Source organism: Equus asinus, chromosome 22 (assembly GCF_041296235.1).
Source record: "Equus asinus isolate D_3611 breed Donkey chromosome 22, EquAss-T2T_v2, whole genome shotgun sequence".
In the NCBI taxonomy this organism is placed as follows: domain Eukaryota; kingdom Metazoa; phylum Chordata; class Mammalia; order Perissodactyla; family Equidae; genus Equus; species Equus asinus.
The window spans coordinates 39,176,241-39,237,188 of NC_091811.1; the positions used below are offsets into that span (position 1 = coordinate 39,176,241).

The following is a 60,948-nucleotide window of genomic DNA, read 5'->3' on the forward strand; positions in this document are numbered from 1 at the left end:
TAAAGCTTGAAACACATGAACTAAAGAATATGAGATCTTGAGAAGAAAGGAGTGAGAAAAGACGAAGATGTGATTAATGGGATATTCTGATTGCACTCTATGGATTATATAGCCCGAGTCCAGACACTTGGACAGACTCATACGGAGAAGTCATGGATCGAATTTCCACCAGAGCCCTCTTCGAAGGAGTATTATTACTTTTATAGTGTGTACATGCCTGGATTCTTGGGAGTTGAAGGCAGGGCCTGGTAAATGAATGACCTCAGGTATTAATTTTGCCATGAGATCCACCAAAGAAAGAGAAGACATTTTTTTTTTCAGACCACCAGATAGGAAGAAGCCACACACAACTCCTTGGAAGGTAAGTGGCACAGTCTGTAGAGCAGTAAGCTGGAGATCAAAGGAGCGAAGGGCAAGTACTTCTTTACTGATGACAGAACATATGGTAGACATCCCTGTTTGGTGAGTTGATAGCAGTCTGGCATGGCAGATTACACATACTCTTGTTCATCTCTCTCTTTGACTATTCATTTTAGTTTTCTGGAGAACGATAGTCCCAAGGAACAAGCTCCATCTTACTACCAAGCTTACAGTGCCCTAATGCGCAGACTTAAGGCAGGAGGCAGGCTCCAAGGGAAATCAACCCAAAGCTAAGGGAAAAGGAGGCATTATAAAAGAACACAATCCAGCGAAGATGATTTTTCTCTTTGAAGACGAGTTAACTTTCGAAAGTTATTGAAAACCTCAAAAATCTGGGGAAAAAAAATCAATCAAGTCTCACAGCTAAAACTATTTCAATAAGGAGAAATGCAGATCTAAAAACAATGACAGATACCTATTAAGGACTGGTGGATTGTAAGATTAATAAAAGGAATGATTAGAAATACCATGTAAAAGGGTTAATTAAACTACATCTTGAGAAGCACAAAATATAAATCATATTTTATAAAGTGTTCAAGACTGCTAAATGGGAAAGCCAGTATAGAATTTAGATTTCCTGTCACCTTTTAAAACATATTCAAGATTAACTTATTTAATTGAAATGTATATTAAAAGTAATGATAACAACTATGTCAAAATGTGGTGGTGTTGAAAATTTGTAATCAGATTGGCAGGTAATCTTTTCAATGGGAAATAAAAAGTTTAAAGCTACAGAAACATTATAAGAATATGGAATAAAAGAAGGCAGCAATAAATAAAAACTTACAGGGCAAAAAATTTAGTAGAAAGTTATCAATTAAAATGTATGAGGCAAATTAACTCAACTCCAATATAAGGCATAGGTCACTGACTGGCATGAAAACAAAATCCAACAATTCGATGCCTATAAGAGATACATGAAAATTATAAGTGGGCTAAAAGCTAAGGGATAATTTAAAGTTTATCATGTCTGTGCAAATACAAAAGGAAAAATAAATGAGTTTTCTACTCTAGCAAAAAATTAGAACAGATTAATAATGTTACTATTATATTAAACAAATAAATTTACCTATAAAGTTATATTAAACAAGAGAATATCTAACAATATTGTATGTGTATGTTCTGAACATAGTAATACTATATTCTGAATAAAAATATATTAAAAGTGGGAAATATAATTGTACCTGAAAGCCTCATCATTTACAATGCCAAGTTTAGTAGATGTGAAATTTAAAATATAGATATGATACAATTTTCAAAACTGTATCAAATCATAAATGAGTTAAAGTAACCGTGAAAGTGCGAACTTAATGACGAGACAGAAGAAGCACTTTTTTATGAAGTCTATATACATTATTTTTTAGGATTGCTTAGATAAGAAAAACATAATTAATAAATATCAGAAAGGGAGAGAATCTGTATTTATTATATTTTACCTTGCAATATGATAAATAACAGAAGCAGATTCTAAAACCGCTCCAGTATGTGCTTATGTCGTGAAGAAAATCTAGATTACAATAATGTATTACTTAGACGATATATATATTTATTATTATTTACATATAGAATAATAAACATACTACTGGGTATATACTCATACTATGAAATATGATATTATCATAGGATATTAAGTGCTAAGGTGACATAAATAGAATCAGATGTTCACTAGGTTTTATTTTTTTCTACGGAGCTGCTTAAGTTTATTAAAAATCACAGAGAGTACAGCCCTGTGGAAGCAAGCTCTAGAGAAGGCAAATTTCTTTGCTGTGAGTGTGTGTGTGACTATGTGTTTCACCAAGAGGAGATTTATCAAGGCCTGTAGACCAAAAATATTATAAATATAATAATAATAAGTAACAATAAAAGGTCTCATATATGGGACACTCATTCTAGAGTGGTTACAGTGCTTAGCACTTTGCATTTTTATCTCGATAACCTCCAACTCTCCATCATCTATACGACTTATTGCTCTCAGCTTCCACCAAGTCACAGGGGATAGGAATTGGCCTGTGGAATAGATTAAGGGTAGAGGACCAGCATGACACTGCTGGGAGTTTTTGTTGAAGGTCTAATTTGTAAAGAAATTTTAGTGACAAAATAGAAACATCATTTAAATCATTCTAAAGCAGCTAAAACAAACATCAAAAGAAACTGTTACCACTGGCTGGTTTTAAGATAAAAGGGAAAGAATTTGAAGGGTGAACATTTTATTAAACATGACATCATATTATTTTATTAGACACCATGTTTTTACGAACAATTTCAATGGTATAGAAATTAACACATTGATACTCATTAATATTTCACTTTCTCAAATAAAATCCAACTCTGCTTTAGCCTCACTCTTTCAAATAGCTGCCTCTAACTCTCCATAGGCTGCTCAGAATTGATTCTAGAGGTTTTGAAAGAACATAAAAGAGAGTTTATTGAATGCCTCTAAATACCTTTTTTCATGATTATCATTATAACCACCATTGATAACATGGTGACAGTCAATAGATAGTCTCCGAAAAAATCTCCCGCACAAATGAAACTCCCGAGTGCCTGTTTTTAAAAGGTAGACCTCAAAGTGGGGTTGAATGTAAAAGAATAAAAAGTACCTCTAAATAAGCTAATTTAGCCTTATTTATACTGCTTCCCCTATAAGTACCATATGTTATATATACCATATAATAGAATATTTAAACAGCTCCTTAACCAATTCACCAAAGCATAAATTTCAGTGAAAACCTGTCATTGAATCAGACACACTGATCAACATTACCTTTTATCCTAATAATTCCAGAACTCTTGCAGACAAATGATGACATAACCAAATGTATCTTTGCAAAAATAGCTATTCATTTTTCTTTCTATTTGCCACTCTAACCTCTTCACACCTTGAATAGAATGTGTCTGTTCTTTCCTCAAAGTACAAAACCAAAACATAACATTGTAGGATTACTAAAAGCTGTTCAACAAATATCTTGATGAGGTTTCAAAAATATTTCTACTGACCTTGCAAAAATGTAAGGCAAAAATGAAACTGGATTCTCTTGCTCTGAAAAGAGTAGCATGGACCCTTGCATTATCCACAGGCAGAAACACAGCAGCACAAACACCATCACTGCAGAGAACAAAGAAATTGGTGAGCATATAGTCACTCAGTAGAGTGATACACCCTTCTGGACGACATCTCGAGACACTTTACAAACACCTCCTATGGTGAGCATTTCTCTGCTGGTGTTGAACTAAGTAGGATAAGTGGAAGCAACCGGGGAGAAGAAGACTAAGTAATGAAAGTGGTGAGGCAAAGGCAAAACTGGGCAAAGGTAACAGCTGCCAGTTACTGCACCCTTCCATCATTGTGCTAAATGCTGTACATTTCATTTTATCCTCGTAACTCTAGGAGGCAGGTATCATTGTACTGTCCTTTACAGGCAAGATCAGGCTTAGAGAAGTTAACTAATCTGTCCAGGGTCACACAGCTAGTACATTGCAAGAGCTAGGCTTTAAAATCCAAAGTCAAAGCTTTTAACTATTCTGCTCACACCACCTTCTGAAAGTTATCATTATTTTTTTCTGCTTTTTCTCCCCAAATCCCCCCAGTATGTAACTGTATATTTTAGTTGTGGGTCCTTCTAGTTGTGGCATGTGGGAGACCACCTCAACATGGCCCAATGAGTGGTGCCATGTCCTCACCCAGGATCTGAACAGATGAAACCCTGGGCTGCTGAAGCAGAGCACGCAAACTTAACCACTCGGCCATGAGGCTGGTCCTGAAAGTTATTATTATTATCTTCTTTTTGGTGAGGAAGATTGGCTCTGAGCTAACATCTGTTGTCAATCCTCCTCTTTTCATTTGGAGAAGATTGTCACTGAGGTAACATCCATGCCAGTCTTTCTCTATTTTGTATGTGGGATGCTGCCACAGCATGGCTTGATGAGCGGTGTGTAGGTCAGCACCTGGGAAACAAACCGAGAACCCAGGGCTGTGGAAGTGTTGCAAGCAAACCCAACCACCATGCCACTGGGCTGGCCCCTGAAAGTCATTTTTAATGTGATTCATAACTTTGTTTCTTGCTCGAAAACAGTTGGAACAATGCCAATTCTTGAATTTCCTAAGACAAAACACTAGCAAAAGTTTATTTCAAAAGACCCCATGGAAAGGTTTTTCTTTTCTTTTTTATTTTAAACCATTGACTAGTGGGACCCTGTAGCTACCTTGGGCAAGACCAGGGAGGCTGAGGTGACACTGATGCTGTGATGAATTCAGGAGGAGTTTCATATTCAGTGGCCCAGGGTTTGCAGGTTCAGATCTCAGGTGCAGACCTAGCACTGCTCATCAAGCCATGCTGTGGCAGCATCCCACATGAAACAGAGGAAGATTGGCACACATTTTAGCTCAGGGCCAATCTTCCTCAAACACACACAAAAAAAATAAAAAACAAGAAAAAGAAGGGATACCTTGGTTGGGTGAGGTTACTTGATCTCCCCAAAGTCACAAAGTTAATAAGCATCAAAGGTAGGCTCAGTGGCCACCTGTTTTATATCATGGGTCCGTATTTTCTCTGTGATCTTCACAACCACAATTTTAAATTGTATGATCACTTACTTTCTATTCAGTGTCAAATTTTGCATGATTCTATGTGTGAACTGCATGTAAGCTAACTACATATTAAAGGGCAGAGAGGAGACAAAGAGTTGCATCCGATCCTAAAATCCTGCAAGCATTTCCCTCACCCTTACGGTCCACACACTTTTCCTTTTTCCCTGCCCTTTCACTATTTTTTTTTCATCCAATTTTTCCTCCGAGGATTTCTCCCCACCTCCCTCAAGATTTTGCACTTGAATGAAATCTCTCTGGGAAAATTCTTCTGTAAGGCCTGACCGCCAGAGTGAATTAGTGCCTCCAAAAGAAACTTCTATTTTGATATTTAGCAAATTTATGTGGTTTCGTATATTTTATAACACTTAAATGTACCCAAATGGCACAGAGAGGAAATGACCAACTTACTCAGATCATGTGTCTTTCCCCAATCTTCCTCCTTCTCTCTCCTAATGTCAGGTACGCTGTTACCATACCAACAAGCCTGGCACAAGTGGTACACACCTAGAAAACTGGCTGTCCATGTATTTAGGCAATGGAGAAAATGAGAAGAATCTGGAAAACACTAAACTGAGTCCCTTTCAGTAAGCCCTGGACTGCATTCACTCCCAAGCACCATATTTATTAATTTTCTCTCTCTCTTCTCTGTTAGCTCCTAACAGTGGGCTTGGCGAGGAGGACGCCCAGAGATATTGTCAGCTTTCCCAAAACAGGTGCAGTTCCTGTCCCAAAATGGGCTTAAGGGAGTCCACAATCCTTCAAATTATAAGTAGTATTTTGCACATATTTGCATTCATGCATTATTCCGAAGTAAAAGCCTACCTTTGACTTTCAATCTCAAGGCGGTCGGTGATCTCACACTGCTACAGTCCTGCTAACCATCCTCCTCCTCTCAGCCCTGGCTCCCTTATGGGTATCATTTTTCAGCTCAGTAGCACAAAGACCAAACTCTGGATACTCCTGCAACTTCTCTATAGGATCAAAATAAACAGTAGCAGGAAGAGAGAGAGAATGACACTGTGGGAAAAGGTGCTCGGGAAGCCTGGAGGTGAATATGAAGCTGCTCCTGAAGGCTCATGTCCTCAACTTCTTCTTTTGTTATTTTCTTTTAACATGGTGGATGAAATTAGCAGTGGTTCCCATTTTCTGAAATGATAAACTTCATGTTTAGGGTTTTTATTAAAATGTTGTATTGAGGTAAATTTCTCATATTCTGGTTCCTTGCAAATGTGCTGGAGTTGTTATTTCAAGGAGCTTTATGTACAAGGCTCTCCCTTGTTTGGTAATTCTTCCTCTATGAAAAATTCCATTTCCTCAAGAAGTGAATCTAAAGGGACCAAATAATTTACTCTTAATTAAAAGTTAGCTTCCCATAGCAATGAAGGACTAGAATGAGGAGTGGCTGAAGAAATGGCCTCTATTTCAAGGTTTCTATTTCTATTTGTCAACTCATAATAAAATAGAAAATAAGCCAAAAATGACCTGGCCTTTCTCCCACTCTGGATCAGAGGCTGAAATTCATAAATTCATACAGAGAACACTCCAGGGGCTGAGTCCTCTAAATCTCCTCCTTCTGCCCCTCACCCCTATAAAATTGGCCTGTGGGATTTTCTTCATCAGTCCATTATACATGGTCTGCAGAAACAGAACTTAACAACAACAAAACCAAAAGTAGTAATGGGAAACAATTTGTACATGCCACTGTTGTAAGTGATTTGAATATGTTAATTCATGTAATATAAGTCTAGGGACAAATAATTATAACCCCCATTTTATAGATGAGAGGAACAAAGAACTAGAAATAATACTTAATTGTCATATCAGATATTCTCAGCTATGTAATTTAGTCATGAAAGAACTTGAATGTGCTGTGTAAACGTAAGGCACAATTTAAACTTCATTAGTTACATTTCAATTTCAGTCAAGTTCTCTAAAGTTTGGTACTGCACAGACAGCCAACAACAAAAACACCTCACGTTCTCTGAGCACTCACATCACCTTCCCAGTTGATCAGGTTCGAAACCTCAGAGCAAGAAATGGCTTCTTCCTGAAGTTCCCCCTTCAAGGTTACTTGATGTTCCCTCCTGTTGACTCTACCTTCACAAAGGCTCTTCAGTGTCCTCTCTCTTTTCTATTTGCCCTGGAAGTTCCTTAGCTCGGGTCTCTGTTAGCTCTCCCCTTGATCACCTCAATGCCCCCTTCCCTAGTCTTCTCAACTAGAGTCTCTTTCCTCAATGCCCTTCACTCCAAGGAGAGTTTCCTTCTTAAAAAAACAGGTCTAACCAAGCCCTCTACCCGATACCTTCAGTAGCACTCACTGCAATCAGAGGGGGCATTTGGGACAAGACATTTGTCAAGGTAAAGGGACTTGAGACCCAGTTCTAATTCTGCTACTTACTGGTCCTGTGGTCTTGAACATGTTATTCAACCTCTGTGAGGCTAAATTTCTCCACACATATAATGAGATTATGTAATATTTGCCTGACCTACCTCAGGAACTGTAAAGATTTTCTTAAAAATGTGTAAGAAAGTTCTTTGAAAACTATGAAGTTTATTTCAAATAGGTAGCTCTTACTAAAGTTAAAGTCCAAATTTCTTGACCTGGCATTGAAAGTCTCCAACACGTGACCATGAGCTCCATATCCAGATGACCTCCCACTACAGACACACCCAAATCCCCACCAATGCTCTCCAGGTCCTCTTTCTCTGTACTTTGAACCTCTGAATATACAGCTTCTTCTGCCTAGAATGACTTTCCCTTCCATGGCCCCTATCAGAGACCTGTTCATTCTTTAAGACCAAAATAAAATCTCACCTTCTCCAAGAGGGCGTCCATAATCCCCCAGTAGGACTTCATCTCTCCCTTCCCTGGACTTTCATATCACTTAGTTTCCATTTCCTGAACTCCTACTACCTGTTTGACATTGTGCCAATGCATATAGGTATCTGGACATATAATCCTCTGTGCCTATGATCCTCACGGTGACCCTTAGAGGTAGACGTTATTATCTCCCTTTAAATGAGGAAACTGAGTCTTTGGAACAGTCAATACCTTGGCCAAGGCCACATAAAATATAAAGAGGAGAGCTTGACTTGGCTAGGTCTGTCTTCTTTGGCAGCCTCTGCTCTCAACTCTGTGTACACTCATCCTTGATGTCTACATAACAGCCTTTATCAGAATCAGCCTGGTAATAGTCAAAATGCATTCATCCATCTCTCTCACAAGTTTGTGAGCTCCTAATTAATGAAGGGACTTTCTTTCTCATTCATTTGTACCACCAAATGACTACTATATCCCTTACATATAGCAAGATGATCAATAAATATTTACTGAGCTGAAATGAACTTATAAAATCTTTATTGCTCCTCCAATTAGAACTTTCTCTCCCCACTCCTGCTATCTCTCTCACTCTTTCTCATTCTCTTGCTCTCCCTTTTTCTTTTCTTACCATCCAGTGCTAAATCAGGGTGAAAAGTAAGAATGCTTATAGTTTGGGATATGCACAGCAGGATGGAGGAGAAGAATTGTTTGGAAAGTATTGTTTACCCATCTTATTCCCCATTATTTAAATGAAAATATTCTATTAGGGTCTCAAGCCCTTCACAGAATATATAAACACTTGATAATTTTGCTTAAATACTGGTTCTGGTGACCAACATTTCATTGCAGAGTTGTTACTATTTTACATTATACCCATAAGTCGCAAAGAGTTTTATATAAAATTTCTTCTAAAATATTAATCATACTAATATATTTTTCCTTATTCTTTTAAGCAATAAAGGAGAAGAAGAAAGACACATCTTCTAACAGGAAAGAATTTGAATTCAAAGTTTTTAGAATAAAAATTCAAAAATCCTATTTCCTTTTGAACAATAGGAAAAAAGATTTATCAACTGACCAAATTACCAAAGACACAGCTCACATTAGGGAAGACTACAGTTTAACAAAAACAGCAAAGAGAATGTAAGTGTCTGGGTTCTCTCTGGAATGTACTCCCTTGAACAAATGAAGTGCTTCATCTAAACCTTAATAACTAATGGCATGCTACAGGGGAGCAGAGAAACGTTTGAAGTCTCCTTTGATACTCAAAGGCAAATTCTGAAGGGAAGAAGCTGTCCAACCAGTCAAGGAAGGTACACAAAAATGTCTCCATGACACCAAAGCTCAAATTAACCTGCAATACCCTGGTCTACAGCTACAGTAAATTTTTCTTCCTAAACATTAAACTCTTATACCAGCACATTACTTACAAAGAAAGGATTGTGCACGAGAAAGTATTTCCTATTATCATACTAGGAAATGTAGAATAGGAGATATAATAGAGAGATGTGTAGGAATATAATTTCAATTCTCTAAACCAGTTTGCAAATTATTAAAAAGTTGACAAAGTTCTAGCATACTATGTTTACAAGGGACCATATGAGTTCCTGTAGTTTTACAGATGAGAAAAATGAAGTCACAGATATCAAATGACTTGCATAAATTTATACAGTCACGTAGTATCAAAGTGTCAAAGGTCAACCAAGTTTCAGGTTCTTTATGCTTACTTCAGTGTTGTTCTCAATACGCCATACCACAAATTTAGTCAGAGACCCCAGAGTAATAATTTCTATGCCCTCTACAATTAATAGCGTTACTCAGTTTTGGTGATATTGGCTACTTCTGTGGTTAACAGTCTCAGGGAATTTTCAATGTAACAAGGAAATCTGGTATTTGGTGCATTTAATATGTGCTGGTCCTTGTGCAAAGCACATTGCATTCGTTATCTTATCTAATCCTCACAATAGCCCGCTGAGTCAGAACTCTTCCCCATCTTGCAAATGAGGCTTAGAAAGATTCTTATACAAAAGCCCAGAGCTGGTAAGTGGTAGAGGTAGGACCCCAACCCAAATCCATCAACCAATCTAGACCCTATAAAAGTAAAACAAAAGTCAGTTTTCCAGCATTTTTCAACATAATGTCTTTTATTCACTGGTATTTCTGAGTGTCTGTAATACAATGATAATTGGTTTTTATTAAAAAACAACCACCTCCTTCACATATCTTGGATATCTCCATAAGTTAGACCAATTCCTAGCACACAGTCAGTACAAAATGTTTGTTGAAAAAGAATGAACTTAGGCAATGTGCATTCCTAAAAGTCCTTCTACCAAATATTTTAAAAGATAAATGTGCATACTGGACATGGCAAGGTAAAGCAGAACCCCATGTAGAAAAGGCTGATTCAGAGATCCTAAGTAAAATACAGCTGACCATAGAGAGTGAGTGCACACAGATGAGAGGGCAAACCCTAGAGCAGCTCACTGCAGTGCAGCTTCTAAAATGGACCAGTCAACCGGCCCCACGAACGCAGATCCACAGCCGAGGCTGAGAGAAGCTGCAAGAAGAAGCTGGGAGTGGGTCAAGGACAAATGCCCTGAAAGAATGGCATTGAAGCTAACACATAAAGGATGGTGAAGAATTCATGAGACCAAATGAAGACAACTTAGAGGGAGAAGGATATGTAAAAGCTTAGGGTTGAAAGAGAGCAAGGCATGTGGTGAGGAAATGAAGGAAATTCAATATGGTGGGGGTATAAACTGCTAACATGGCGGTGAGAAGTGAGGCTGGAGAGTGAGGGAGAGTTCAGAAGAAACTGGGTTTTTGAGGCCTGTTAAGGAATCTGACCTTCATTCTGGGGCAGTGAGGAACCAGGGAAGGGCTTTAAGTAGATGGCACGATTAGATTTGGGGCAAGGCAGCACCTGTGGCACATAACATTTGTATCCTGCCACTCTGGGGTCCATGGTAGAAAGCATCACCATGGAACAGGGTGGTGAGGCAAGGCCCAAGGACCAGAGAGCAACACCAGTGATGGGAGCCAGAATAAGAGGTAGACCACAGTACTTTGGGAGAACCTCTGAGATATAATCAGAGGAACTTTTAGAAATATTGAGGAGGCTAAAAACCTTTTTAATCATAGATAAGAATGAATGAGGAAAGCATGTTTTATATATAGAGAGAGAGAGAGATGATTTAAGTTTTTCCCAGTGTATTTCAATCTTCCGCTAATTGGTCATTAATTTATTACATGTCAGAATTCTTTATTATCTGAACATTTAATTTGCCAGAATATCAACCACTCACATAAATATGTACATTATGCATTTATTTATGAATTCATAAGTTACATCAGGCTTTTCCACCCATTTTCTTATTTAATCCTTAAAAGATCCTTGTGAAGTTGGCAAGCCAGCAAGCACTGTCCCCATATTATAGATGAGGTTCACAGATGTAAAGTCGTCAGAGGCCGTGAACAATGAACGAGAATTTGAGTCTTCTGAGGTTCAATGTTCTCTTAGCTACATGATCAGAAACATACAGAATTTAGTGTGTTTTTTCTTCTGTCTCCTTCTGTCCAAACTTGTTGCACAGCAGAGGCTCCAAGGAATCCAGGCAAACAAAATCTACTCACGCAGGGGCGTAAGTCAGCTTAACACTAAGAAGATTAAAAAGAGCCAATGCTGCTGCAATCATATTTTCTGAATCCCTAATTGGGATACACAGGCCAGTGAATTTTAGCACAATTAAGCTAGTGAAGCAGAATGTCTGACATTGGGAGTGTCTTGGAAAATTGGAGACATGCCACTTTATGATAATAACAACAAATCACATTTACTAAACGCTTACCTTGTGCAAGGGACTTTTCTATACATCAATCCTCAGTATAACTCAATGACATGGGGACTATTATTATCTTTATTTTGTAGAGGGGAACCTGGGGCACTGAGTGGTCAGTCACTTGCCCAAGGTCCCACAACTAGCAGGTAGAGCCAGATTTAATCCTAGGCCATGGTGAACCAGAACCTGTGACGCTCTGCTGCCTCTCATAGCATCATTAGCAAAATCTCTGTCTCCAAGTTTTCAAGAGGATACTTGAACTTCAAATACTATTCCCAGAAATACAAATAGATCAATGATACATGTTAGAGATAATGACAATACAGGATAACAGGATATTGCTGCTTAATTTGGGAAACCAAAGAAAGAACAGCTATAACTTCATCACTAGGAAAATGATGAACAATTCAGACATCAATATTTAATTTGAAAAGCCAATATTGAGCAGCTACTATCTGGCCAGCCTTGTGGTGGATCTGGAGGTAACACAAAAGAATCTGACCTCCAGGAACATCCAGTCAAGCCTGAACAAAATGCACATATTAAATATTTTAATAACAATAGCTAAAATTTACTGAATGTACACTGGGGCCAGACACTGTTCTAAACACACGGACTAACTTTTTCACTCCTCACAACCACCCCAGGAAGCAGGTGCTATTGTTATCTACATTTTATAGAAAAGAAACCTGAGGCACTGAGAGGTGACTTAACTTGCCCAGGGTCACACGTCCAGTAATTAGCTGAACAGAGACTCTGACCTGCGCAGTCTGGTTCTGAGTCCACGCTCTCAACACCAGCTCTCTTTCTCTTTATTGCAATTTTGTGGTGCTTGCAATTGAGTGAATAATCTAGGCTGGAGCCTGATCCACAATCCTAGACATCTCAGCTTTAAGGCGAGGGGAAGAAGAAGCCTCATTTAAGCCTTAATCCCAAACCAATTTCGCCAATGCAGCCTTCAAGAGAGGGCTCTGAACCAGGGATATTTAACGGCATTCTGATTTCCAGTCTGCTATCGTTCTTTGTATTTACTTCATTAGTCAACCCCGTGGTCAAGTGGTTAAGTTCGCGCGCTCCGCTGCAGGCGGCCCAGTGTTTCGTTCGTTTGAATCCTGGGCGCGGACATGGCACTGCTCATCAAACCACGCTGAGGCAGCATCCCACATGCCACAACTAGAAAGACCCACAACGAGGAATATACAACTATGTACCGGAGGGCTTTGGGGAGAAAAAGAAAAAAATAAAATCTTTAAAAAAAAAAAAAAGAATCCTACCTGGAGGAAGAGTAAGCAGAAGATCAGGGAAGGGTCCACCTGCCCATGATTCCTTCCCCGGATACCTCGAACCCAGAAACAAGCCAAACATTCATCAGCAGGTGAGCAAATATACGGATTGCGGGGTATTTCCAAAGTCAGCAATAAAAGAAAAAAACTACTGATACAACAACATGGATGACTCTCCAAACCATCATCCTGGACACAAACAGCCAGACACAGAAAGCTGTACAGTCAAGTGATGCATAACGACACTTGAGTCAACAACAGACCACATATACGACGGTGGTCCCATAAGATTAGTGCCATAGAGCCTAGGTGTGTAGTCGGCTATACCATCTAGGCTTGTGAGTGCACTCTATGATGTTCGCACAATGACAGAACCACCCACCAACGGATTTCTCAGAACATAGAAGTGACGCGTGACTGCGCACTATAGGATTCCACCCGTTCGAAATACTAGAAAAGACAAATCTTGTCTACAGTGATAGAAAGCAGGCCAGTGGTTGCCAAGGCTGCAAGTGGATGGGGGATTGACTAGGAAGGGGCACAACGAACTTTGTGGGGTGTTGGGAGTGTACTGTGAGATTCTTTTGGGAGTGGTAAAAATGTTTTATATATGAATTTAGATAGTAGTTACATGCTGTATAAATTTGTTGAAACTCGTTGAAATGTTTACTTAAGATGTGTGCATTTGTATGTAGGATTCTGAATTGGATCTTAAAGCAGAAAAAGAACATTAGTGGGGACAGTGGCAAGTTTTGAATAAGATCCACAGATGACAATAATATTGTATCAATGCTAACTTCTTAGTATGATTTTTGCCATTTCTCTCTCAGTGCAAAATAGTTTCAAAACAAAGAGTTAAAAAAAATTTAAAGTCCAGGAGTTTCTGGAGCTGAGTTCACACAGGGGCCAAAGAAGACATTTGGCAGCCTCAGCTTCTGGCAGACCACAGCTCCTCCTCGAACAGATCACCTCACAGCGACCGTCAAAGCCCTTCAGCAGAGTAGGTGGCCGTAATGAAACACAATTTAAAGGGTGTGAATACTGTTGATACAAGAGAAAAGAAATCTTTCTTAGCCCAAACAAAAGTCATCCAAAGAACTAGTCACATCCTCCCTCCAGTGCTCAACGTGGCTTTGTATTTAAGGTGTAAAGATTTGACTATCATGGCAGATGGGGCTAGAAAGTGGGAAATAAGTCATTCTCTGAACAGTCTTGCCAAATACCTTTAAATTTCCTTTTTGCTACCAAAAACAAACAAACAAAAACACCTACAAACAAACACCACACAAAACATCAGGCAATGAAGGCCCATGACCCCTGAGAGTGGAAACAATTGCCCCACCTTACTCACCTGGGGGAATTTCTCAGGCCACAGTGCAAGGTGGAGCCCTGAGGTCTCCTAGACTGGACTGGGGGTCCCAGCTGGAGATCAACGGGCATGGAGAGGAGGGAGCTGCCTGGACAGAGGGCTCTGTAGATCTGTAGTTGGAACTTTGGTTATTTTTACCTTGAGGACAGAAGTCTGTGTTATGTTAAAAACAGCCAGTAGACTTTTCTTAAGCCTTCATTTCTAGAATATTTGATGCATTTTTTATTTCATTTTTTATTCCGAATTTTCACTCACATAGAAAGCTGGTTCCTTAGGGAAAAGGCATAAATAAGATTTTAGAGCAGAAATGAGAACCTCATTGATCCTAGCACAGAGTATTCAAGACGTATATACAGACATTATTCAGGGCAGGATTTTAAAGTCTGACAAACATGTCTATCAGTATTGGAGAAGTAATGTATACATCACAATCATGGTTTATATAAAAATGAAATATGTGCTTCTTTTGGTTTTGTAATTTTTGAAACCTTCTCCTAATTTCTCCGTAGACCTGAGAAATCTATGTTTAAGACACAGAAAGGAAGTTTAAGTCAGAAAGTTGCTAAAGAAACTAGAAATTCTGGTCTGTCCTATCATGCAATATGTGTGCATATTTGCTTGTAATTTAATATTTTTAATCAAACCAACCAAAGTATAAGATATTTCCAATGTAAAAATCAGAAATCAATCACAAATACCCCAGTTGTTGGGTTGTCCATAGATCCATACCTATGGTGTGTCCTGAGAATGAGGAAGTCTGTCTGCAGAGCCCCACTTGTCCACTGCGGTCCTTAGACAGTCTGGGTGTGCGAGTGGATAGTAATTACATGGCCACCCAGCCAGAGGGGAGTCACTAAAATGCAGATACATAGACAAAAATAAACAAAATAAAAACCAAATTCATCCCCAAAACGCCTTTCTGTCCTTCTCAAAAATAGGTTTTTGTATGTTCTTTTTTGTTTATTTTTTATTCAGACATTGGGTTCCTGTATTACCCATACTGAAAATAATAGTAGTGATTATATATTGATGGCCTTGCACAATCTTCACTCTAACTGGGTAGGAGCTGTTCTTGTCATCATCATCACACACTTTGGTCACACAGCCCAAAGTCACACAGCAAGCGAATGACAGACCTGGGATGTCACTCAGGCCAGATGACCCCACTAGCCCAAGCCTTTGTCCATGGCACTGATCTGCCTCCTTCTGGCCCCTGAATAGTAGCTGCAAACTGATCCAAGCTACTCACTGACTGGGCTTCCTGAAGATGGCAGTTGTTCTGATGCTTAAAATCCTTTCATCAGGACCCTTTTCTCCTTGGCAGACTCTTTAGTTCCAGCTCTATGACTTTGGTTAAGTTCCTGAACCTTCTGAAAAAACTTGTGAGCCTCTGTTTCTGGAATGATCTCTAATGATTCCTCTCATTCTAAGCTCTCATAAAAACGGTGGCCTCCTTTCTACAGGCGTCTTGGTATGGTGAATGCACCACAGCCCAGGGAGGGAGACAGACCTGTGTGCATCCTGGCTCAGCCAGAGTTGAGCTGGGGGACTGGAAAAACCATTTAATCTTCCTGGGCCTCAAGTGCCCCAGCCATAAAATGGTCAGCATCATTTCTACCTGACAAGATTGTTGAAAGAATTTCAATGAAATAAGTTATGAGAGTGGCTCAACACAGTGCCCAGCACATAAAGGCGCCCAAAGTAGCCATTATTAGAATAGTGAGCACAACTCAGCTTAAAATACTAAAACACTATGGCCTGTGCCTTCTGGGGCCACATGCAAATAGGAAACAATTGCCTCCCTCCATCCAGGAGTAAAGGAATTCAACTCAGATAAGCACTTCTGTATAAGAACAATCAAAAAGGCTGTAAATCTCCTCCTTCTTGGAAGGAAGAGGAAAATGTACAGTATCACCCTGAAAGATAAAACCGTAATTTGACTTTCAACACTCTCCTTCTTAATTCAGCTTGGATACTGAAGTCAGACTACTACAGTGCAGTGGTGCAAGGGTGCCCAGCTGAGGTGACAAATAGTGACAGAAATAACGCACGTGCTCAGGCTGGAGATTGCATCTATTCTGGGAAAAGGAAGCCCTCCGACTTACGTACAGAAGTGCCCTCTGCACACCGAATCACGGGCTCTGTGCCCACCCCTCATTCTAATGCGCACACAGGGGCCCTGACTCTACTATCATTTAGCACATATGGACTTCATATTGCTAATGACCTTCACAGAGACTTGTTTAGTCTAATGTTTCCATTTTATTTGCCACCAATTTCATTTCCTCCCTGATGTACTGTCACACTATTGCTGTATTTCCAATCACCAAACCATGTGTAAATTAACGTTCAAATGAAGAAAGTCATTCAATTTTTCTAAGTCTGTTGGAGTAATGATTGCCTTACCCATCTGTGTTTCTTCTGCTGGCCCAACACTGGCCTTTGCACAGTAAGCCTTTAATTCACCCAATAGAATTTATGAAAGAAAGATTCCATTCGTACCCTCTCTTATAAAAATCTGACTAGCGTCATATTTAAAATTGTTATTTTTAATGATACACTTTTTGTTCTAAACCTGAACTCATGCTCAAATCAAACTCCTCTGAAAATTTTCTACCAGAAAGTTGTAGATTCTAGAGGTATACACATGAGATGAAGTTGCCATCCTCCAGCAAGTGGGTACAATGCAAAAGAATAAAGACTAACCAAAAATGCAAAGAAAAGAACACTTCCTTCATCCTGCCCTGAATATATCTCTGGGATCCATAACTCATTTATTGTGTATAAAAAGTATACAAAAGCTAGTGTTTCTCCAGTGGAAAATAAATACTAACTGGTTTCAGCTCATTCATTCTGAAAACAGGAGAACTACAATTTTCTCATCCGCACTTTATGACTGTCAAGCAAATTCTTTCATTAGATTGAAATCAGCCAGTGTAACAACTTTTACATTTTCATTTTATTAAAATCACAAGAAGAAAAGAAAGAGACGGGAGGAACAAGAGTTTAATAACTTCTAAGACTATTTGGAATAAACTAGTATGTACAATCTAATGGGTTTTAAAGATTTTATTTAGTGAACTGAAAAGCTGCTTGGTTACTTTCAGTGGAGGTTCATATTTTAAGAGCTGAACTTGAATATAGCGTACACCACGGACTAAGAGGGCTTTACCCTTAATTTTTAATTGTATTATACCTCCCTATATTGGACACTGTGCTATCTATAACATTAACTCTTTCAAAAAAGACAAAACTCAAAATTTGCATACATATTATGTTTCTTTACTTTTGGAACTAACTTTATAAGGTATAATTTCTATGAAATAAAATGCACACATTTTATTTATGATAAATACATACTTAGATACACTTTGGCAGATGTATGCATTTTCATCTCCTTCAAAAATTCCCTTGTGCTCCTATGCAGTCATTCGCCACCTTGCCCTGCACAAGGCAGTCACAGATCTGCTTTTTGTCCCTGTAGGTTAGGACTGCTTGTTCTAGAAATTCATGCAGCATATACTCTTTTGGGTCTGGCTTCTTTTACTCAGCGTTATGTTCTTAAGACGAATTCATGTTGTTGTATGTATCAGTAATTCATAGCTTTTTATTGCTGAGTATTATCCTATGGATAGGACATGGATTATTCTATGCTTATGGTATGAATATGCCACAATTTGTTTATACATTCACTTGTTGATGGACATTTGGGTTGTCTCCATTTTGTGTATTACAAATAAATCTTCTATAAATATTCATGTATGAGTCTTTTTGTGAACAAATGTTTTCATTTCTCTTGGATAAATACTCAAGGAGTGTCATTGCTAAGTCTTATGCCAAGTGTATGTTTAACTTTATTAAAAACTACCAATTATTTTTCAGATAGTTGAACTATTTTACACTTTCCTAGAAATGTATGGGCGTTCCAGTTGCTTCACACATGGTATTGTGAGTCTTTCATTTGGGCCATTCTAGTGAGCGAATCGTGCCCTCAAGGTGGTTTTAATTTGTACTTCTTTGATGACTAATGATGTCAAGCATCTATTGTCTGCTTATTGGCCATTTATAGATCTAGTTTTGTGAAATACCTGTTCAAATCTTACTCATTTTTTCCATTTGGTTGTTTGCCTTATTATTGTGCTCTAAACTTTCTTTATATATTTTGAACACAAGTCCTATGTCAGACACATGTACTGTGGGATTTTCCACCAGCCTAAAGCTTACCTTTCCATTTTTATTTTCTTAATGATGCTTTACACTTTGATGAAGAACAATTTATCAGTTTTTCCTTTTATGCTTGGTGCCTTATCTCTCCTATCTAAAAAATCTTTGCTACCCCAAGGTCACAAAGATGCTATTTTTTGTTTCTTCTAAAAGTTTTATAGATTTTGCTTTTACATTTATGTCTATGATCCATCTAAAGTTAATTTCTAATATGGCGTGATGGAAGGTTTGAGGCTGTGTTTTCTCCTCTACAATGATATTCAATTTTCCCAACACTGTTGACAAATCTATCCTTTCTCCATAAATTACTTTGGTATATCAATTGACAAATCATGTGTGAGTTGGCTCCTGGACTCTATTCTGCTGCATTGATCTATATGTCTACTGTAGACCAAAATCACACTGTATTGGTTACGATATATTTATAGTAAGTTTTAAAATCACATAGTATAAATTCTCCAACTTTTTCTTTTCATTAAAATTGTTCTAACTATCCAAAGACCTTTGAATTCTCAAAATTTACATTTTACAATTTAAAAATAAATTTTTGGAAACAAACCTGGTGGAATTTTAATTAGAATGATATTGAATCTTTAGACCAATTTGAAGTGAACTGACATCTTAACCATAATGAATATTTTGAATCATGAACATGGTATGCCTCCCCATTTATTTTGTCTTCACTGATTTCTGTCCACAATATTTTATAACTTTCAGTGCACAGCTCTGGTACATACTTTGATAAAATTATCCCTAAGAATTTCAAGGTTTTTGCTACTGCAAATGATATTATTTTTTGTTTTGTTTTATTTTTGGTTTTTTTTGAGGAAGATTAGCCCTGAGCTAACATCTGCCACCAATCCTCCTCTTTTTGCTGAGGAAGACTGGCCCTGAACTAACATCCGTACCCATCTTCCTCTACTTTATATGTGGGACACCTACCACAACACAGCTTGATACGTGGTGCCATGTCTGCACCCAGGATCCGAACTGGCAAACCCCGGGCCACCAAAGCAGAACATGCGCAGTTAACCGCTGCACCACCAGGCTGGCCCCGCAAATGATATTATTTTAATTTCATTTTGCAGCGGTTCATTGCTAGTATATGGAAATAGTACTGATCTTTGCATACTAACTTTGTATCGTGTTACCTTCCTAAACTCACTTACTAGTTGTAGTAGCTTTCTCATATGCAGATTTTATTAGAATGCTCATGTTCTCTATGAGCAAATCCAGTGATACTTATTTCTTTCCAATATTTATGCATTTTAATTTTCTCTTGCCTTATTTCTCATGTTAGGACCTCTAGTACAAAGTTGAACACAAGCAGTGAGAGTAATCATTCCTATCTTCTGCCTAGCGTTGTTTAGACTCTCCCCACTAAGTGAGATATAAGTTGTAGACTTTTTGTAGATGCCTTTCCATCAGGTTGAAGAATTTTCCTTTAATTTCAAGTTTGCTGAGAGATTTTTTAAAACCATTAATGGATGTAAAATTTTGTCATATGTGTTTCAGCATTGATTAAGATGATCATATGAGTATTTTATTTATTTTTTTATTTTATTATGTTAATATGGTAATTAATAGATAAACCAACTGTGTATGTGTGTGTGTGCATATTTACCAAACAACTTGCGTTGTTGAGATAAACCCCTTAGTTCATGATGGTGAATAATCTTTGTGTGTAGGACTGGATTCAATTTGCTAATACTTTGTTATCCATCATGACTATGATTTTGAATTTATCTCACTTCAACCCATGTTCACATCTTCTCATTCATCATCTCCATTCAACTGAAGCTGCATGTTCTAGTCACGGATGACCTCCAAACAGCCAAACGCAATTACCTTAATTATTTTTAGTTCATTAGTCTCATTAACTTCCCTGTAATAATCAATAATGTTGGTCTTCTCCTTCCTGAAATTTCCATTCTTTGGTTTCCTAACCTTGTTTTACACATCTTACTACTCTGCCATTTCCTTTGATTCTTGTATGGATTTCCCTTTTTCCTCCTCGTCTTTTAGCACTTGGCATAGCATCTACCCTGGTATGTCTTCTGCCTTTACATGATCATTCTTACCACTCTAGATCCTTTTATAAGCCTCTCTTTGCATCGCCAGTGTCCACTATGGCATCTTCTCATAACAGATGTTCAGAAAGCACTTTTGCATGACAGCAATAGTGGATTGTGAAGCCTTCTCTAATATTTCTAAGGGGTTTGGTCTCCAAAGAATATATCTCTACAGTCATTTAGCATATTACATTTGTTTTGGAGATGTTTATAAATAAACTATCTCTTAATTCTCATGCTTTATACAGAACTTCATAGAAAATCCTAAAAGAAAACTTTCTTCTATTGCTGCTCCAGTATCTCATTTGGTTGACCCTCCAAAACAGTCACACTTTGGCACTGATGCTCTTGCCTCAAACATTGACACTCTTGCACAGAGCTCTGATACTAACAGTCGCTACATCACTAAATCCAAGTCAATATCTCAAAGTCTTCCCAGAGTATGGACAGAGCATCCCTATCTCGAAAGTCTAAATACTATCTCTGTTACTCATCCTTGGAGCTCAACTCCTATCTGTAAAGTCAAGAGGGAAATGGGAAAGGAGAGGGTTAAAAATCTCATCATTGGAACCAACCCTACAGCCTCCAGCTGTGAACAATTAGGATTGTCAGCATTCCCTCCAGGAAACTCCTGCTGCTTTATTAAGACTAAGAGGCAACAGAATTGTGACTTTTTGATAGGTGGGGTTATAAATCTACCATCAAGACTGAAGAAGACAAGCTAAGTGTATGCACACAAGTATACTTTTTAACTGTGGACCCCACAAGATGCTCAACTTAGGAACGTCCTGGTTGTTCCAAGATAGGAGGGGGAGGAGATGGAGGAACTGGACCTGGACTAAGGAATTGTTTTCTTTTAACCAAATTTCACAGTAGGGCAGGTAACAGCTGCACAGAGCAAGATCTGTGAATTTCTTTGGTGTGTCAACCAAAGAATGCTCGCTCATGTGAAATTCTTCCTTTTACATGTCTAGACAAGATTTTACTACTTTCATTGAATTTTACATTTTTTTTTTTACACATTCTCTTATATGAAAATGAATATTTCAACTCTTGGAAAATAAAACAATAAAGATGAAGAAAACAAACTGAATTTTAGTGTGTCTTATCAATAAAATATAATCCTATGCAAGAGAACAAAAAAGTTCTATTAAACCATAAAATAGTTTAAATTCCATTTAAATGCCACACTATTTTTAAAGACTCCATGTTTAACAACTGAGGTAAATGTAGCTTCTCATTGCACATATGTTTAACAAAAATACGTATAATTATAATCAAAATTTTGCTTTCAAAATTAATTCCTTTTCAAAAGCCAAGAAGTGCCTAGTTGTTTTAATTCATCTTTAGTTTGTATGATCAAAAGCTTTTAAACAGGTACAATATTCAGCCAGAAATATTCCAAGTTCCTCAATTAGTGGTCAAGATATCTATTCTTAAAGAGTTCTATTTGGAGGGATTATCTTAAACATCTGATGGTCTTTTTCTGATCTCCCTTTATCCAGACTTGCTCTGACATATCTCTAGTCTGCTATTATCTCTCATAATGCTCCCTGAAAAAGCTTTCTAGGACATAAATAATTCTCATTACTTCCTTGCTTAACATCATCAGCATTTCCCCATAGAATTCAGATAAAATTCAAATCCCTTTCCATGGCATACACAGCCCTTCATAATTTGGTTCTAACCTCATTTCTGTCCCCCTCTATTTATACAAGCAGCCCTGGTGGTCCAGTGGTTAAGAATCAGCACTCTCACTGCTGCAGCCTGGGTTTGTTCCCTGGTCAGGGAACCATATCACGCCACCTGTCTGTTGGTTGTCATACTGTGGCGGCTGCATGTTGCTGTGATGCTGAAACCTATGCCACTGATATTTCAAATACCAGCAGGGTCATCCATAGTGGACAGGCTTCAGCGGAGCTTCCAGACTATGACAGACCAGGAATAAGACCTGGCCACCTACTTCCAAAATGATTGGCCCTGAAAATGCTATGAATAGCTGCAGAGCGTTGTCTGATAGAGCACTGGAAGGTGAGAGGATGGCGCAAAAAGACTAGGCAGGGTTCCGCTCTGCTGTACACAGGGTTGCTAGGTGTCAGATCTCACTCAACAACTACTAACAAACAACTAACAACAGCATCTATAGAGGTGGGATCTGTGAGAGCAAGAACTCCATCTATGACATTTTTTATTTCTGTGTCCCAACACCTTGTTCTAACACTTAATGCTTCTAAATGGGTGGGTGGATAATAAACGAATGAATGAATACATGAATGATTTTACGTCTCTCAGGCCTTCATTCATTGATAACGCTCCCATTAGAAAGTGTTCATATGATATTTATGATGATAATTATATATGCTTCCAGATGGGATCCTGGTGAGTTTGGTGTATTTGCATATCTATTCAATTTCAATGACATTTTGGATAAGAACAAGGGCTTCAGATTAATTTTTTGATTTCTCACTGTGCTCTTTACAAAATAATTCCTCAGATAATGCTTATTGACTAAAATTGAATGTTGCTCTGTTCTCTACATATCCTCCTCCTGTGCTTTCCAGAAATAAAATCAACCTATCAAGGCTGTTTTGTGTGTGGCCCTACCACAAAGGCAGAGAGAGAGAATTGTGACATGAAACACAGAACTGAGTTTTTGGTACCCAAACAACAATACCACCAGCTCTCAGAGAAAGACGCATCTGGTGATCGGGAAGAGCTTCATGGAGAGGCTGAAGTGTCATCTGACACCTGCAGGGAGAGAAGGGTTTGGATGGAGGGCTTGAGCAACCAGGAACATTAAGGCGGAGACAAGAGCAAAGGAATACAATCCTTCGCAATCCCCCATGCTATTCCCTTTATGTTGAGACATTAGTATAATAGGATTACATATTCCTTCTGCCCAACAATTCCACTTTAATTTTATGGCCATTCTAAACTCATTAAAAATACACTCTGGCTCCTCACTGAGCCACAACGCTAATGAGGTAGCACCATTAGCATCAGGATTTAGTCTGAAGTAATTACTTCTAGCTACATTTTGGCTTCTTCACTGAAATGTGGGAATGTGAACAAGCGATTCTGGAAGCACTTTAATGGGGTTTAGAACAGATGCTTTCATCTGGAACGCTGGCCCTGGGAATCGTCAACCACTTGGGAACGGTCATCTATAAAAATAATTATTTCTGTTGGAAACAAATAACTAGAATCAGATGCCTAGTTCCCAGGATTTTATTGTTGACACTACTGATGACACTCTCTAAGGGTGTTTTTGGTAAACTATTGTTTCTGTGCTGTGGTTTCTCACTTTACAAAGCCCCTCCCATCTTCTTTTCTAAGTTGATGGAGGTTTTGTTATTCTTGTCGTTTTGTTTTTTAAATTGTGACAAAAAAGAAAAGAGTAAGAGAAATGATGCCTATAGATTAGACTTTATCGTTGATATGTGATGTGGGGGGAGGAGCAATGATGAGAGAAAATAATAAACTGCTAGCAGAGAAGTGGATGTCATTATTTGTGGAAAGCCTGTGAATGGGAGCTGTAGTGGATGAAGCTGTCAGCATTCCTGTCCTTGAGAGGATGAATCAGTTACATCTGGGGCCATCTTGGGTATTAGGAGGCAGACAGGTTGGGAGCTTAGGGACAAACAATCCTTGGGCAGAAGGCTAAAGATCTTGAAATAGATACAAAGTAGATATTTGGGATGACACTGGGATGTCTTGGTTTTAGAGCCCATGGACCACATACACAGGTCACCCCACCTTTTAAGGGCCCCTCAGCCCTGACAGGCTCAGTGATGCTCCCTCTTGGCTTGGCTTCTGCCCCGCCATCCTCATTTTCATCCTCATGAGTTTCATGAGACGCGTAGGCACTGCTTGGCTCATAGGTATTCTGTCTCCTTCTGTAACAGGGCTTGCTGCTATTATGCAGTTCCTTTTAGCATCTTGCCCTTGTGCTTCCACACAAGTCTTTCCCTCCTCTGCCCTCCAGCCTGAGGCATCCTATGCTCCAAGGCTATCTTTCAGAGCCTTGTTATTGCTCCCTGGGCTTTCTTTTCTCTTTCTTGAAAACTCTTTTCCCCATCACTAATTTCCAACAGCCCCCTACCTTGGCTGTGGCCCCAGCCCTTCACTCACTGACATTAGGCAAAGCGCTTATTTCTATCCCCAGAGGAGAGAGGCAGAGACAGTAGTGCAACTGGGAGAATTCCCCCGACTTTATGGTATCCTTGCGCTGGTCTCTGCATCCCATGGTCTTTCTCATCTTTCTTGCTGGTCCTGCTCTTCAGGTGACCTTGACATGTTCTCTCCCCACAAATGCTTCCTCACGTCAGCTCTCCACTGAGAAACCTTCCTTTCTTGCTGCCCACTCTCCTACCCCTTCTCTTCACTCCCATAGCACTTCCCTGAGAGCTACGGGTTGCAAGCTTCCTTTTCCTCTGCTGAACTGTGAGCTCCCTGAAGTATGGATCACCTTGTATTTCTTCTCTTTTCTGCCCTGTCAGCACTCCACTGTGATTACTTGCTTATAATGGATATAAACTAAGTCTTAGTGAGACACTAGGCACTCTAAGGGGACAGAGGTATATTCATTCAACAATGATTTTGAGATCCTGTTGTGTGTCAAGCAGTGTGCCCAACACTGAGGGACCCTGGCCTCCTGCAGCTTTCAGTCCAGTGAGGGAGACATCCTACAAATACTCAATTTGCAAAGAGTGATAAAATTACCATGGAGAACTACAGAACACCATGATGAGTTTACAATGGGGGGATCTACTGAGTTTGAGGGGACATTGTTTTGCTTTGACACAGTGTCAATTCAATAAATGAATGAGTGAAGGAATGAATACAGCTAAGAGGAGGAGGAAATATGTGCAAGGAAGCTCCCGACAAACTTAATACACTTTATTTACTAAATAAATCCATATGAAATACAAAAAAGAGAAACTACAAATCATAATCAATGAAAATCATAAAATAAATAATTTGACTGGAAGTAACTTTAGAGATCATCCAAAGCTGTGCTGTTAACATTTCCTGGACCCCCTGGAACCCTGAAACAACAAATGTTTGCAGACGATTGCAATGAGCCCCTCTGAAACTCGTGAATGCCATGAGAAAGACTCCTACTCTAAATGCATTTTTCTCACAATACTTTTAGATATATAGCATCACAGACAGTCAGTGTATATTAGAATTTTCCAATCAGAGCTACAGCACATCCAGAATAGCAGGTCATCTGAAAAACTTTGATTTGTTTGAGAAATTCCAAAGTAAAGACGCTTTCCTTGAAAACAAATCCACAGAAGTTCAAACACCAATCTAGAATATATTTTCTTAAACCCTGTTTTGGGGAGATGCAGAAAAAGGAGAAATAGTCCACAAAAATAGTCCACAGATCCGCTGTGTTTAGAAGCTTTGCAAATCAAATCCATATCTTACGTAAGAACAAAGTCAAAATAAGATGATATCTCGTTTTCTTCTGAGTAAAGCAAGCTATTTTATTTCTCTTGTAAACATGGGAATAGAAGAAAAGTGCTGTTTCTGCTACGTGTATGTGCTTCCAGACTACTTCTTTCCAGTGGGAGAAACATCAGCGAGAAAGGATACTGAACAAGTGGAGAGCAGCAAAATGAGGAAGAGAAGAATCATTGTTTTTGTTTCTTTTTCTACCATATAACAAAAAATATCTGTTTCAAATTCGGAGAAAAGTTTCAGAGTTTAGGGATGCCATTTTATAGAGTGGTTTTAAAAACAGAATCAGGGCAGCCCTGATGGCCTAGCGGTTAAAGTTCCACACTCTCCACTTTGGTGGCCCAGGTTCGATTCCCAGTTGTGGACCCACACCACCCATGTGTCAGTTGCCATGCTGTGGTGGCATCCCACATAGAAGAACTAGAAGGGCTTACAACTAGGATACATAACTATGCACTGGGGCTTTGGGGGAGAAGGAAAAAAAAACCCAAAAACATAGTCAATGGGGCCAAACTGCTGGTACAAATGACTGTGAATCCATTTTGAACTGACTGACCTTGGTCTACACATTTAACCTTCCAGAGCCTGTTTTCCTCTTCTGCCAAATGGGAGAAGTAATAGTAATCATAAAAACAACAGTAACAATAACAGCCTCATAGGGCTGTGTAAACATTAGATAAGGCAATCCATGTAAAACGTACAATACTTGGCATATTAAAAAAATGCAGGAAAGAAAGTGGAAAAGAAAAAAGGAGAAAGAAAAAATACTCCCACATTAAAGAGAGTTGAGTAAAAAACAGAATAACATGTTTCCACGTACAACCACCATTTTTTAAAATACACTATCAGAAACAAAAGTTTTGAGGGAGGGAAATTTCACAGATGTCCAAAAGAAAGAGGCAAGACATGGAAAAGAAATCAGAGAACTCCCCCTTGGCTGAGCTGTTTATCCATCCTCTGCTGCTCTTTCAGAGCTCAACTCCCAGACGGTGATGGACCGTCATGATTGCAGAACGTTCTTCCGGCTCTGTGTCTGCTGTGTGAACTTTGCTTTAAAATCAAACTATGGCTTTATGTCTCCATTTTTTTTTAAAAAAAAGTTATTTAAATAGCTTCACTCGATGTTTTTTGATGCTGACCTGTAAGATAGGCTTATAACAGACATAAACGTACACAAAACACAATGAAAAGCAAAAAATGCTATCCAAATGGCTCACCATCATATGAAAATATACATGAAGAAAATTATGCACAGAAAGATAGGCACTCACAGCATAAGGCAAGTGATCTTGAACAAGTATGAAATGGTTGCTTTGCTAAGACAAGGACCAACATCAGGATAGGATTAGGTCAAAGGAGATTTTTCTGACAGGCTTGCACTAAATAAGACAGGCCCCTCACTGGTTGGCTGTGCAAAAACATACTTTGTCCTTCCTCACAGGAGCAAGCAGAGTTTATAGTTGATTTCTGTTCCTATTGATTCTACTGAACAGCATTCTTCAATCAAGCGGCTGCCACACTGCTAAGTGGCTTCCAGACTGAGCTCCGAGGGCAGCCCGCACCACCTTGCCGGGGTCTCCAGAAAATCTGCAGGCCTGTTAGGACACAGAGCATCCTTTGTGAATCATCTGCATCTGTTCCCTGCTGCGTGCCAGTTTGTCTGCAGGCTGCTATTTCTCCGCAGCCATTGGACCCACACTCCTATTTGGGAAACACGTGTCTGAGGAACCAAATGGTGATGGTACTCAATGTTTGTCATCAACCTGGACCTCAGATGTCCTTGGCAAAAGCTTGCACCCCTGAAGGCCATTCGCAGAGTGAGAAATATGAAAGTTAAATATTTTACAAGCTAAGAAGGGAAAATATTTACACAGGAACTAGTTTTCTGTGATGATTTGGAGGGAGGGGAATAAAGGAGCATTCAAGGTCCACAGATTTCTGTTTTTCAGTTCAAAATGTTGCTTTTCTATTCCCTCTTACCTATTGAAATGTTCTGCATTGTCCTGTAAGTTCTAATGTGAAAAAATTAAATGCGTTGAGCTAGGATTTGGTGACCTTTTTTTTCACTCAAGCTGTAAACTGCAGAGACAGTATATTTCTAACACATCTGTAACAGGGAGGTTAATGGAGCAGCTGGAGCGTGCATGGAAAATGCTCAGGGATGTGGGATCAGAGGCAGGACATAAAAACAAATTGTTGAACCTCTGCATGCACTTTACAAAATGCTCCCAAAGCCACTTTACGCAGCTGCCCTGTCTCCACTGGCCCATCTCAGATACTCTTTCCCTGAGGCTCCGCCACTTTCAAATGTAGTATAGCTTTCCCCGGAAAAAGTAAAAAGAAATTACATGGAAGAGAATCTTAAAAATGAATGCTATTTTTAGACCGTTCATTTTACAACAGACAGAAAACACACTAAGAGTATCGCGTTGGGCAGAAAGACAAATACCATATGATCTCACTTATATGTGGAAACTGAAAGAGTTGAGCTCACAGGAACAGAGGGTAGAATGGGGCTGGGGGTGGGGAGACGCTGGTCAAAGGGTACAGACTTGCAGTGATAAGATGAGTAAGTTCTAGGGATCTAATGCACAGTGGTGACTATAGCTGGGAATACTGTATGGTATACTTGAAATTTGCTAAGAGAGTCGATCTTAACTGTTCCTCACTACAAAAAGCAGAATGGTAACCATGAGAGGTGATGGATATCTTAATTAGCTTGATTGTGGTAATCATTTCACAATGTGCACCTATATCAAAGCATCATGTTGTATACCTTAAATACATACCATTTTTATTTGTCAATTATACCTCAATAAAGCTGGAAAAAAACCTTAGAGGAAGGTGGGTGAGAGGTATATGGGAACTCTCTACTATTGCTGCAACTCTTCTGTAAAGCTAAATTATTCCAAAATTAAATAAAATTTTTGAGACCATGGGAGAAAAAAGAAATATACTGTATGAATGTAACTTAGAAAAATCAGAATCTTTTAGGGTAATAATGAGATTAGGGGTGAATTTTTTACTATATTTTAAATTTTTTCTGTAATGTAATGCTGCCTCTATATTTTTTAAAAACCCAAAGAATAAAAAGAGTATCATTTTGTGTAAGAAACTGCTTTTTATGTAAAAATGTCCAAACAGGTTAAGCCCTGAAGACAAAATTTAACCCACAATATGTGCTCAGCCATACTAACCATTCTTTTCTTCCCAACTTCATTTCCTCCTGTTTACTAACAGGCCACTCTGAGTACACACACCCAACAGGGACAAGAACAGAGATTTCAAGTTGGCAGATGCTGGGCATCCTATGTTCCTGGTTCAAACAGCTGACCAAAAAGAAGGGTCCTAAAGCCAGCCAGTTCTTTAAACTGAAGTCCCTGTCCCCAGGCCACACACAAAGCCTTTCCACACGTACTGTTTCCTTAGAGTCACCTGAGGAGGCCAGCAGGCCAGGCAGCTCACTGTTTCTCTTTCCCAGTAGCTCTTTCTAACCATTTTATAGACAGACGGCAAACCTTTCCCTCTCCCAGAATGTCACAAAGGTCCACTGTCCTGGAGGATGAAAAACCTGCTGAGGCAACAAACAGAGGGGTAATTTGAAAATCAGTGTTGTGGTTGCAATGGAAAATAACCAGAAAGACAGAGGGGAAAAAACTTAGGCAAATCAAGGGGTCTCCAAATTCTTGCTTTAAGTAAAATGGAGCCACATCAGGGTGGCCCAGTGGCGTAGTGGTTAAGTTCATGTGCTCCACTTCGGTGGCCTGGGGTTCAGAGTTTGGATCCTGGGTGTGGACCTAGCACAGCTCGTCAAGCCCTGCTGTGGTGGCATCCCATATAAAATAAAGGAAGATTGTCTCAGATGTTAGCTTAGTAATCTTCCTCAAGCAAAAAGAGGAAGATTGGCAACAGATGTTAGCTTGGAGCCAATCTTCCTCACACACACACACACAAAAATTGAACCAGGTCATCCAGTGAAGGATCGATGAAAAATATTCAATGAAAAAATGGTAAGTGATTTTTTGGCATGTAACTCAGATTGAGTGATTTTCTTATACATTAAGGAAAAGAAACTCTTCTTCCATTCTCATCTACTGATTTATGTAAAAAAGTTTCTCTCTGTAATGTTACAACAGAAAATAGGGATAATGTGGATGTGAGCAATAACTGATACTCATCATACATTTTCAATAAAATTTTATCTTCTGTGTATAAGCATCAACATAAAAATAGTAACAAACACATATACGGTGCTTACTTTGGACTCTAAGTGCTATACATTTTTTAACTCATTGAACTCCCCTAGGATCCCCATGAGCTAGATATTATTTTTACCCCATTCTACAGTTGAGGCAATGGATGCACAGAGAGGTTAAGAAACTTGCCCAAGGCTACACAACTGGGCAGACTTGGGTTTTGAATCTAGACAGTCTGACTCCAGAGCGTATGAGCTTAGCCACACCCTATGTAGTCTCAGTGCATTTATAATAAATATATTTAGGTTGTTGGCATCCATAACCAAATCCAGAAACATTTCTAATATATAGGTCCTTACAGTCATAGTTGATTTAAAATTTGAAAATATATATACAAATTTTTATTGCAAAGAAATATGATAGAGTAGTCAATGAAAGTCATTCGAATTTAAGAAGTACTAAATGAGGATGAAATACTATAGTAGAAGTAGAACAAAAACATAAGTTTAAGGAGAAAAAGGGAAGACATAAAATTTGAATTGTTAAAGGAAAAGTGTCTTCATATTTATTTTTAAGAATTTTATAATGAACATTCATAAACCCACCATACTGACTCTCCATTAACATTTTATTGTACTTGTTTTATCACAAACCCTTCTGTCTATTCATCCAAACATCCTAATTTGTTTCTTAAAAGCTTTATGGAGTTATAATTTACATACCATAACATTTGCCCAATTTAAATGGACAATATGAAGATTTTTATTAAATTTGTAACAATTCTGCAACGATCTTCATAATCCAGTTTTAAAACACTTCCATCATCCCCCAAAAGTTCTCATAGGCAATCTGCAATCAATCCCCGCTTCCACCCTCAGACCCTGGTAATCACTGACCTGCTTTCTACCTCAATAGTTTTTCCTTTTCTACAAATTTCAAATAATTCAAACCAACTATTATGTGTCTTTTGTGGCTGGTGGCTGGTTTCTCCCACTTAGCATAATGTTTTGAGCTTCATCCATATTGTTGCACATTCAGTGGTCCACTCCTTTTCATTGCTGAGTAGTCATCCGAGTTGTGGATATCCCATACTTTGTGTATCTGTTCACCAGCTGAGGGATATTTGGTTTGCTTCCAGTTTTTGAATAATGAATGCTCTAAACATTTATGTGCAAGTCTTGTGTGGATATATGTTTCCATTTCTCTTCAGTGGATACCTGGGAGTGGAACTGCTGACTGGAACGGGAAATGTATGCTTATGTTTTTAAGAAACTGCATCCTGTTTTCCAAAGTGGATGTAGCATTTTACATTCCCATCAGTAATATATGAGAGTTTCTCTGCATCCTTGCCAGTATTTGGTATTGACAGATCTTTTAATTTTGGCCATTCTAATGATGTATGGTGGTATCTCATTATGGTTTTAATTTGCATTTCCCTAATGACTAATGATCCAAAGCATCTTTTCATGTGCTTATTGGCCAGTGATATCCTTTCTTTGGTCTATTATCATCTTTGGCCCATTTTTAATAGAATTTTTTGTCTCCTCTTATAGAGTTATGAGTTCTTTATATATTTCAGCATCCTTCATCAAACATATAACTTGCAAATATTTTTCTCCCAGTCTTTGGCTTGTTTTCACTTTCTTCATGGTTAACGGTTTCATTTTCTTAAACGTAAAGAGGAAAAGTTTTAAATTCTGGTGAAGTTCAGTTCATAAAATTCTTCTTTCATGTAGCATGGTTTCAATATCATATCTAAGAAATCTTTGCCTAATTGAAATCACAAAGATTTTTCTATGTTTCTTGTACAAGACGTATAGTTTTAGCTCTAATATTTTGGACTGTGATCCATTTTGAATTAATTTTATGTATGGGGTAAGGTAAGGAAGTATCTAAATTCTTTTTAGGGGAGGGGTAAAGATGCTTATCCAATTACGTATCTCCAACATCTGTTGAAAAAGCTCTCTTTCCCCAATTGAAATGCTTTTTCACCTTTGTCATAAGTCAATTCACTATAAATATGTAATTTTTTTTCCTGGACTCTCCATTCTGTTCCTTGATCTATACATCTGTCCTTATACCAATAACACACTGTCTTAATTACTGTAGTGTTATATAATAAGGTTTAAATCAAGTAGACTTTCAATAGTTTGACTATATGCATTTGGACGTGAATCTCTTTCCGTTTTTTTGTTTTAACTTGGGGTTCTTTGGATCTGTAGATTAATACTTTTCATCAGATTTGATAAACACTCAACCATTAATTTTTAATTATTTTTTTGTCTTTCTCTCTCTCCTCTCTTTCTGGAATTCCTATGAACCATATATTGATAGAACAGTTTTTTAAAGATCTCTGAAGCTTCACTCATTTTCTTCAATCTTTTTACCTCAGGATCTTCGGATTGAAAAAGTCCTATTGATCACTGATTCTTTCTTTCACCATCTCAAATATGCAATTGAGATCAGCTAGAGATATTTCATTTCAGTTATTTTTTTTAAACTCTAGAATTTTCTTTTGCTTCTTTTATAGCTTATTTCTCCAACAATATTCCCTATATCTTGAGTTATTGTCATCATATTTTATTTTAATTCTTGGAACATAGTTCCTTTTAATTCTAAGAACATATTTGTAAGTGCTGCTTTGAAGTTTTTTTCTGATAAGTCCAACATCTGCAGTGTTATTTCCTTTTTTTCCTGAATACAAGTCACACTTTACTGGTTTTTTTGCATGTCTCCTAAATCTTGGTTGAAAACTGGACATTTCACATGATACATTTTAGAAATTATGAGCTCTATTTTATTTTTCTGCAAGTTTTGTCGTTGTCATTATAATTTTCCTGGACTTAAACTTTGGAATCTGTCTTCCCTACTGCACGTAGCCTCTTGATGTCTCTGCTCAATTTTTATTCTTGTCTTTATTTTTTGGCTCGATTTCCAAGAGGGTGCTTCTGGGTCTGCATACCTTACAAGTTAGCTAAGGATTTAGGCAGACATCGCCTCACCACCTTGAGCTATACACCTTCCACCTTCTGCAAGTCAGTCTGTGTGTGGTTTGGGGAGCACACGCAAAATCAGAGCCAGTTCTGAGATCTGTCTTGCTTTTTACTGTTTGCTCACGGGGAGTTTTCCAGTCTACCACACATGAGTGCAGAGCCTGTCTCAGCCCTGCTATGACACTCTCATTTGCAGAATCTTGCTGTTGGTTTTCTGGCTGGTCCATTGCTCGCCTCGAACAGGAACATTGCATTGAGCCATCCAAGCCTCCACCGAGTTTGTAAGTTTTAGTCAACAGAATAGTGATTTTGCTCTCCACCCCAAAGTGTTTGCCCCTCTAGGAGCAAAGGCGTTTGTTTGTTTTGCATCTATGTCTACTCTGATAAGCTGGCAAAACTACTTCTGGAAAGGGTGGCTCAGGCAAGAAGGCTGCAGATGTCCCGATTATACCAAGGCTCCAGAAGTTTTTCAGTAATAAATGCTTCCTAAATTTTTGTCTGCCTTTATTCAGCTTGCACAGCCCTGAAGTGGCTGTTTTTGACAATTTTGTGCAGTTTTATACTTGCCTGTTGTGGAGAAGCTTCTCTGAACTTTTTTCTCTGCCATAACTGGAAATCCTTCTTATTCATGTATTTTTAAAATGGATCCTGATGGATAACAAATCACTTCAGTATTTAGATTCTATTAGGTATATTTAAAAGAGAGAGAAAACAGTTTTGTTTTAAATCATCAAAATTTACAGTATATGGGAAACGACATACTTTTGTAAACTCTTAACATGATTAAAAATTTAAGATACCAACTTAAAAATGTGTGAGGTCATGTGCAGTTCGTAAAAATGTAGTAGGTACGTAAATCAAAAGTTTAAAAGTTTAGACTTCCAGTCTTAAAGGAGGGGAAAATTTCAAGAACCAGCTCCTGTCCTGTAAGAGTTTGAAATATTCCAGGTGGGAATGGAATCCAGCCTGCTGACCTTGCCTAGAAGGGCTCAGTTTTAGTAAAAACGACTCTGTTCTGTATCTCATCACATCCTGCTTAAGTTTAACCACATACAAAATAAGTACTAAATATGTATCAATTTCTAAGGGTTAAAATTAGGCTAACAATTGCATTCTTTAGTTTCGATGCTTCTTATTGGGTATAAGACTATTCTTATACATATCACGCAACACTCACTTATAATTAGAAAGAAGCAAATAAGAGTCATTTAGTAATTATTCTGGAATTCTCAAAATTTTATGATGTTAGGGGTTTCTAATTCTTTCCCCAAAAATATGCATTTTATTATAATCTAACAGACCAATAATTGCATTTTAGTTAGGCAAATTCCTCCTCAGCTTTGAAGAAATTTATGATAAAGCAATGACTGCCACTACCAAAAATAAATACTCTACAAAACATTGTAGGTCACTGACAATGAATTAAGCCTGTCTAAATAAACATCATCCTACCAGTTACTGTGCAGGAGATATGTAAAAATATCAAAACAAGTAGAGGGTAATAATTTGAAAGCAATCAAAAAGCTAAGCATTTAAGAGGGACAAATGTATTTCACAAAGTAGTGAATTTTTCTTTTCTATGTCCCAATATGTCCCACCACATGGTCTCAGTGGCTCTGTTTATGGAGGGAAATGGTAATTAGAGGACAGAGGGCAAGAGAGGGTCTCATTTTTCACTTACTACATTTTTGGACATTTAGAATTTGACTTCTAATGCCAAGTGCATGTGTTGCCTATTCAAAAAACAAATAAATAATTTTAAAGTATAAAACAACGGAAAATATCTTCTACCTATTACGTAAGACATGTTTCTTATTAACTCAGCTATTACATTTCTAAGGAAATTACCCAATTTTCTTTGAATACACATTGTAAATCAAATGTAAGGAAAACAAGAGGTAAGTAATTGGAGACAGCAGAACCAAAGAGAAAACAAGTATGTCGAGGGAGAAAAAGATAGGCTTAGGGTAGAAACAGTAAGTACAATATGAATCCAAGAATGGAAAGGGTGGAATTTAGGAGGAAATCTGGGTTTTTATTCACTATTTACATCACTTTGTACTTTGAGATTATATGGCAGGCTGACTAGAAAACTTTGGTGATTTCAGAGCTAAAAGATGCAATTTAATTCTCTGTAGTACCAATGTTTCCCAGATCATTACCTGGCAAGAGAAGCAGGTATAGAGGTTAAGAACACTGGCTCTAGGCTAGCCCTGTGGTCTAGTGGCTAAGTTCGGCCCACTCTGCTTCAGCAGCCCAGGTTTGGCTCCTGGCCATGGACCTACACCACTCGGCAGTGGCCATGCTGTAGTGGGGACCCACAGGCAAAATAGAGGAAGATGGGCACAGATGTCAGCTCAGGGAAAATCCTCCTTAAGCAAAAAGAGGAAGATTGGCAACAGATGTTAGCTCAGGGCGGATCTTCCTCAGCAAAAAATAAATAAATAAATAAAAACACACACACACTGGCTGTAAAATTCAAATTAAGTCTCCGCCAGTTATTTTAAGTGACCTTGGGTACCATACTTAAACTCTTCTCACCTCCATTTCCATATAAGGAAAATAGGCTATGACAGTAACTACCTGTCAACCAATATGGTGGTTGCAAGTATCAATGAGGTAGCACATGTAAAATGCAGAACAGCCCTGGCACACAATAAGCAGTCGGTAGACGTCTGCTATCATTGTTAGCATTAACAACAGTGTTGATGTGAAGCCTATGGCTTAAAAACCAGTGATACAATTAATTGCTGTGCAAAAGACCTTCTGCAGTTCTATTAATATTTTTGTGTATTTGAGTAGACTTGATAAATATGAGTGAATTGATAAGGATTAAAAGTTGATGGATTTTAGGATGTTTATGACATGCTGCTCAGGAAAAAGGCAACCGCACTGCCAAGGTGTCTATGTACCTGCTCCATGATGCTCAAATCAAAAGACTAAGAAAAGAAATACGCATGGTGGATTTACAGAAAAGAAAATTAAAAAGTTCAAGATGAATGAAAACTCAATGGGAAAGCTACTTCTTCCAAAAATAAAAAGTTTCACTTACTCTGAAAAAGATACTTACGCTGCATTCCATAGACATCCTGACACCACAATGACTCTTAAGCTGCATGTTGAACAATGAGTCGGACAGAATGCTTTTAAAGACTGCAGGACAAAGCCGATCCAGAAATACCCTGTGAACAGCCAGAGCACGTAACTGGATTCATTTCCAGGCAATCGATCAATTTGTTGAGTTACCAAAATGGGACTGTTGCTCAAGATCTGCTTGACTGCATATCTTAAGTCAATGGTTCAAGAGCCATTAACTTCTGTCACTTAAAACAGTACAAGTTGCAGCCTAACTTAGCTCTGGAGTTATGGAAAGATGGAATATCTCAATGATATCAAGTCTCCTGAAATTGATCTATAAATTCAATATGATTTTAATCAAAATCTCATAAATTTGGAACAGGTAATATCCAAGAATGGCTAAGAACCCACAGAAATAACAGAAAAAAATTAACTAGCCATGGGCTGGCCCAGTGGTGTATTGGTTAAGTTCGCGCACTCTGTGTCAGCAGCCTGGGGTCTGCCGGTTCAGATCCCAGGTGCAGACCTGCATACCACTTGTCAAGCCATGCTGTGGCAGCATCCCACGTACAAAATGGAGGAAGACTGGCACAGATATTAGCTCAGGGACAATCTGCCTCAAGCAAAAGGAGGAAGATTGGCAACAGATGTTAGCTCAGGGCCAATCTCCCTCGCCAAAACAGAACAAAATAAAACAAAATAGTTGAGAGTGGCTATTGTGCCAAACATCAAGAATTATTATAAAGCTATAATTTTAAAACCATGTGGTATTAGCACTGGGAAAGGAAAAAAACAGACTCACAGGTATATGGAAACTTCTTTGGGGAAAAGCTGGACTTTCTTTTTCTAAATCATACTCTGATCATTGTTTTTTCATAGAGTGAAAGAAGAATTGTACTCCCAGGTTACACAATATACACTAAAAAAATTCAATTACGGGTTCTGTAAGACTTAAATATGAAAAAGCAAAACTAAAAACTTTTAGCAATAGAATATAGGAGGATATCCTATATGAATTTGGAATGGAGAAGGATTCCTTAAATAAGACACAATAAGTGCAAGCTGTAGAGGAAGCTGTTAAAATTAATACCTGCATTCATCTGCTCTGGTTGCCATAAGGAAGTACCGCAGACTGGGTTGTTCAAATGACAGAAGTTTATTTTCTCCAGTTCTGGAACTAGAAGTCCAAATCCAGGTGTTGGAAGGGCTGGTTTCCTCTGGGGCCTCTCTCCTTGGCTTACAATGGTCGTCTTCTCCCTGTGTCTTCATACCATCTTCCCTCTGCACCTGTCTGAGTCCAAATTGCCTCTTCTTATTAGGATATTAGTTGTATTGGATTGGGACCCATTCTAATGTCCACATGTTAACCCGACTCTCTCTTTTAAGACCCTATTTCCAGATACAGTCACACACTGAAGTACTGGGGGGTGGGACTTAAGCATATGAAGTTTCAGATGTCGCAATTCAGCCCATAACCACCCAATAGAAAAAAGGGACTTACAACAGGCAGTACACAGAGAAGGAAACCCCAATGGCCAATAGTACACCATGAAAATATGCTAAGTCTCATTAGTATCCATAAAAACAAGTTAAAAACCACAGTAATATATCATTTCACACCCACCAGATGGCTCAGAATTTCTTTTTTTCTTTTTTCTCTTTTTTTTTTTTCTGAGGAAGATTAGCCCTGAGCTAACATGCACCACCAATCCTCCTCTTTTTGCTGAGGACAGTTGACCCTGAGCTCACATCTGTGCTCATTTTTCCTCTAGTTTACATGCGGGACACCTGCCACAGCATGGCTTTGATAAGTAGTGTGTAGGTCTGTGCCCAGGATCCAAACCGGTGAATCCCAGGCCACCAAAGCAGAGAGTGTGAACTTAACCCACTATGCCACCAGACTGGTCCCTGGCCAGAATTTTAAAGTCTGACAGTATCAAGTACTGGCAAAGATATGGATCAATTAGATTGCATACACTTGGCTGATGGGACTGAACATTTACCTAATGACCTTAGAAAAAACTTTGGTTGACCCAATAATGTTAATGGTGTCCATGCCCTAAGATTGAGAAATTTCAATCCTAGGAATATTAACTAGAGAAAGTCTTGTACATTTACAACAATAGGCGTGTAAAAATTGTTCATACCAGAACTGCTTTTGGTAGCAAAATAGTGGAAAACCAAATGACTATCAATAGCATTATAGATATATACTGGTCCAATCCTATAATGACATATTCTATAGCAATTGAAAGCAATCAATTTTAGCTAAAAACAAAAATGTAGATGATTCTCAGGAAGGTAAAGGTGAGTGAAAAAAAGCAATTTCAAAAATAATGCCTACAAAGTGATGATTTGATTTATATAAATTTCAAAAACATGAAAAACTAAAAAGTATATTTCCAGGGACACAAACCTATGTGGCAAAACCATAAACAAAAAAAAAAAAAACCCATAAAATTCTGGATAATAGTACCTCTGAGGTAGTTGGAAGAGAATGGATTGGGGGAAGTGAAAATGGTACAGAGGTACTCAATGATTTCATTTGAAACTAAACTTCTATCAAGTGTGTTATTATAAATTTTGTTATATACTCAATACAAAAATGTTTTAAAGTAAAAATATTAGAATATATAAAAGTGCATGAAAGAATGTGAGATAAAAATTCTATAGATGGGTTTTTTAAATTAGAAATGAACAATGTAAAAAATCTATGTATAATCGATATATAGCTCAACTATATGTCAGCCAATTTCTAAGCATTGTCGTTTCTCACTTTAAATCATAAGATCAACATGTAATAAAAGCAGACTTGCAAGATTGCTATCGAATAATCCTGTTTATAAAACACTGCATCCAGATAAATGCCAATAAAATTATTATTTCCCTACAAATCTTAATTAATTGAATGCACTCTGAAGACAAGATGTTACGGTTATTAAATTTTTGCCATTTTTAAAAAGATAGTCATCATTTGATCTATTTCACAATAGCCTATTATGTGAAAGTACGTTCCATTTTTCACGTATAACATTTCAAAGTCATTCAGAACTACACCGGAATTGATTTGGGGGTAAGGGAACAATGTACATGGTTCCCAATTCTTAAACCAAACATTCGAATTCAAAATGCATGCAGGTATATAAACATGCAAGTTATATTTCAAGGAAGGGAATCTGAATCTGAATAACAGGCTATCTGGCAGAGAGAGACAAACGACATTATGGACTCTTACTTTTTTGTAAGAATGAAGCCTTCACATACAGAGCCCCTGCCTAGACCCAGGACTCCATGGCCTAACTGAGCTACCAAGAATGGGCTGAAAAGGAAGACAAAAAACCGTACATCGGGTTCTGGCTCATCGAACACTACTCCGGAAAAAACAGTACAGTCTCAAGGGACACCGGCCAAACGCACGGGCCTGAGAGAGCGGCTGCCCGCTCCCCCGGGCTGCTGGGCTATGGGTGGGTCGAAGACAGGAAGTGAGGCCTGGGGAGAAGCTGCCTTTCTTGTGAAATTACCCAAATTTCTGCCCTAACCTCTGCTTGTTCAATAGATGTTTTTGATATTTTTGGTACAATTCAAAAGCGCTTAATATGAAAGCTGCTTTCAGAGACATAGGGGGTATTTTAATACAATATTTACTCTGTTAGTAATAAGGATTCCACCATCTTTCAAATCTTAAAGAAAATCCCAAAGAAGGGCTTCCTGGATTTTTATAGCTCTCTTCCATCTATTCCAGATCTTCAGCTCAAGTGGGAATGGAGCCTTTAGCCAAGACAGACATATGGACGGAGATACAGACCAACTGTGCTTCTCTTCGAGGGTTTCTGGAACCATCATCCCTCTCTTACCACACTCATCACAAGCTTTATAACAATTTCTGATACTCTTTTATCCTTTGAACATTCCTATAAATCCCATCCCTGGTTAAGTACTGGGCATACTAATCCTAAATCATGGCTGGAATAATCATTGAGTATCAACGGCACCCAATGAAAACATCCCTAACCACACAGCAGGACAAATTAGGAAGCCAAGTCATTCGATACCTCCAATATAGAGATCATTCTAAAGATGGACAGACTTGTTTCTACTTGGACATTCATTGTATGTTTAAAAGATTGCCCTGGCCAAACATCTTCATGACTTGTAATTAGCCATGGATGTAATTAAAAGACAATAAATTACAAAAGCCTAGTAACAGGATAGCAACATCCTTCTCCACAACCTTCCAGAAGGCACTGCTGAGCACAGCAGGGGGATCACACTGGCGCTCTGGCCCGGTTAGGCTGAGAGCATCGTCAGATGTAATCAAATTTCACAAAATGTCAAAATGCAGCAAGGAAACCATAACACATAATGTCACAGGAGTTCTGCATCTGGAGAAGCTCTTTACATAATTTATTAAGCATGTGCTATAGCACTGCATGATCAAAGCAAAAGGCAAGAAAAGAAGAAAGGCCCAGTATTGTTGACCCAGACTGATCATCTGACACACAAACCTGTGATTTGCATAGTGAATGGAGCACTGTGGATTACAGTGGAACAGGGCTCTAAATCACAGGCATGATGCTTGGAGATTTAAGGAAAGATAACAACGAAATGTTCTTTGAAGCTTAAGTTATAAGTAGGTTTGTCACTTTCTATTCATAGGTCCTCACAGCTGCGACAAAAGCAAAAGCAGTCTGAAAATTACGAGTTTTAAGCACAGCACTGGCTGGCCGCACTGAGAGTTAAGTATCTTCTGTTAGTCTCATAGTAGGAACTCTTTTAAAAGAAGAAGGGTTTTTATTAAGATGCTAGAGGTTTCTTCACAGGAATATTACAGTTTGGGGCTGAAATTACAGGGCACAGCATCAATGACACAGGGTGGCACCTTGAGTATCAGGCTCCAGTTTTAGATCCAGCCCCCTAATCAGCGGTGACCAAGAATGAGAACCCACGAGGCAAAGGGAGCAGCGCCAGATGCTGGGCGACCTCGCAGTTTTGGAAGGAAACAGCTGATAACAGAGCAGCCCCTGTCCATCCAGAAGCTCAGTGTTGTCATCTGAGCCCAGCCCGTGGGGAGGAGGCTGCCCACACCAGATCCCCCTCTAGGGCCCCCTAGACAGTCCTGCCCAGGAGAACTGCACCAACGACGGCGGAAACGAGCCTCCCACCTCTGCAATCGGGGGTGCAGGGTTTTGCGAGCTTGGCTGGGCCTTAAAAATCACCCAACCTACTCATTTCACACATGGGGAACAGGAACAGCAAAGAGATGAACCGAACTGAGCTCCCCGGAGTCTTATCCTTAGGACTTGGACTCCGCTTTTCTAACTCCAGGTCCTCGACCTCTTGCTACACAAAGCAGATCCACAGCATTTGGTAGAAATGGAGACTCTCAGGACCCATCACAGGTCAAATGAACCACGAACTATTTTTAAACAAGATCCCTAGAACATTCCCACGCATATTAAGGTCTGCACAGAAAGCACGGCTCTATACCACACTGTTAAAGTCTTCCAATCCAGCAAAGCTCATCTGGAGACAAATCTCCTGGGTCCCAATCTTGACTCCTTCACTTACTAGCTAGGCAAATCCCTTCAATTTTCTGTCTCTCAATTCCTTCTGCAAAATCATCCCAATATTTACCTCTTGGGTTCCTGTGAGGAGTAAACATATGATTGCATGGAAAGCATTTAGCATGAGGCCTGGCATAACGTAAATTCTATATCTGTTTTAGCAATTATTATTGCAGTGTTATCTTTATGATGATTTGAAGAGGAAAACATCAGGAAAGTTATCAACATCAAATTTTGCCTATTTATGCCTCTGCTTAAAAATAGGGATTTTGCAAGGTTTTTAAGGCCTCATAGTGACTCCCTGGTGTCATCAAATAACAAAGAAACTTCCAGGCTCAATATAAAAGGACAGCTTAGTGTCTTGTCTCTGCTTTCTACTCCAGTCTCATCCTTTGCCCCAAGGCCTGTGGACATCTGGATTACCCAGTGGATCAACTAAGCGTGTTCAGGCCACCCACACAGTAAGTCACATTTCCATCCTACCCCACACAAATTTAGAAAAGTACAGCTCTATGAATCTGATGTAATTTTGCAACCAGAAAATCCAGAAATATGTTATTTTAATTTTTGCATACAGGTTAGTTTGGGGTTATTTCAAAATGTAAAATCTTTCTCCAATTTTTATACCTGTTATTTCTTTTCCTCAGTTACACAACAAGGAAAGAGTAAACTTTATTTTTGATTACAGACATAGGGGCATGTTTACAGCCTCTCCTGGACTTAGACAGCTCCAACCATTGTGAACTACCTGTAATTTTTGCAATGTATTAGATTCTCTCCATTTTATGCATTTTTATAAGCTGCAGTGTTAGCCTAAAATGTCCCATCTCGATTTTAACCAGTGTTAATATCTTCCATCTAAAAACCACCAGGAACACACCAATGGTGGGACAAGCTGAGCTTACTACTCATTGCAGAGAGGGATGATGCCCATCTTGGGGAACTCTGGGATGCCTTAGTCAGAGGGTTTGGATCTATCTATGATAGGATTGGGGCTAGTATTATGTGAATGTGGGGAGCAAGAAAGAGCTTTGCTCAGGGGTAGCTGCTGTCTGTGCTGGAGTCTCTCAATAAATCTTCTCAATGGGGTAGAAGAAATGAAGCAAAGTTAAATCTGTAATTTGTAAAGCAGGAACAGTCTCTCAAATTACCCAGGTTAGAAGAATATTTGGTCATCATTGTGATTTGGACAATGTTGAAGCTTTCGTCTGTGTTCAGACGTGATTTCAGAGTGTTTTTCCTTTTGACTTGATCTATCCAAGTGCAGATCCATCAACATTTTCCAACGTTGATGTTCTGTGAAGTTGTTTATGTGCAACAGAATGGCTCGGCCTCACTGTGGGCGCCAGGTCAATTTCTAGCTGTCAGAGCTTTATCTCACCAGGAAGACTCTTCATCACTCAAAATCCAGGAACGCCTCCCGTAAATCCCTCCAACCCCTCTCCCTCTCAGGGAGGCATCTGTCCTTAGTGCTCCAGTTGCATGCTGTGTGCACCACTTCCGGAGCAGGTGTGGAGCCTGGCTGGCCATGTCTGTCTCCTCCTCAGTCTCCCTAGATCGGGTGCTCTTGCTGGCAAGACATTTGATCTGTGTTTGCTGAATGTCTCCTGTTTCTCCCTGAGATCTTCTCTCCACCCGGCTCCACTCTGTTCTATCCAGAAGCCTGTCCTATAGGGTCTACAGCTTGCTCCCACATCCTCTGCCTTCTAGTTGGATTTGAATGACACGCTTGACAAGAGATGGGAGGAAGGGAGAAATGGGAGGTCAGGGTCTTATTCTTGTGACACTTGCCCTGCCAGGTTGCCTCAAGATGGATGTGTCACTCCTTGAAAGTCTGGAGGGAACTTTCTACAAGATTCTTTCCTTCTGGGTTCGAGTAACTGTTCTCTTTCCTTCTCCCTTCAGGCCTAGGAGCGATAGCAGTAACTCTGCTCTTACTGGCCTAGGGGACCACACCATCCCCTGTGGGGCTCTATACCTGCCTTTGTGAACAAACCCTCCTCTAATTATCCTAACTTGAGTGTTTCTTCTTTTCCTGTTGTGATTGTGGCCCCTACACTGTGTCTCTACCTGATTATGTGTCTACTTCTGTGCCATATATGATTCTATTGCTGAGAATAAGACCCCCCACCTCATGAGTTTTTATTCTGAACCTAGCCCAGTGCCTGGCACTCATTTGCATGGATGTATATATTTACTCTTCAAATTAAATGTCTCCCTTTTTTCTGCATTAAGAGTGCTTTCCAGGTAGCGGAGAAAGAGATCATTGGTTGTGTGGCAGATCCTCCTGAAAGGACTCAGGGCAAGATGGGGAATAAGTCACACGAGGGGAATATTCCTGGAATCAGTGGTGGGGGTGGAGGTGGGGAGAGCTCTTGTGGGGGGGGCCATGAAGAGCACTATAAACTGAAACAAAAGCTATAAATATTTCCACCTAAATCCACTTATTCTTATATAATAAATTCAAAGACACTGAAAATATTTTACTTGAGTAAGAGATTTTAAAAATGAACACAGAAAGGAGGTTTTAGGAGCTGACCTATCAGATCCAATGACTGCAGGCAGCCCAACCCACCCAAGAATCATCCCACACGCGAAGTTCCGAGGTGGCTTTTTCAAAGGGCATTGTGTAGAACACAGCCACATTTCTTTACATAAGAGGCAGATGGATTACGTTAAACATATTATTAGTAGCATACACCACTTACAATTCTGGGCTGGAGTGCCTCACAAGACCATCTTCCACATCTGTCTACAATTTCAACAAAATAATACCCATACCTAGAAACGAGGAGATGCGATCCCGTCCTTTCCTCCACTTATCCTTTAAAATAAAGTCAGATTTGCAGCAAGCGAACAGAGAGTCTATGTTTAGAGCCATTCCTGAAAAAGATCACTGGAGAGTGATGGCATTGGCATCTGCAACAGAGGCTGGTGGGTATTAGCATGTGGATGATTTAATTATTTCTCGATGCCAACAGAGGTTTCACCTGATTGTTCTCCAGCTGTTCCATATTAAAATAAATTGCACACACTTAAAAGAGCCAGTAAACAGGGTAATAATGATTCGTAAGTTCTCTCATCTTAATAGTTAACTTTGTAGAATTATTTGGGATATAAGTAAGGCAGAAACCATATTGAGAAATTTTACTTAATATTGATCCAAAAAGGGCGAAAAGCCTCTTTGACATTTTTTAATTCTCTGTTTTATGCAAGGTAATATAATGATGATATAAAACAGCTACATTCTGTCCTCTAAAAATATCAGAAGGCAAGATGGGAAGATATTCACAAAAGAGAAAAGTCATGGAATATTAGGAGATCTCAGATGGTCTTACAAATATCATCTCTATTAGGCTATGAAATAGGATCAGATTCTACATATTTCTAAGGAAGGTTTGGAGAAAGAAGTGAGAATAAAACAAAACTAATCATGAAAATCCGATTTTTGCAATATCCTATCAGCGAACTAGAATTCCTACCGCAAAAGATTTAATTCAGCAAGTGCAGAAATGGATTGAACAGTAGCCTACATGTCTAGCAAAGCAGATATACACTTAAAACACACACACAGAATACAAAACAACAAAATGGTAAAATATCAGAGAATAAATATTAAATTCTTAGAAGAAAAAATTTTCAAACTAGATACCTCTCTAAATTACAGAAATTGCTCGCTCCTTGTGCAACCAAATACAGGAAAAAGACACAACAAAAATTTCTAAATCTAATACCAGTTTACTTCTAAATTATGTATCTCTCGTTTACGTGAATGAACTCAGATAAGTAATAATATCACAAGATATAAAAAATTTTGTTTAGTATGAAGGCTATTAAAAAGACACATAAGAGGGGCTGGCCCCATGGCCGAGTGGTTAAGTTCGTGCACTCCGCAGCAGGCGGCCCAGTGTTTCGTTAGTTCGAATCCTGGGCGCGGACATGGCACTGCTCATCAGACCACGCTGAGGCAGCGTCCCACATGCCACAACTAGAAGAACCCACAACGAAGAATACACAACTATGTACCGGGGGGCTTTGGGGAGAAAAATGAAAAAATAAAATCTTAAAAAAAAAAAAAGACACATAAGAGAAACAAAATGCTACTTAATAGCTGTATATGGTATAGATTTTTCCTGTCGCATTAGTTGCTGCATTTTCTTACACATTCAAGGATTTGGGGCACACAGTTGACCACACAGTTTTCCAAAGCAGCACATGAACTCCAACATGACCATGGTATGTTCCATCCATTTTTTGCCTTTTTGTTACAGATTTTTCCTTAGCTATAATTTTTCATTCACTTTGATTCCATTGGAGTAATCAAGATGATGAAAGCTCTTTATTCTAATATCCATAAGCTATGACTTGTGCTATGATTTTATAACAGATTTATTTTCTTTCATGTTTTGGTTGGTTGGTTGGTTGTTTTTTACTGAGGAAGATTCACTCTGAGCTAACATCTGCTGCCAATCTTCCTCTTTTTTCGTATATGAGCCTCCGCCACAGCACGGCCACTGACAGATGAGTGGTGTAGGTCCACTCCCAGGAACCAAACTCAGGCTGTGGAAACAGAGCACCCTGAACTTAACCACTAGGCCACTGGGGCTGGCCCCTTTCACGTTTTAAAGTTCTCTCTCTTGATGGGCATATTATTTTCCTGAAAGTAGTGAATTAGTTGATATTTATTCAGTTAGACATTGTGCAAAGTAAGGATTTCTGGGGGTTAAAAAAAGAAGACGTGAACCTCAGGGTTTGGTAATTTATTTGAAAAGAAAAGGCACAGATACATGAAAGGCTAGCTAAGAATACAAACTAGCAAATGATAATTGCTGAACTACTAAATCAATAATAAGTGCAACAGATTTTCAGATAATTTGCAACTGAACTGGGTAGGACGTTCCAGAACAAGTATCAAAAGGATTGCTTTATGCCAAAAGAAATTATGGGGGAAGGTGTATACGTGGATGGCAATACTGGAAAACCATGGCCATCAGAAAACACATAGTACATTTCATGCCAGTGGGGAGGGGGATTTGGAGAGAGCAAAATTCCTTGAAAAAGCAGTGGAAAATAAGGCCAGAAACATGGATGTGAGACCAATCAGCCTACAGCTGCAAAGGCAGACCAGAGGGGTAAGTCATAGGCTCTCAGACCAGACAGATCCGTCCTTTCCAGTTCTGCTTCTGTCACCTACCAGCCTGGTTTCCTCATCTTCAAAATGGAGACGATAACAGTAACTACTTCAGAGAATTCCTGTTCGTATTAAACGGGAAAACTCCTTTCACAGTGTGTAGCACATATCAATGGATCCACAAAGTATGAGTTCCTATTATAAGTCACACTGAGGGGTCTGGGTCTTGCTGTGTCAACATTAAAAGGGTCGTAGAGGCTGGCCCCATGGCATAGTGGTTCAGCTTGGTACATTCTGCTTCAGCGGCCCAGGTTTGTGGGTTCAGATGCAGGGTGCAGACCTATACCACTTGCCCTCCACGCCATGGAGGCAACCCACATATAAAGTAGAGGAAGATGGGCACAGATGTTAGCTGAGGGAGAATCTTCCTCAAGCAAAAAGAGCAGGATTGGCAACAGATGTTAGCTCAGGGCTAATCTTCCTCAGCAAAAAAAAAGGGTCTTGGTCTAGAGCAACATGATGAATCATTCTATTATAATTAACAGTCTCCAGAACCAAGCCTCTCACCTCTGTACTCAGCTGTCAGTTTCCAATTATGCTCCATATCTGCTCTTAGATGTGCTAAACATCACAATACAGTCAACATGGACTTGTATCAAGAAAGACCTAGATTCAAATAGTGACTACATGTGTTACTCTTGACAAGTTATTTTTCTGAGCTCAATTTTCTCACATGTAAAAAAACGTAAATAGGGGCTTGCCCAGTGGTGTATTGGTTAAGTTCATTTACTCTGCTTCAGCAGCCCAGGTTCATGGGTTCAGATCCCAGGTGGGGACCTACACACCAGTCATCAAGCCATGCCATGGGGATGACCCACATTCAAAATAGAGGAAGATTGACATAGATGTTAGCTCAGGGCAAATCTTCCTCACCAAAAAAAAAGAAGAAGAAGAAAGTAAAAGTAAATAATAAAAGCAACTTGTGTATGTTGTTATGAGGCATAAATAACTAAAGCAAAAGCATCTTAACAAAAGAGAGCCAGGCACACTACAAAGGTGACAATGCCAGCACACACTTTCAGAGCTCCACTTTGTGCCCAGCACTGGGCATTATCTCATTTAATCATCCTAGCAGACCTGTGAGAGAGATGTTGTTATTAGTCTCGTTTTACCCATGAGGAAACTGAGGTTTAAGAAGGTTAAGTAACTTGCCAAGTCACAGACAGCAGGGGCGGCAGAGCTGCACCTGCACCAGGTCGTCTGATCCTGGAGACGCCATATCACCGTCTCCTTCCTACCTTCCCAGAACCCCAAGAGAGTAACTGCATGGGCCAAGTCAGCGCCCCCAGACCCAGGGCCTCCTGACCTCACTGACTCACCCGTGGGAACGTCTTTGGTTGAAAAACAGCCATAATCCAAGGGAAACCCTTTGTTTCCTCCAGGAAGTCATTGCTTATGACCCTGAGTTTTATCCTGAAAGTCGGATGCTGATGGCCATTGCTAGTGTATGGAGAGGCTGCAAGATTCAACTAAAGTCTCAGCTGTTCCCCCATCATGGCTCTTTTCCTTCCAGAGGAACACATTTTGGTCAAAATTACCATCTTCTGAACACAGCCAAGCCTCCTCTCTCTCTCTCTCTCGTAGCTGTGACCTGACAAAATCTGCTGTCGGGGTGACTTCGTCCCTCAGCGTGCGCCTGGACTCTTCGTGAGCCCCTCCTCCAGGCACGCCCTCACTCCTTATCAATCTTCCCCTCAGTTCCTCTGCCAACAGTAAGTTTTCTATACTCAACACCTCCTGCTTTTCTTCACCTGTTTCAAGAGCACTCTGCTCACTCTGTCGTTTATCTTGAGGAGCTTCCCAGTTCTCTGCTTTGGCAACACGAGGCCCGGGTTTTTTAATGTCAATTTCCGCAGAACATAAATATACCTGCAACTGTTCACTTACATTTCTTTGAAAACCTACACCCAGCACTTTACTGGGGAAAATAAATATAACTTATTCCTAAGAAGAAGGCTCAGGCCTTTTTACCTTTTTATAGTACCATGATCAACCACTCTCTTTTACTCTCGGAAACATATGATGCATCTTAAAATATATGTTGAAACATCTGTTGCCTCGTGAAGCAGCAGCCAAAAGCTATCTGTTTAAACTATAGCTCACTCCTTTCTGATATAGGATGGCATTCTGCTTTTCGCTCTTCCACCTGCCCCTTGTACTTTGGTAGAGGGAAAGCGCGGTGCCCATCAGAGTGATATATTTCTTCTCAAACATCCAGCTAAGCCTGCCTCTCTCTAACAAGCCTGCATGCCTTTTTAAGCTGAAAAAGAGGTGGCCTGATCTGATTTTGTACTTGGTTCTAGGAGACACATCCTCTTTTTCACATGAATGAACCCCTAACCTCTATCTAAGACATCAACACTTCTTAAGTTTCCTTCTCAGTTTCCATGTCCCTTCTCAGGGCTGCATCAGTAAGCAGATGGGTGACCTGCATCCAGAAACAGGAAGATTACAAATTACTTTTAGAGTTCTACAACTCAAACAGAAAAAAAATTATTTTGAATAGCAGAAAAATCAGTCTTTTGGAATGCGCCACGTTCCCCATGCTATTTGTGGGACCACCATGATCAATTTTTGGTGAAGCTCAATTTTATTTAACCTTATTTTACTTCAATTTCAGTAGCTGGTAATTGTGTTTCTCTTTTGATTTGTTTTGCTTTTTACAACTGAAACAGTTATGAGAGAGATTTCCAGCAATCACAGACGCTCCTGCCTCAAGGCAGTTAGTGGTTTAGTTAACAACCACTTTAAGCCTTACTATGATTATGGAGATTAGCTGGACCCTCTGGGGTTATTTCAATTCTGTGTAAGTGTTGTCAGAACACAATTCGTTGGATCTCTGTGTGGGAACTTCGATTGTCGACAGTATTTGGCTTTTGTCACAATCCTTAGCCTATTCCAGGCTAGTTAAAAATAAGTAACAGTTAAATAACCAATCATATCACAACTGTGGTCTCATCAAATGCAGAACCAGGTCGAGTCTGCGTTAGGTAGACAAAATAAAGCCCATGACAGAAGAACAGAGCAACACCCACTCGGAAGGCTGGACCCCCCGCCAATGGCAGAGAGCCCTCAATGTTGGCCAAGGCAGTACCATCTTTAAGGTAAAAATCCTGTCCACTTGTGAAGTTAGGAGACTTCCTGCCATCATTGGCTTTCTCTTTACTAAGGTGAATGAGTGAACGGTTCAGAGTAGGGACTAAAGAGCCAAGCTGCAAAGGTTTGATTTCCAGCTGGATCACGAACCAGCTGTGTGATCCTGAGCAAGTTCCTTCGGCTTACTGTGCCTCCATTTTTTCATCTGTAAAATGCAGATGATAATAGTGCCAACCACACAGGATTGTTGTGAGGGTTAAACAAGTATGAAGGTATTGAGAGAGCCTGAACATAGTAAAGACTCAATAAATATTAGTTAGTGTGATGGTTAGTTTTCTGTGTCAACTTGGCTAGACTATAGTACCCAATTATTCAGAAAACACTAATCTAGGATTGCTGGGAACGTATTTTTGTAGATGTCGTTAACATCTACAATCAGTTGACTTTAAGTAAAAAAGATAAGTCTCCATAATCTGGGAGAGCCTCATCCGATCAGTTGAAAAGACTTTAAGAGCAAAATGGAGGTTTCCCTGAGGAAGAAGAAATTATGACTCTGGGTTGCATCACCAATCCCTGCCAGAGAGTTTCCACTGGCTGGCCTGCCCTATAGGTTTCCCTATAAGATTTGCCTAGCCAGACCCCAGAGTCAGGTAAATCAATACAATTCCTTGACGAGAACTTGACTCTCGTTATTCGCAGTAGCTATATTCTACAAAGTCGCCATGCACACTGAATTAGTGAATATAGACCCATTGCTCCAAGGGGAAGTACAGGGTTAAGTTCTTGTGAGTCTCTGGTCACAATATTTTTGTCAACCAATCAATACATAAGAAGGGTTTCACATTTTCCTGGACATGGGTAACATGACCTTAAATTTCTTTGGCTTTGTGTCTACTATGATTTTTTTAATTGGCCTCATAATTCCACAAATTTACCCATTTTTCCATCTCTTCTATCACACACTATAGTTGCTACTTTAGCAAGAGCAGCCTCATCTACAGAGAGGTGAATTTCTTCTTCCTTTTTCTGTTTATATCTTGTTGGCTCATTAACATTGAACCCACAGCCAACGGTACTACAATTCATGCCTGAGTGAAGCTTGTCTAGCACACATATTTTCTCTGCAAGGCACATCACAGCCTCCTCGTGCTTGGGAACTCTGCACAGTGCTTCGGCACTATATTTGGGGACCACTTTAAACAGTGAAATCACCAACAGAAAGAACAAAAATATGAAAAATGTGTCACTAAATAGACCACAAAAAGGATACTTATCTACAGTATGAGAGCTGCAACAAGAAGGCAAGGCATCTCCTTGTTCAACCTCAGCTGGGAACATGCGCATCAGACAATTCAAACTTTTTGCCTCTCTTTGCATGTCTGTGAATGACCGTGAAAGCACCAAGAATACTGATTTGGGGTTACAAAAAACTTTAACAAATAGGTGAATTGGAAATATGAATCCACAAATAATGAAGATCAACTATATATATATATCTCTACATATAGTATGAATAGATATCTAAAAATGTATGTACCTTTATGCTGTTTGCTATGGCTTTTTCCTTTGCAGAGTTATTCTCTACAGCTCTGGTTCTCAATTTTTTATTGTCAAATTTATTGTTAAGCCTGTATCTATATTGTGGAGAAACTATTTAAATGTTTATTTTCCTGGAAAACCACCATAGTCTGTTTTTTATTTTGTTTTTTTTTAATCTTTAGAACGACCATTCCTCTTTGTTGCAAGCCACTGTATTTTTCCTTTAGAATGACCCTGAGAGTCACACGTCTCTGAGAGCCCCTCCTGGTTTTGTTTCTCTGGAAAAACGCTGACTGATAGAACCAGTACTATTAATTATTCTGGATATGTCTAAAATCCCTGGGGGATTTTTTATTGAATTCAGAATTGCATCTGATTAGTAAGTGTTGAACAAATATGAATAAATATTTGCATAATTAAACTGACAGAAATGGCTATGTTGCATAAAAAATTCTGGCCGAGAATGCGATGGGAATGAAGGAAAGTTAACCCACACATAACTCGGGTGCCATCTCACAAGGTGAGCTGTCTCACTGAGTAATTGGTCCTCAGGTGGGTTCTCCAGGCCAGAATGAACAGGGGAGCAGTGTCCACCCATCCAGACTGAATGCCAGCTGGGCAGTACCTATTGTCTCAGGAGATGAGACAGGAGAAAAGAAAAACAAACTCTGTGAAAGGGAAACCATATCATAGGATATCACTAACCAACATAACATAATTGAAATATAAAGCAATGCCCATGGGCTAAAATGGCAAAGTGGAGGAAAATGTATCATACACAGCTTAGAGAGAAGGAGATTTGGAGATAAGGGGAATTAAGAGAGGGGTCTCATAGGGGTGTGACTCTCAAGGTCATTCTAAAGGGATGGCATTGTTACTTGCAACAAAAGAAAGGGTCATTCTGAAGATAATTAAGAAAAAAAAGACAAGCTACGGTGGTTTGCCAAGAAAAGAAACACTTAAATATTTCCTCCACAATATAGATCCAGGTTTAACAATAAATTTGACAATAAAAATTGAGAGCCAGAACTGTAGAGAATAACTCTATAAATGAAAATATCATAGCAAACGATGTAAGGGTGCACGCATTTTTGTTCACACAAGATGCCTTAAACCTGTAGCACCCAAAGGCATAATTGCGTACAATGAAATCGCAACACTCTTGATATGTAGGCAAATTTGCCTACATATCAAGAGCAATAAAGAGAATTCTTACAACAGAACACCTAAAAGGAAGGATTAAGTGTGAAGAAGTCAATATTTGCCTTATAGAGGAAAAGAAGAAGTATTTTTGGTTATCTTCTCTAGACTAGAACACACGAAAGAACTGTCCTCAAACTAAACAGTTCTGAGATAATTTTTTTCCTTTGTGATGACCCAAATATTCCAGGGGTAATTCAACCCAAGTGATACCAAGAAAGACACATTAGTGAGTGACCATTTAAAACTACTTATTTTTTCACTCAGCAAACATTTATTGAGCCTTTAATATGAGCCAGGCACTATTTCAGAAGCTGGGAATACAGTAGTGAACAAGAGACTTGAGGCCTTTGCATTTACGGAACTTACATTCTACTGAGGGGTATGAACAGCAAATAAATATAGAAGCAAGAAGCAGCAAGTGACGTTACGCGCTATCAGGAAAATAAAACAGGGTGACACGATAGAGAATGACCTGGGCTGCTTTAGAATGGACGGTCAGGGCCAGCCTCTCTGAGAAGGCTGAACATTTAAGCTGAGACCTGAATGACAAGAAAGAGCTGACCACACCAAGATCCAGGGGAAGAACATTTCGGAGTGAAAGCCAGCACAAAAAGCACTGCATTGGGAGGCGCTTGGTGTGATCCGAGATCAGAAGGCAAGCAGGTATGGATGGAATGTTGTAAGCAGGGAAGAAGTGGTAGAAAACGGGATCTGAGAGGTGTGCAGCTGCCATTCTTGGAAGGCCTTTTAGGTAGGGTAAGGAAGCGGGATTTCATTCTAAGTGGAATGGGAAGCCAAGCGAGGTATTTACGCATGGTTAAGAGGTAATATTGATCTTTCTCATCACGCTGATTGATGAGTGAATAATGGACTGCAGAAATGGAAGGCCAATTAGGAACTTTTGATTTAGACTGGATGAGAAATAATGACAGCTTGGATGAAGATAGTGGCAACAGAGGTGGAGCAAAGTAGACAAATTCGGGATATGGTTTGAAGGTATTGTTAGGAATTTCATTAAGAAAGGGGAAAATTTAAGATTGCTCTCAGATTTCTGGCTTGAGTGACTGGACAGATGCTGATGCCATTTATTGAGATGAGATAGCTTGGGAAATATTTGAGAAGGAAGTTTGAAACACCTATTAGACATCTACCTGAAAATGTCAAGTGGACATTTGAATGTATGGATCTAGTGTTCAGGAGTAGAGATGAACTTGAGTGCCAGCAGCTTCTATATGGTATATAAAGCCACAAGACTGGATGAGAACACTAAGGGAGAGAGTATAGAATAGTATATAATAGTATATATATATAGAGAGAGAGAGAGAGAGAGTATATAGATACAGTATAGAAGAAAAGAGAGCTCTTTTCAGAGGCCTAGGGAATGCCAACATTTAGGAGTCAGGTTGACGTGTGGTGGTAACCAGCCTCTAAGATGGCCTTTAATGATCCACACCCTTGTGTAGTCCCTCCCCAACAATGAATCAGGGCTAGCATGTATCACGAATAGAATACTGTAGAAGTAATGGGGTATGACTTTCAAGGCTTGGTCATGAAAGGAATTACAGCATCTGGCCAGCTCTCTTTGTCTGTTCAGTCAAAGGAAAGCCAGTCGCCATGTTGTGAAGACACTCCAGCAGCACAGAGAAGTCCTGTGAGTGAGCCAGTCCAAGTGAAGCTTTCAGATGACTGCAGACCCAGCTGACATCTGACTGCCATCTCTTGAAACCCCAAGCTACCCCCAAATTCCTGACCCACAGACACTGAGAAAGATAATTAAAAATTATTTTATCTAAAATAATTATTTTATCTAAAAGAAATCTAAAAATTATTGTTGTTTTAAGCCACTAAGTTTGAGGTGACTTGTTCAGCAGAACTATTACAGGTACCGATAGAGGAACAAACAAAGGAGACCCAGGTGGAAAAGCCAATGTGTTAGGAAGACAGCCAGGAAAACTGAGGCAGTAAAGAAAGAGTTGAAGGTTTGAAGAGAGAGAAGATGTGAAACAATCATTTTGGCGTATGGGAAAGAGAACAGACAAGAAAGCTCAGTAGGAATGACAGGTAGCATTGAGTCTCCATTTGAGATTTATATTCATAAATCTGCAAGTTATGCATTTTTCTCCATGAATATTTAACTGTTTGGATTCTAGCAGAATAAGTAGGAAATCGAGGTAAAGCAGAGTTGTGATTTTACCAGGTGACTATGGAGAAGGGAGAAGGAAGAGGGGAGCTAATTTTGCATGAGAGGGACTATGAAGATGGACCATAGTCCCTAACATGGGTAAGAAAGATAGTGACAACGTGGAGGGCGACTAAGGATGAAAGGCAGTAGGATCTGAAGCTTGGAGACTGGGGTGGAACAGAAGAAATGCTGGAGAGGATGGATCAGAGGAAGCATGCAGGAAGGGAAGGAGGCAGGATTAGATGTTAGCCTGCTCAAAATAGAGATTTTAGATACACTGTAGTCATTGATGGAGACAAGCATAAGGAAATGATGACAATTATTTTTAAGCATAATATCTCACATTTATTAAGGATGTACTATGTGTCAGACATCATTTTAAGAATGTTTCATTTATTATCATTTCTCCACACAATAACCTTCATTTTACAGACAAGGAAACTGAAACACAGAAATTAAGCAGTGTGCCCAAATTCATATAGCTAACAAGTAGTAGTATTGGAATTCAAACCTACGCAGTCCGACTCCAGAACACGCATTCTTAAACAGTCTGCTACAATGACTAGATGAGTGGGTAGTCAACAACAGCAACAGAAAGGGGTATTGTTGGGTACTTCCTTTTTTGAAGAAAGATGGAAGAGAGGCAACGAGATGCAAGTATAGGATGTCTAGTCCATATCTACTTGCTGAGGTGTGTTACAGGTGAGAAAAAATATGGCCTCTACTCAAGAAGACTGCAATGCCATCAGGGGAAATTTAGGCTTCTCCCAGTTAAAGTAGGTGAAGAGAACACAAATATAGAAGAGCTTGCTAAGGACAGTTCTTGGGTGAACAATGGAAGTGTTGGGAAAGGCATGAGGAGGTCACAGGATAGGTCAGATTAGGGGATATCCAGATTAGATTCAGAATGTGAGTGTTGACACACAACCTGTGAGAATGGGCTTCTCATAGCAATGGAGGCAAAAAGAAATGAGATGCATGAAATGAATGGATCCTGTCATTCTATTCAAACTGGAGTGTCTGGGGCTACCGGGCAATTCTTCTCACCTGCAGTTCCCAGTGGCACGGTGGCCCATGGATGAGTGAAGGCCATCCAGTGATCAGATGTTAGGGGCCCTGACAAGATAAAATCTAGGAATTTCTTCCATGTTGTCTTTTCATGAAGATGTTAAGAGGGGCTAGAAGTTTAGGAACAACTTTAACGACTCTAAGTCTCTTATAATCTCAGTGTCATCCTGGGAAACAACTTCTACACTGAGCCAATTATTAAGAATTCAGGGCTACTCCAGCAGAGATGTCTCCGGGTCATTTGAGAGCCAAAGAAACTTGGTCACATAATACCTTAAAGATGTAGGGGACCAAGAAAAGATAAAACCTGGAGAGTCCTAAAGTGTATTTTGCTTCACTTCCAATTCATTACCAGTGGTTGACGCCGTTTGCTGAATAATTTAGAAAAGATAGGCAAGGTCTCAGGAAAGCAGCCTGTGAGTGGAAGTCTACACACCAAACCCACCATAGCTGTTGCCCTGGAGAAGAGGGGGAAAGAATAGGATTTCATTTTTTTAATGCAGTTAAGGGCAATATAAGATGCATCTGCAATGTTTCATTTCCTGAAGAGTCTGGAAGAATCATAAATATTCAAAGTTTTCTTTCTGGGGCAGTAAGACTATGGGTGTTTGTTTTACTTTTCCATATACTTTTTCTAATTTTTTAACTTTTCAGAAAAAGAACAAACAGGAAAAGCAGCCTATGAAAGAATTACTAAAAAATATGCTTGAATAAGAAATAGAATATTCTAGAAAAGGAATTAAAAAGCATAAACATAAAACTTTAAATTACAAGACATTTCATTTCAAATAGGAGGCATACTAGACCACATTTGCCTTTTCCTCTGACTTAAATTAACTGCCTCACTTTCTTTTCACTAGTGCATGACCATGACCAATTACAGTGAAACATTGCTTTCGCATGCTGCAGTGAACGCTTGCACAGACAGGCATTCGTTCTGAAAAGCCCTGGCCAAAAGCCTATAAAAGTAATTATGACCTTGCCCAAAAAAACCCATCCCCCAGAAATTTTACACAGAAAGTTACAGAAGTTTATGGAACAGAGCATAAAGGAACAGAAAAATCCAACAAAAAACCCCATCAGATATAATAATCAGGGCCCAGGTTTTCATTCTATCACTGAGCTGGCTGTCACTTTACAGCCCTTCAAAAATGTATTAAATGGCTGCTTGGAGACGGAGTGTGACACATTTCATATCTTACTTCAAGGTGAACAAGGTCCTTCTGAACAGTGTTGAGCCCAAGACTCTGGACAGAGAAATCCCACTTATCTGCAGTGCACTGATGACACGGATAAGAGCAGAACAAATTATCAGTGTCCAACACATGTAAAATGTAGGCTAAATACACTCGGGAATCTCAAGAAAAGGAGAAAAGTAAATTAGAACAATGCCCTCCATGTCTACTGAATGTTTCCAGGTGTCTAAGAATAGACCTCGGGGATTCAACCCCTAGAACTTGGGGCAGCCTGCAGAGTAGGTTCAAATCCTGGATGTTCCCCTTTCTATCTGTGCAACGTTGTGCAAATGATACAACCTCCTTGAGCCTTGCCTTTCACATATGTTAAGTGTGGCAAAAAGAACTACTTCACAGGGACACGGTGTCCGCTGAATGTATTCATTTCCTGGCTTGTAGGAGGCACTCCATGCTATTTTCCTTTTCCTTCCCAACAGCAGAAAGGTAGTGAAAAATTAATCCAACACTCTCAATAAATTGAAAAGTAGCATCATAGATGCATTAGACAGGAAGCTTCTCTGATCTGACACTCTATCCTCCCATTTCAAATTTCAGAAAAACTAGTCAATTCCATGAGCATTATCATATAAGAATAGCAACAACGACATCAATGAATGTTTATTGAATGTTTTCAGTTGTGCTAAGTCTCACATCGAACTATTTCTATGCTTAATCCTGTTTAAATTTTCCAACTACCTCATGAGGCTATATTACCATTATTTCAACTTTGGGAGTGAGGAAACAACCTAAATTCATACTACTACACTAACTGATAAAGCTGAGACTTGAACCCAGCACTTCTGACGCCAGAGGCTAGCTATGTACCTAACCACTATGCTACACTACTCAGTCATTATTAAAGATAAACAAGAAAGGAAATTCCAGGATGATTTTTCAGAAGAAAACTACACCAGGACAGCCTTTCAAGTCATTATGTAATTTTCCTTATGTAAAAACTCAACTCTGTTTCTTACTATTCAAGCGCTCATTTTAAGAGCTTTGATACTACCGGCTTTGTCATACGATCTCAATCGAAGCGAATTCTTGACGATTAATAGCTGCAGTCTGATGTTGAGCTGCACTTGCTATGTCACTTAAGGAAACACAGTCAACATTAGGTCACAGAGCTGCCTAAAGAAAAATATATTTATCTTTCATTTGTTTATTATTTTTTCAAGTAAATAAGCCATCATCTGCTCTAGTACAAAGGTTACCAGCTGCCAAAAAGCAACAACGAGTTAAATTCCAAGCCAAACCACATCGTTAGTGGAGCTTTACATATCAACCAGGTACACAAGAATAATCCAGATAAAAGTGTGTTTAATAAATGGCCTTTATTTTCATTTTCACTGGCAGACCATGAATGAAATACACTCTCTACTCTTTTCCCCCACTCTTTGAGGGAATTCAGACATACCCTTATCAACATAATCTAGCTGCCACTTCATTATTATAATAACAATATCAAAGCTAGATATGACAAACTTTGAAAATGAGGCTATGAATGTTTAATGTGTTTGTAATAACAACACAAGACATTACTGCCAATTATTCATTTTATCTCTAATTATCAATCTTGTGGGAATGTATTTGTCCTCTTCCAAACAAGGCCTCAAATCTTACTGGCCAGTACACAACTCTTATTTTACCCAACTATATCCAACTGTAAGTGTTCAGAAATGATGAAATTAATTAGAAGCTAGAAATCAAGTTATAAACTTAACATATTGGATAAATAATTAAAAAGTTCCCATTAGTGTTTATGTTCTTTGGAGGAAAATCAAATTTTTTAGAGGCTCAAATCAATTAATAGGTATGAATAATGGCATAGTTTCTCCATCCTGTGGGATAAACAGCACCCTGGGGGATCCAAATACCATTTTAAAATATTAAAATTCTTTCAAACTACTAATAGGCATGAAGAAAGTTTTATTTAAGAGATAATTAATATTGAGCTTTCACAAATGTGCAGAATTCAATTATAGTATAAAAATCTCAGAACTATTGCTTTGTCATTCTCAACAATTAATTATCATTGTCAATTAAGTGTTAAAAAACAGTTAATATCAAGTGGCTTGAATATTTTTAACCTCACATTTAAATAGTATGTTCCTTCTGGCTTTTGATGACTTTTTGCCACATAGGAATCTAAATCAAAGATGGCCATGCCACTGCACTTGTTGCCAAGGACAGGAGTGCTCCCAGCATCTCCCTCGACTTCCTCCCTGATGGGGCTCCTGGATACCTCCCCAGCCTTACCCTGCCCACTACGCAGGTCCCGAGCTGTTTGCGGTCACACACACACATTTTGCAGTTGCACACCTCTCGTGCTGCTGGTGTTGCACTTTCTGCCTAGAGACATTCCCCTCTTTCTTCAGCTCACTATCTGTTAGGACCCAGGTCCAGCTAAACATCCCATGTTGGGCAGGATGCTCCATCCTGTGGCTCTGTAGCACTTTGTGCATACATCTATCTTTGCACTTTTTATTTATATGACTTTCCCACTAGAGTGTAAGCAGATATCCAATCCATGCTGGGTCAATCAGTCTCTTTTTTGAGAACCTGGAATCAGGACACAGTAATTCCAGTTCATCCCTTTCCAAGACGAACTGAGAGAACACACAACACTGAGATGGAGGCAATTCTGTACGCTTCAAATTAGGGAAAGGTAGTCTTTGAAGAGAGGGGAAAGAATGACGACATGGGCAAAATGCAAAAGGGAAGCCACAAATCCCCGAAGAGGTGAAAAATAAATCAGTTTGTCTTACCTTTTCCTGTGTCCGGAAACCAGGATCACATAGGCAACATTGGCTTCTGTGAGATTCTCATGTGGTCCTCCAATAAAGTCTCCATTTTGGCTTCAACAATTTTGAAAGGGCTTCTGTTTATAACAAGAAACAAATGATCCTTAAGACACATGTACCCCAAGTGATGAATATATGTCTGTTAACTTAATGAACCAATGACTGCCTTTTAATATATTAGGTCAGAACAAGGATTCCCTCTCAGCCCCCTAACTCCCAACAGAACCTCCAGTTTTTCACCCAACATTGAAGGAATAGCAATTTTAAAAAAGAAGAAAAATGGCAATACAATTTTATAAGATTTTGGATATAGAAGAACCTTAGAAGGTATTCAAAAGCTTTAACCTCCTCCAATTGCCATCATTTTAAAGATGAGAAAATGGAGACCCAGAGAAGTGAAATAACTGGCCCAAGGTCATGTAGCAAGTCAGAATCACAACAGAGCCCAATTTCCTATCAGACAAGCCATTTCTCCGCTCCTGCCTAACATGCTTTCTTATCCCCGTGACTCAAGCACAACTAGGGAAATGTCTATGCTGTGACACGAGCCCTCAGAAGAGCAAAATCAATCAGTGGTTATATCCTGCAGATTTTTCAAAAGTGGCGCTGAGGGTCAATGATAAGAGTTCAAGTATTTAAGACAGTCTGTTCTCAACCATGATAATGTCTTAAAGAAGCTGTGAAAGAAGGACCAGAGGGGCTCTCCATCTCAGC

The 60,948-nt window shown here is 39.1% G+C and overlaps 1 long non-coding RNA gene across 1 annotated transcript; it reads right to left on the reverse strand.

Moving 5' to 3' along the window:
* Positions 1-35,679: 35,679 nt before the first annotated feature.
* Positions 35,680-60,314, reverse strand: LOC139041516 (uncharacterized). The gene is made up of 3 exons (XR_011496805.1): positions 60,199-60,314; positions 37,443-37,643; positions 35,680-36,456 (listed from the first exon to the last, which is right to left on the reverse strand). It is a non-coding gene; the product is annotated as an uncharacterized lncRNA (long non-coding RNA).
* Positions 60,315-60,948: the final 634 nt, after the last annotated feature.